The sequence below is a fragment of the Physcomitrium patens genome, chromosome 5 (genome assembly GCF_059467195.1).
Source record: "Physcomitrium patens ecotype Gransden chromosome 5, ASM5946719v1, whole genome shotgun sequence".
Taxonomy (NCBI): domain Eukaryota; kingdom Viridiplantae; phylum Streptophyta; class Bryopsida; order Funariales; family Funariaceae; genus Physcomitrium; species Physcomitrium patens.
The window spans coordinates 9,970,422-10,031,369 of record NC_143414.1 but is presented as its reverse complement, the minus strand read 5'-3'; the positions used below and the strand labels follow the sequence as shown (position 1 = coordinate 10,031,369).

The window sequence follows — 60,948 nt, the reverse complement described above, 5'->3', positions numbered from 1 at the left end:
TTTTAAATAAATTAGAGAACTTCACATCTTTAATTACCTTTGATGTATTAGGGTGATGAAGTTTGATATTATTGCAACATAAATTAGGCAATTTCACATCTTTAACTATTTTTTAGACATAATAATGTTCAAATTCAATGTCCTAACAAAATAGATTGGACAACCTAACATCTTAAACTACCTTTAATATAAAACGGTATTCAAGCTTGACATTATTACAAAATAAAATTAGGCAACCTTACATCTTTGACTACCTTAAAAATAAATAATTGCTTGAGCTTATTATTATTGTCAAATTAATTGAGCAATCTTATATCTTTGACTTTCTTATATACATAGAGGTATTTAATGTTGAAATTATTATCAAATATATTATGCAACTTCACATCTTTAATTACATTTGATATAAAAAAGTGATCAAACTTGATATCACAACTTATTGTTAATTCTACTAATACATCTTAATTTGTAGAATTATTAAAAATAAAGTTTTAATAGTCTTTAGATATACAAATATTAACATTGTAAAATTTATTTGATGATCTATGTTTTTATTAAAATTTAAAAGATTTTATAAATTTAAAGAGTTTAATAAGGAAAAATTGATTAAATTAAAGACTTAATAAGTCTTAGATGTAATCAATATAGATAATTTAGTATATATTTTTAAAAATAATAATTTATATTTAATTATTAAAATCAAGTTTTGAGATTTTATAATTTATAATTATATGGATGTTCTTAGTTTTTGGACCTACTTATTTATCAATTTTGACTAAATTTTTTATTATTATTATTTTTTCTATTTAAAATTATAATATTATAAATAATTTTTTTATAAGTTTTAATTCTAAAAAATATAGCAACTTTAATTTGGCTTTTATAATTTTACACTTTAATATGGAAATGTTTTTTTGGAATTTTTAAAATTCTAATAAATCTATTGATGGATTGCTTATTCTAAGCATATTATTAAATTATTCTAAAAGAGAAAAAAATCTAAATATATATGATTTGACTATATTTTTTAATAATATAATTAAATATTCAAATTGATATCTATATTATTTTTAATATTTTATCTAAGATTTATCCATAATAATTAATTAATAAACTAACAACATCATCCAAGTAAGAATTGAAGGAGTATCGCACTTCTAAACATGTTGGTGAACCTACTTTTATAAATTAACATATTGCGACTAGTTATAAGTTCCAAATTAAATCTAGCTAGTTTTATCGGAAAGAAGACTTAAAGATTCATCTATGTATAAAATTTCATCTTTAAATTTATTTGTATGCCTTAAATATTTTCCTTTAAAGTTAATTCTCTAATTTGGTAAGACAAAAAATTATCTTCTACAAATTTGAGCACCACACCTTAGTTCTTGATTGTTCTTTTAGTAAATCTATTCCTATTAGAATCTTGAATTTAAATAGAATTTTTTTATGATTATTGAATCTTTGAATTGCCTTAATAATCTTGATCTTATCAACTAAAGTTGTACCTTTCATTTACTACATATATTCAAAGATAGCAAACCTTTTGATACAAGAATTAAAACTCCTACCATAACTTGATGATAATGTGATTAATTCTTAGTATTTTTAAAACTAAATTTCATCAATTTTCTAAAAATAAATCTTGTTGCTTTTTTAATTTGTAAGCCTTAAAGGAGAGCGTTCCAAAATAGAACCACCAAACTATGAAACCAATATATCATTTTTTTTTCTAAACTAGAGATTTCTTCTTATCTAATTTTAAAATTGTGAGATTTTTATGTCTAAAAAATTACAACAAAAATTTCTGTGTTTATTTAAATTTTTAAGAACTAAATATTAAATTTAAAAGAAAAAAGTGAAAAAAATCAAAGCCATTTACAAAACCTAATGAAAAATTGGCATGGCTTTGTCTATTAAAAAAATTAATTAATTAATAAAATAAAACAACAACCAATCAATCAAATGAGCCTATGAGACTTCTTATACTCTTATCCTAATTCCTAAAGGTAGTGGCTACATTTCCACCCTTGGTTTCCAAAGAGCCCATATTAAAATCCATTGCCAAATCTAAAGGTCAAAATTCGAAATGAAGATTGATGGCAATAAAATGAGTCTTAGAAATGTATTTTTGGCCAAATAAACTTCTTCATAAACTATTTTTTAAGAAGAATTAACTATTCACATATTTTAATTTATAAAAATTGATAATACTTATAAATATTAAAAATATGGAAATTTGAATTTAATTTGATTATTAATTTAAAATAATATATCAAATTTATATCTAGCTTATTTATGACATCTTTTCTAATATAATTAGATTAATGAAATAAAATAAATAAGAGATTATTTTATTTTTTATAATTAATAAAATATAAATTATTTTTCTACCTAAATAAAATAATAATAAATTTAAGAATACAAACATCCAACTATTATTAAATTTATAATAAATAAATTAATGATATTTTAATATTTTTTCAAATCAAATTGCTATATTATTTTTTATAAAAATTACTAGTTTATTTATTATTAATTTTTATAGAAATATTTATTTTAAATAAAAAATTAGAAAAATAAAAAAATAAAATATTGATTTATTTATTATTCTTACACTGGATATAAAGAATTTTTTTAATAATTCTAATTTCTTGATGCATATTTTTTAATTTTTTAGCAACAAGATCTTTAGGTCTATCAAATAAAAACTAAACATGTCTCTTGTTTTGAATTAATATTGTTAAAATCTAAATAAGATTTATTTTTTTACTATATATAGAAATATTATTGATCTAGGTACAAAATACAAGTGAGATCGTTAAAAAAGAAGCAAAACTATTGATATATTTGAAAGCATTTTTTTATTAGAATTTGATGCAAATACCAATAAGGTTATGATTTTCTACTTTGTAGCATATGTTATGCTTATAAAGAGACGAATTTAGATATCATAGAATAGAATATTATTTTAATACTAAATTATCAAATTGACCTTTTATTTTTATGTTGCAATATAGTTATAAATTTAAGAATACAAACATCATAAAAATTATTTAGAAAAACAAATATCCTTTGTGTTTAAAATATTTTAGAAATTAGCAAAACTATTCTATCAAAAATATCTAATGAAAGTAATTTTTTTATTTTTTTATTAAAAATATATTTACCAATATAAAATTAGAAACTATTTTGTAGGAATTTTAGTACATCTAGATAAAGTTCTTTAAGTGTGGTTTATTTCAAAGAATAGAAATTTGAAGGAAATAGAGATTTTAAAATTATAAATAGAATTTTAATTTTAAAATTATTAAATTTAATGATTTTAAGAAAAGAATAATTTTTTAATTTTCTTTCTTCCAAGAAACTTTGTTAGCAATGTAGACCTCTTGGCATATTTTTTTCTTATCAAAGTAGGTAAATGTTGATTTATTTGGTTTAATAAGTTGATAAAACACCAATCTATAAGTATACGACTTATCAATTAAAAAAAGAATTTAGCATTAGCAAAGAAGATGAATTCTTGGACTAGACTATACTTTATTTTGTTTTTAATTTAGATGTATATTAAAACTTAAAGTGTATTTTTCTATAGTAAAAAAAAAACTACCATCATTATCATAAGTTTATTTCTTGCCTATTATTTTTATTATTTACAAAAATATGTGAGAACCTTTTTTTTTTTTTTTGTTTCTTCTATTTTCATTCTTAATTTTTAGATTTAAGACTTTTAAGAAATGATTATCAGTTCTAAATTAAATCTAAGTTTAATTTTATCTTTATAGTATTGTTATGTTATAATTTATTAAAAAAAAAAAAAAAAAAAAAAAAAAAAAAAAAAAAAAATTGTATCTTAAAATAGCTTTTATACTTTTATTCAATCTTTATATTTTTTCAGTTTATGTAATTTATTCACATTTGTACATGATTTATCATTTACTCATATGACATGTATTAAGATTGTAGATATAAAAGACTAAGATATCTTGGTAGCTATGGATTATTTTATTAGAGTGATTTCTTTAATCTTTTAATTATAGTAATTTGAATAACTAGATAATAAAAATATAATGAAAAAAATATAAATTTTATAAATTTATTAAAATAAGCATAAATTTGGTAAGAAAATTCTTATGCATGTTTTTGTTTGCAATGACAAATAGCCTTGCACATCAACCTTGACACATTCATTGGACTGATAAGTAATCTTTAGATTGCGATTGTTTTTATTCTTGATTTTTTAATAAGATATGAGAGTAGTAATTTTTATTTATTTATTTATTTTTAAAACATACTTTTTCTTTAATTCTATACATATAATTTCTTATTATAATTTCTATGTTAAATTAAATAGTATGAATATTTTTTATATTAAAAAAACTAGCTAAAGAATTAGTAGTTGAGATTTTAAATTTTAGTTTAATATTAGATTTAGCAATTAACATCCACAAGATTGTAAAAATATCCAAATAAATTATAAATTTTTGTAATAGATATCTATATTATGAAAATAAATAGGTATGGGTAGAAGTAGATAGAAATATGTTAAAAAGATAGTTTCTTCTTTAAGAAGCCTTAAAAAAGCTTCATAGATGTATGTTTGATATTTGGACTTTTATAGATATGTCATGTAATCATTAAAATCAATTCCATAAGTTTCTTATTTTTAAGAAGTCATATTAGAAGCAACTTACAATTTGATTCTTAAGCCACAAGCCTTGCAATCTCTAAGAAGCTTCTACAAGATATTCTTATTAGCTAGTACATGTAGAGGTAAAACAAATGCCATCTTCAATCTTATCAATACCTTTCTTGTGTTTTAATCTTAGCTAAAGTCTTCCTAATTTCTTTGTGTTTAGCAATAATTATTTTAGTTGTTTTTTATCTTATAATTGTAATTTCTTTCTTTACTTTCTTCCTTCTTTAATGATACAAGAATACATTATCTTTTAGTTTCTATTGTGATTTATATACTTGAATTTTTTTTGTTTTGGTCTTGAGATGTAATATTCATATGTTTTGTACTATTTTATACAAAATATTTTAAAGCTTAGAGCTCTCAATATGTAATTGATGCATACAAGAATGATATTAAGTTTTTAAAACTTATGCATGTAAAATACAATGTTTTCAGATTATATAAAAGAAGCTTAAAGATAGTATTACAAATATCTTTTACCTTACCTTATATTTAATATCATTATTCTATAACATGGTATTAATATATTAGTTTAATAAATTTAATGTTATTATTCAAAAGATATATCTAAAATCTAATAATTAAAATATATCAATAAATAAGAAGTTTTTGAGCTACTTTCTCATAATATAAAAATTGACATACACCTCCACATTTATTTTGTGCATTTAAAAAGTACAATTGATATTAATCCTACAAAAGAAAATATTTTAGTTTTTTATAATGTATATTTTTTTAATTAATAATTTTATTATAACATATTTTATTCTATAGAAGAAAAATAAGTGATACTTTTATTTATATCTTTTTAGGTCATAAAATTATGTCATAGTTTGTTTCTTAAAATATGCTACAATACCAAAAGAAACAGGCAAAAAAGTATTATATTATAAGAAACTGAAAGCTTAATCACAAGATGGTAAAAAATCAATAAAAATATTTATGCTTATATGAACCAATTTTGAATATTAATTTGAGATTAAAATTGATATTGCACTTAGGTTTATTCAAATGATTTATTTAAGGTGACTTAGTAACAATATATAGGTTTTTGGATGAATATAGCACTTTTCCTAGAATGCCATTAAATAAACTAGTTTTTTAAACTAAATACTTGATTTTTTTTAATAATAAGATTTGTGAAATTTGGTTTTAATAATTTATATTAATAAATGATTTTATAATTTTATTATTTTTTATGTTTTTTCTTTTAATACATATGATTACATTTTAAGTTTGGTTCATTTTATATGAATTAGATCTTTGATCTACTGAAATATTTGTAGTCAATATTTTATCTTTATAAAATAAAATATATAATTTCTATATTCACTTAAGAAGTGTAAATATCATTCTGTATATTTTTTATAAAATTGTTTGTACTAAATCTTGGATTGTTCAGAAGTTGGTTGTTAGCCACTCAAAACTAAAGAAATTTTTTTTAAATACTTATTAAAAAAAATAATGTACAATAAAACAAAATAAAAGTATATGGCATCTAATTCAAAATCCTAAAATTAAAATTTTGAAAGATGTTATTTTATTTTAAAGTCCTACATTATACTCATAACAAGTTTTTATCAATTGGCACCAAATTGTCTAAATAAATAATAAGTTGTATGCATACAACTTATGTTAAGATATAATAATTTTTTTTTTTATTTTTATATTTAAAAATATTAAAAACAAGTTGATATTACAATATTAAAAAAAATCATGCCTATTTGTACTATATATAATATTATGATTAATATTTACAGTAAATTTATTTAAGTATTGATTTATAGGTCTTTTATTTTGTTTGATTTAAAAGTTTAGTTTGAATTAATATATAATTACTTTTTTCAATAATAAATATCAAAAATATATGCTGTAAAATAATATCAAGAAAAAACGAATATATATATATATATATATATATATATATATAGACCTATAAAGAATAAAATTCGAAAAATAAAAATTAGAAGAAATATGTATTTAAAAAATAAAAAAAAAAAAAAAAAAAAAAACATTTAGCAAGAAAGTAAACATAAGAATAAACATGCAAAAAATAAAAAATAACAATTGGATAACCATTTTATTAAGTTAATATATTTTAGGAATTTTATTTATAGAAATGATCTTAGTTACCACATAAATTAATAACATGAAATAATAAAAAATGAAAAAATAAGGAGAAAAGAATATTACATTGAACATTAATTTATTAAAGAAATTTATTTATTGTAGGAAATGAAAGATTCCAATTTTTGAAATTGGCCAATTAGAATTCATTCTTTTATACCACAAGCATCTATTTTCTAAAATTCTTCATAAAAAGTATGATACATAGATTCAGTTAACTTATGAAAATGTTCAATGTCTTTCCCACTGATATTAAAATGTATGTCTCCAGAAATTGAAACCTATTTTTTAAGATGGTGTATTGATTCCAGTGCTTTATTGAAAATACATAATAAATATGTGTATACATACATACATACAATTATCCAAGTATTCAAAATCCAGAACTAATTAATCAATCGTCTGAATTTCCATCATACGCAACGAACCAATCCGAAACGAAAACCTCCCGACAAGACCGAAACGAGAACTGTGGGACGAGAACCTCGCTTGGATGGTGGGAAGCTTGGCTTGTTAAAGCGTTCTCCAGATCGACACCGTGTCTACTGCCTGTGATTGTTGGAATTGCAGGGTCGGAGCTCTCAATTTGTGGCGATGGCGGTGGTGCCCTGGCTGTTAGCTATCGGCACGGTGTGGGGAATCACGAATGCACTCATCAAGCGCGGAGCTCTCATTGCGGAAGAGGTGAAGCGCACAGCGAAGCAGCGCACGGCACTTAAAAAGAACTTAGGCGGCGTCGTTGGGGGGTTTTTCCTGGACTGGTTTCGATTGCTGTGCGTATGGCAATACTCGGTCCCCTTTTTGCTCAATCTCTCCATGTCCGTTTTATTTGTCATTAAGCTTGGGGATAGCCCTATTACTCTGGCAGTGCCCGTTACGAATGCCACCACGTTCGCCGTCACGGCTGTCGCTGGCGCTGCTCTCGGGGAGAACTTTAGGCTTGTTGAAACCATTGCTGGCGTCTTGCTCATCGTTGCCGGTGTCACGCTTTGCATTTCGCCACCGTTCAATTTTTCATGACGAGGATGTGAGGCACTATTGTACAGATCATTCGTAAATCTTATAGTAGCGTTTGGGAGTATGTGTTTTTTATCACTTTGATGTGAGGTTTAATGAAGACCTAGAGCTTTTCATTTCCGTCGTTGAGGTACTTAGAGCTGGTGTTCTTCCTGGGTAAATGTGTTGAAATTTGGAGGTGACAATTTCTTCCGTCCATCATTATAGATATTGCTCACAAAGCGAAATAATGAGCCTCTGCTTGCGTTTTTAAAATTTGTGGCACTCAATTACAAATCTGTTCACCAAGCACTATAGCACACATCAATCAAGTTCCTCAAATGGCAATTTCGTTTTACAGGAGAATCGAATTCGATCCTTGTACTATAGGATGTTTCCAAAAATTCATCTGACTAGATAGTTCAATCAGTATTATAACATTGGTATATATTCCCTGATTAATAACGAATAATGGGATGCTTAGCATTCGAATTATTGTATAGTACAGACTAAACATATTGTATTTTTGTTGCTGGACATCTCTGGCATCAGTAAACAGGTTCAGTTCGGAAGTTACTGGAGGATGACATTGATTTCGACTAATTCTTTGGCAGTAATTGTAATAACTTCTTTCTTGCAAGAATATTGAATGTCACTGGTTGCATGCTCAGTCCTTGTTGCGTTTTATCGTGATGGCTGACACAACCAACAATGTGGCAAGGCCGCCGACCACAGCGCCAATCATGTACCAAACTGCAGCGGCCAGGAACACTTGCATGAAAATGCCTGAGGTGATTTCAGCCGGCAATGGGCCAGATGAAATGTCAGAAGAATTTGCAGCACCCAACCCGTTCGTCATACTAGCAGAAACAGCTCCGATCAAGGACGCCGTCACTGGAATAGCCGACAAGCCGGATTTCAACCACCCACTGAGCACCTCGTCACCCATTTGGAGATCAGAAATCCCTGCCCACTTTGGTTCATAGCTATTTCCAGGTTTTCCTGGTTTTGATTCCCTCCTCGGACCAGTTGCACGCTTTTCCTCTGAAGGTACGGATCTTGACACATGCTTTACAGGGGTCCAGTAATCGTCTTCTGCAAGCACATTACCTTCTTCGCCGTTTCCTTGCCGTCGCCTCCTAGCAGCTTCAAATAAACGACCAAGCTCTTCAGGTATACTAGGCCCTTGGTAGGTATGGGAAGCAGTTGAGCTCACTCTTCCAGTTGAAGGTATCCAGCTCAGAGGTACAATTGCTCCTCTGCAAGCACGCACAGAATCCAAATCAGAAGGATCAACTCCAACGAAATGGTGCCACCAACGACCTGCTCGAGCTTGGATATTCTCTGCAGCTGCCATTCGTGCCTCTCTCTGAGCTGGTGTTTCCTGGAACAATTTTAAACGCATTTTTTAGCAGCTGTATTCAATGAAAACCATCAAAATCAGTGCAATGAACTTGAGCTGCGAAGCATTGCTTACTTGCAGGTTTGACCTTTTGGATAGCTCACGTTCCGCACACCGCTTCAGAAACTTCTCAGCTGCTGCAAAAACGTTTTCATTTCTCTGGCCACCGTACGAGTACATGTCAACGCCAACGATTACTCGAGGTTGCTTTGTCATGACAAATTCCAAGGCGGGAAGCTTGTCTCTTTGTACAAATCTGCATAGAAATGTCGTGAGAACACTTAAATGTGAATAATCATCTCAGGGTACCTCGCTATGGCAAATTAGGATGTAAGCAGCTACCGAATGTAAGTAGGTACTAGTGACGAGACTTACGAGATGCAGTCCACAGGACAAGCCCGAATTGCATCGCTAATGGTGGCCTCCGAATTGCCCCACTGACCCACAGCTCGAGCTCGTCCGTAACGATTCTCGATGGCGAATGTGTTGGAGGCTATAAGTGCGCACTTCAGACAGCCCACGCATTGCGACTCGTCCACAAAGATTGCTCGGTCTTCCTCTTCGGGGCCTAACCATTTGGAATACAAGGGTTTACCAGTGTAGCCATCAAATGCAGCCCTTTCAACACGTTTCTGTGCCACAAACAACACCAACAACCAAATGTCACTTCAATTGTCCAACACTTCTTCCGAAATTCTGTCTAAACAAACACAAAGAAGCGTGTCCATTGGTACTTTAAGTACATTGATTTTAGAATCGAAGACTCACCACATCGTATGCTGCTCGCTGCATGGGATCCTGAAGGGTGGCGTAAGCATCGTTGAGCAATATGGACATGTCGTGGCCGATAGGTCCGGCAATATCTGGATGACATCTCTTCTGCAGCCATCTATACGCTTGCTTGATCTCAGGAAATGGCGCGTCAGTCTCCACCCCCAAGAGCTCGTATAAGTCGTATCCATGGTCAATAGCTGATCCTCTTGCTGTATGGGCTGCAGTCACTAGACCTAGAACAGAAACAAACCCAAAAAGCATTGGTTGTCAGCGGTTGAAAGAAGGCAAAACTCCGAAGATTGAGTTGAAGACACTGGTAATCACTTTCCAGGTTCAAGTGTTCAACCTAACGCACCATCATCTCCGCAATGACACATGGATGTACGAAGTATCTACGAAGATTACAACCGAGTTTTGTTCTTCAACGCCGAGAATCTAGCCACTCATCCTAAGCATGAGTTTGCTATCAAGTTCTACTCGTCGTTGTCTTTTTCTTCCTAAAGCACCTACAATTTCAAAAATTTCTGTCCCTGCATTCCATCAGAATCTCCTTCAGAACATCGGGTAAACTGCAGAGCTCAGAGACTTATCAAAATCTCACCATTATTTCTTCTCCTTGACGATTTTTTAGCAATTCGAAGTCCTTTCAGGTCTGCTTGTTCAGTCAAGAGAGGAAGCCCACATAACCGAAGGTTTTCGAATCTGCTCTTCCTGTCAGGCAAGGCTCGGGAAGGCGTCAAATTCCAGCGCCCATGTAGCTGAGCCGTTGCCATAACTACAATCGTCGAACGTCAAAGTGGATGGCCGTGAGTAGCCACGACAAATTACAAATTCTTCTTGTGCAAAGAATGCTATTCTGTGAAACTAAGTTTCATAAAGTCTTCCAATAAAAACTTCAAAGCTAATCAAACATTATTGAACACCCCACCCTTGCCGATCGCTTGCTTCGCTGCCCTTGGCTTACCACCGCCTCAAAGTGCACACAAGCTCGATCACTGTTTCCGACTTCACATCTCTCTTTCACATGCCATGTTCAGGTTAAAAGATAAAAAAAAACTCAAACGAATCGCAACATGCACACACACCACCGCTCGGAGATCTCTTCAATCCAAAAATTGCGCACCCAGAACCTGAATGTGAGACACATACACACGCGAGAAGCACTGGCCTTACGCTTCCTCCCTCAGTACCGCCCTTTTCCTTTCTCATCGCCCCGCCCAGACCGTTAAGATCTGTTACATCTACGACCAATGCGGCAAAGCACTAGGAGCAAGATATCTTTCGCTCGAACTATCTGCGCTTTTCGACGCGAAGGAACTTTTGGCCAAAGTTCCATGCCAACGTGTATCCCACGCATTAGGACGTCAGAAGAGGACTGAGATCAGCACCATTGCCATTCTATCCCAATCGTGTCACGTACGTGTGTGAGTGTGCGTACGCATGGTAATGCATGTTCTCCGTCACCGGGATTTCTTGAATATGGCATCGTCGAAATATTCTAGGGTGGGTTTCAGGTTGCGAAAGGATCAAAACAAAATCATGTTATAAAGCACGGAAGCAGTTGTTTGGCAAGGTCCTCTTGGGTTCATCCACATTACACTCTCAATTCTGGAACCTACAAGTCTAGAGCTATGTTACCTGTAGTTCATGTCCCGTTATAGGTTCCTAAAGCGCCTCAGATTGCACGAATTGGATGAGGGCTTTGAGTCATAAGAAAGGTGACCCATACAGTGTCTTTTGGTTAGGTAAAACATTGCAACGGTGCCGAAATGTCAAGCAATTATCATTTATGCGGTGCAAACAATTATTATTTATTTATATGTCAAGATCATCGTCAGGATCTTCATCAGAGTCTGGTCGTTCATCATCCGAATCCCTCAAATAGTGTATTTCTCCTACAACACCCTGAGATGACCCAAGATTTTGGGAATCATTGTCCTTTGAGGGATTTCTGCTCAATCCTAGCTTTCTGAACTGAGAATCAACTGGATCTGGTCTTCCGTCGTAGATATGCGCCTCCCTTCCGTCCCCTGAAAGATTTCAAGAGTGTCAAATTCATGTGCATATCTTCAAAGTTGGGATCACAGATCATGCTCTTAAATTGGACATAAACCACCAACAATGAAGACCCCTCTGATTTAGTACACATGCAGTAGCTACCCCCCTTTGCATCTTCACTAAAGTCCAAGATGGCAAACCTTGATGCTCGAATGGCAATATGACCTTGGACCTATCTTCTCGCTCTTTCTCCGAAAGATCCAAATTAAACTGTACCTGTGAAATGAAACGCAGAACTCATCGTTCAATGTCAAATGGACCCCACAACCGTGACGCTTCAGCTAGACCTGCGCCCCTCCCTGGAGCTTGTGAAAATATTGAAATAACAGGAAAGGCATGTTGGAATGTCTCTACCTTGGGTGTAGTAGTCTTCATCACCGTCGGTGGATTCATATCCTTCACTAAAGTAACGGGCGAGAAGTTGACACCTACTAGTTCAATGAAGAACTCCTCAACCTGGTCATATGTTGAAGGCCATACATAATTCACATCGCTTGTCAACAAAACCCAAAGCCTGAAACATGGACATTGAATAACTAAAAAACAGAGGTGGTGATTGTCTTTAGTTAAGATCTCTTAGAGCAATCTGCTGCGGGGCTACTGAAAGTGATTGCCTTTTACCTGTTCTCGTACGCGACCATTGCGCTTTTTTGTGCGGACTCGAATCCTTCCCCGTCGTAGGTTCAAAATCTTAGCTTCTGAGGGTAACTGAAGTTGAGGTTCCACATGAATCACTGTTGTTGAAAGATACTCAATGCTAGCTACCACCCTTGATTCATGCAGATCAGCATGCACAAGCCACAGAACTGCTGACACTTGCCCTGCTCAAAGCCAACAAGCTTTAAAACTAGTGAAACCTTTTATAACATACCTAGCCATGAAACAAAGAGATAGCAACCACTATTGGTCGAGAATGGGTTTTGCATGAACAAATCACACACAGCTTTAAGAACGAAGTAATACCACAAGAGCGTAGAGCACTTAGGAAACTGGTAAGAGCAGGTAGTGTGTGGTATCGAAGAAGAACACTCACCTGCAGGATCGCATAATAAATTTGAGAGCAGTTAGTGAGCACGAAGTTTGTCATTCTGCCCTAAATTACTGCGTTGTAACAAAGAAGAAAAGTCAAATTTTAGCTACTTATAACAAAAAACAAAAAATAATAACTTGAAAAAAATATGATATGAGAACCTCACTAACAGAAAATCGTGCCCTACATTCACACATATTTGAAACTGTTCAAAAGCAAGTGGATACTGAAACACCAATACAACAAAAAGCCAAAAATCTTACAGAGTCGATGAGAACGACAAATCGCTCTGTCGCTCGGTTGTCGACTGCAGCTGAAGAGTCGTCAAAAACAGTAAATCAGCAAGGAGATATACTTCAAATTTATTGTATTTAGGAGTATCAATTTAGAAGTAAACTAACTAAACTTGCACGCCTATCCGACTGTCTGCCCATCCATAAAATCAATCAAGTCTAAAAGAAACAAAATGAACACCATGCCGTAACTTGCAAATGTAAATCATCACGTGCTATGCATGAGTAAAGAAAAATAAAGATGAGACTATATTCGACTTAGGTCTAACTTCAAACATTGATATGAAAGAACCATCTTAGCAGGAAAATAAACTTTTTCGAAGAGCAATAAAAGGAATACCTTGCCCTGAGTCGAGGACATATGCGAGAAGGCTCGTCAAATTGGTCACATCGTGACAAACTGTAATTTGAGTGGGCAAATCTGTTTGACTGGAGTTGTCTTCTTTCCCAGGATCCGCCACTTTATTCCAGCCAAGTGGATCAGTGTAACAGTCTACGACCTGAAGCCTTTCCACCCAAGGAGAAAGTAAGGAAGACTGCTTAGCAACTGTTCTGCAAAGTAGATAATTTATAATTTTAAATATTTCAGAATCTATTGATACTTTCCTTGAATTGGAAAAAATTCAATAAAACAATAAGAGTAGAGCTTCCAATAAGGCAACAGTACGTCATCCCAGCAAGCCACATACAATCAACATGAATAGTGGAGTTACAAACCAGTGACCAGGCTTGAAATTGCCCTTCCTAAATGGGGATGTAACCGTATAGCTCTCCGGGGTGCGGCGTAATGCCACAGCCACTAATCCCCTAAAAACATGAAAATTATTATCAACACCATCAATACAAAATTAACGTATCACTTAATGCTGCATCAATTCTAAAACGTCCAACGTGCTATAAAACACTGCAATATCGAAATTCCAGCGAACTGATTACCAAACAAACTACTCTAAACATCACCCCACGGATAACACAACTTATTACTTTCACGGTTACAGCATCGTGCTCGCAAAAAATTAAAAGCAGCAACAAGGATACGTGCAACAGCAAAGTAAGAAGCTGTCGAGCAACGTCATACTTGGCCTGAGCTCGTGCAGCTTCAATATTAGAGCAAAGGGAAGAAAAGAAATGATCGGAAATTGCTGGCCCTGCTCGAGTGTCCAATGTGTCCCGCACCATCACGGCCGGCGCTTGTTCGCCAACTGCCACTCCATCACGCAGCTGCCTAGCTACGGCCTCTGTCATCACTCCGGCACAAATTTAATCCACTCTAATTCCAAAACACAAAATTCCTTAACCACACCACGCCATCACGCCATGCTCCTCTCATTAACACTCATAAACCCTAAAATCGCAGTGTCGGTTTGACAGGGCACCTCGTGCACAGGGGCATTCATCTATTGTTCATTCAATTATTTGATGAGATGGATGGATGAACTCGGGCAGCATAGTAAACCCTGACCGCTGCCCGCCCCATGAGACAGAGTGTTCGGGTTTTGTCTACATACTACTATTCTGTTTACTAATACTCTAAAAACTTTCTATTTAGAGTGCTAGTAATTCTGTTTCATGCTTGATAGTTCACATGTAAACAGTCCTCATTATTTTTCTGGAAAAACATAAATAAAATTGTGTTTCATCTTCGAAGATTATGCACATCACATCTGAACCTTGAACTAATCAACTGAAGGCTCACTTACCGACAGTCGGCGCTCATCGGTCAACCAGACCGAGATGCGCCGTGCAATGTCGGTGGGCTTATCCCAACACCTACCACGCCGACGATTGGAGCCCGAGAAGCTTCACGGGCAAGCAATTTGATGAAAACAGAAAGCGATTCATGAGTGAATTACGATCGTGTAATCGTAGACATTGCTCCTTTAGACAGGAATGCAGATGATAAGCAGGCATTTTGCCGAGGGAAAGCTCTTGAATCTGCCACTGTATCGGTGAGTAGTGGTTATCAATGTCTCCGATTGGCAATTGGGATGTGCTCAGTATGAATGTGTGAACGTTACGATGCGGAGTCCAAATGAGAGTGGACCTTTTTAAATGAGAAATATCACCTCCTGAAGACACATTTCCATTCTCTCGATTTAGGATTCGTGATTTTATTGTTTCATGTTAGGGAGATTAAGGATGAGTAGTCGGATTTTTGTATTGTTGCGCTCCTATTAACAAGCGGAGCTTACGTCAAAAAAATAAAGTAAAAAAATAGATGAATTGCATAAATGTATGAATATATATATATATATATATACATATATGTGTGTGTGTGTGTGTACATATATTCTGTATGTTTGTTTGTTTGTTTGTTTGTTTATTTTTTCTGTTTTCCATGAAGACTGGAATTCTGGGAGGGCGTTTCCTGTGAAATTGTTCATAGCTGTGATATTGTTCATAGCATCAGCCTACAGGATATAACTGCGCATCACGGAACTAAACAACCCTGAACAAGGAAGAGAATAGCAGCACTACACAACCTTGAAAAACCTGCATGGCGATGGTAGATAATTGTTTGAATTCATTTTAAATGTCCTCTTCACCCTGCTGGCATCTTGGTGTGAATCCATGACTGGCTTTGCACCGGCGAATATCGGTTTCTCCCCCCGCACCGCCTCCAATGCTTTCTTCCGGCCAGATCCTATGTGTCAACGTGTTTGAAAGTTGCCAAAGGAGAACTGTAGCAGAGGTTTTGAAGGCCATGCAGATCTTTGTAAAGGATAAGAGTGGTTATTGGAGATGGTCTATAGCAGCAGTTGACGATCCTGCTCTGTGTTCCTCAGGCAAGAATTGCTCAAACTCTTTCCATAGGTAGTTGTGATGTTGCAACAGTAGCGACATTTCCCTCTTCGCTTGCTCGGTGGAAATGGACTTGTCGAGAGTTTGTTGCAGAATGATCCGGATTTTCGTGTCCGCTGCCTGGTCCAAATGCTTTAACCGCATCTGCACCTTGCTACAGAAAATATTGATTGCCTCCTCTCGTTCCCTCTGCTTGAGTTCAAGCAATGGCGCCGGCGGCATCAGCTCTGGGGATGGTACTGCCTCAGTTGGAACATGGATGTGCTCTTCTTTGACTTCAACTGAACCAACGGAGTGCTCTTCATGGACTTCAAGGAACTCGTCCAAGCTGACGATCAGGTGTGAGTATTTCGCAAAATACATGCATGCGCATTGTGTAACGTACTGCTTGTTATCTCTAATTACCTGCATGATCTCTTCTTTGGTATCCTTCAACACGCCCAGAAAGGCATGAAACACGTTTGGATCGGACTCTACTGTCGCTTCCATTTTATGCAGATACTCCATTGCTTTCCACCAAATTGCCCCATACTCTGCAGCTGTGACTCTATCGATGTCTCTTATGAGTTGCTTATGCATTTTAAGGAATGTGAGTATAGCCGCAGCCTCAAAAGTATTTTCGTTGTTTGTGGGTACAAATCTGGTATGCATGATTCGTATACTTTCTAGTTCGTATTCACAATGTACCAGAACACCAGTTTTACCAGTAATAACTAAGGGGAAAGGAAAATCCTAGCAGTCGGTAGAATAGCACGAAGTCGTCTGAAGTTCGAGAACTGTAGGGAAGAGTGCATCGCTTGTGACGCGGACACTTAGTATTTGTTCTGAGCACAACGTCTCTCTGTCTTTCTCTGAGAAACGACCCGATTACATGTCCGTCAATTGAGCTTCCACAAATTCGACTTACAGTCCATCTGCTTAATTAGAGTAAACGAACAGCCATACCCTACTGAAATGCTTGATGTGGTTTGTCCTACGATTCATAGCTTCTACCAGCGTCTGGTGCAACTGTTGGTCTCCACAAGCCAATGGACATGTACATTAAAACTTAACACCACTTTGTCCCTGTCATCGTGCTTCTAATGGATTGACACTCGAGCTGTGAGGCTTATGTGCGAATTCCGACTCGAGGTGCCGAAATTTTCATGGATCGGGAGGAATGCCATCTCCAGCGAGCGTATTTCTTCAAACACATTATTTCTCACAATTTACTGACTGTCTTTATCTGTGAAAACTGAAGTTGATCGCTTCTGACACAATCAAATTAGTTCAAGCGGTCGGTGTATAGACCAGAAAAGCATGGTACAAACAAAGGGCCGGTTCGTATGCAGCCAGCAGAGCAACCTCAAGAGCCGAAAATTTTTATAAGTAAAACACTAAAGCGGTAAGGATGTTCACACTGCTACCAGAGAAGGTTACGTCCTTCCCTTCCTCACTAGCATAATTGGAACCATGATAACGCCTGTGACCATTTCCATGTGACCGCGCAAAACTCTTGCTCTTCTCCACATCAGTTGGAGATTTTGCTAATTCTCAGGTAGAGCGTATTCTGTCACTGGAATCATCATGAATTTGTCAGATCTGTCACCACCACATCAACATAACCAGATTGATAGCAGGAGGACTGCAGTGCAAGCGCAAGAGGATTCATAACTTAGCAATGCTTTGACTTCTGTTCCTTATATTACTTTCTCTCCGACTGAAGTAGAAATGCAAGGCAGTTACCAGAATTTTTTTAATAGGTATGCAGCTTTCGCACAAACAAGATAAGCCTCATATTTAAGATTCATTGAGGTGCTCCAATAGTACTTGAGTCTCAGTTTACGTACATTACATTGTTCCAGCAATGTCACATTTCATTATAAGAGTACTGTTTTCAACTACTGTACAATGTCCGAAGCTCTCATTTCAGCAAATACGTACGTAGAAAGGACCGCAAGAGGCATGACACGGTCTTCAAAACCGTTATCCGGCTCCATACACAACAATCTTTATACTTCTCAGTAAGCTCCACCGACCACAGTACGTGCAAGTCCAAACACACGTGGTCGAGACCAAACATTTTCTGAAATCTTCGCAAGCGTGCTATCCTGATCATGCCTCCATTCTTCGAGCGTATCAATAACTATGTTTATTCACTATCTCTCGGTACACTATGTCTATGAATTGTTCATTCTGCACAACAACCATATCCTGAAATCAATATTTAAATCTAAGAGGCATAAAAATTTCTGGGGAAATTAAAGTCCTTGCCATGCAAAACAAATTGCCCCTTTGCATTAGAAAAGTACAACGAAAGCAACCAAGCTCATAAAATAGAGTTTTCCAAACACAAATTAAGTTTAAATTTTACAAGAAAAAACTTGACAACAAACGTATCAATCCCAAAGCAACCGTGAATTCTCAAACCTCCGAAAATTTTTACCTTGACCAGGCGATTAAGTGCCTCTCGAACTGCACCCTTAGATAGTGATCCACTAAACTGCATGGGTTGAGAAAGCGAGACTGGGGGACTTGAGGGAAAATGTTGAGAGAACGGAAGACCATGTGAAGGTTGCACAGAAGCTGTAGGAGGAGCTAGAGAGCCAGTGGGAGCACTAGAGGCTCCGTGAGCTGAATTCAGAGGTGGATGAGCAAAGTAGGATGGCTTTATGAGAGTTGCGCGACCTACAGAAATAACATCAGGCGAGTCGAGAGAAAAAGCCGGTGCTAGAGAAGTAGGCGGTAAAGCAGTTGTCGGTGGCGATATTAAAGATGGCATAGGCATAGGTGGAAGAGTATGAGGTGCAGATACGATTGTGCGAGGTTGCACTGGATAAGTTGTTGGAGGACGAGAAGGCCCTGTGAGGATAACATCAGGTGAGGTGCTGCGAAATGTGCTATGCTGCACATTCAAAACGTAAGAGTAAAATGCATTAAATTTCATAATTATTTTTTCAAAAAGTATAGTAAAAATATAACAGGATTTCCAATTGTGTTATGCAGTGAAAAACTAGGAGCAGCAACAAAGTCAGAATACAGAAAACATGAAAAATAAAGAGAACCGAAAATAAGAAGAAAGCAAACATGAGTAGAGAACAAATAGGATTTGATCCGACATGCAAATAATTTATTAATTGGTCAATAGATCAATTAGACTACTGGAGGGGATGCAACGCAAGAAATGAGCAACCACAGATACACCTGAAAGAGGATAGCTAAGTGCAGCTTGTTTGCATCTCAAAGTAAGACTTTAGATAGCACAAAATATCATCTAGCAGCTGTTTGAAGGGAAGAACAGCTTCATTGTTACAAAACAAGCTACTCAAGTCAAAGAGACTTTCACAATGAGAAACATGACAAAGGAAACAGATGCATACGAAGAAACGCTCATGTGGCTCATCCTGAGCCTCGGGGAGTGCTGAAGATACGAGAGGGCCACGCTCCAGTGGACTTTCCAAGTGGAATGATGTAGGAACTGTCTCCAGTTCTGTAAACTCGGAGCTGTAAGAAGCATATGGAAACACAAACTGTTTCTACTTCAGCTATCAAAACATACATCAAAAAATCACAAATATCAATGACAGTTCAAGCAGCCACATGCATCACATCTCAAGTTCATATGATATCGTACGTGATTCCCAATTCAAGCTTCTGCACAAGAAACTTGCAAACACAAACCAAGAAAAAAACCTTAAAGTAAAATGACCAATTCAGTGTGTTAGAAACAGAACATGTAGCGAGCTACACATCATAACAAGCTACTTGATTATACATGAACCAATCTAATTTCAGCCAAAATGAGTATATCCTTTTTCTCGCATTTATCCAAATCCGCAAGTACATCAGCAAATTTCGATGAAAACAAACCTTGGCGAAAATGACCTTGGTTTTAGATGATGTTTGGAGAGGCTGTCTAACAATCTGATGCAAAACAAATTTGAAGCCCAAATAAAAATCCCAGCAATAATATTAAGCGGACCCCCAAACAAAATGATAACTTCACTTGCTGTGTATTACAACCACCTTCGTCTGGACCTCGATCATGTCAACAATGGAGAGAAACGTGCAAATCAAAAAGGAAGAATTCCACAAACTCATATTGCAAAATACTAACTGAAACCAAATCTAGACACAGTTGGATTACCTCTGGAAAAGACTGGTAACATCGTCAAACTCCGACGAATTATGGAATTGAATGCATAAATCTTCCTGGTTGGCGTTGCGGTAAATAAAATATGGAGATTGTAAAGTGTGCTCTAAATCACCCGATAGATTCTCCACCAAATTATCTGCCCACAACTCAACAAACCAGAAAAGTAAGTACAGGAAAATTACGGATCCTTTCAAATTCATTTACATGACGACCAATCTTCACGATGCTTGTCGTATAACTTCGTCACAAAGACCACCTGAAATCTGAAATTCACATTCCTCTATCGAATTTAGATATCATCTCCTAGACTACATACCAACACATTAAAACCACCCTAAAGTCAGAGAGTATTCACAACTTAGATTGCCACATTTTTTATTAAGAAAACGTATCGAGAGCCCAAGTTCTCCAATAATCGAACGAATTCTATGATCATTTCTTTCTTCTACCTCCATAGACACGCACCTGTGCTTCGTCGATTCATCACTATGAACTGGAACCGTGGATGTCTTCCCCTGTAGTAAAGACCTCCACGCATCACAATCCAACTCACAAACCCCATTCCCCTCGCGAGTGAACAGTATAATACAAAACCAAATATAGGCTGCAGAGGAATACTGAATCCTCACCTTTTTACGACAAACAGTGAACCCTCCACATCCTTGCTAATCTGAAATCAAACACAAGAAAACAATTACAGGCGTGTCGATTGACATCTGCCATAATTCAAAGCCAGCAATAAAAATCTAGCAGGAATCGTTCCGCACACTGTTCGCATTCCCCAACATCTCAGTCTGCTAGTGCTTTCGTTAAGAATTAAAATCTAACCATCTACTCAATGCAATAACGCTGGAAGACATCCCACGTAAGGCTAGAACCCTAACGAGTGGACTCTTTTAAGAGAAAAAAATTCGGGTGTATTTCTTCACCACCTCAGCACCTGACTGCATCAACTCGCAGATAAAATCACCACCTGTAAACCCTACTCAACGTTATCAGAGCGCTAGTTCATGCTCAAGACCTACTGTTAGTCAGTAATCATACAAACGATCCACCGTTTTTAGAGCCACCGCAAACCATGAAACCACCAACCACCAGAGAAACCATTGATCTCACTCAGACCCGTCCGAACTCTTACCCCATAAGAAAAATTCCACTACAACACAGCTAACAAAATCGCACCGGAGCAGCTAGTCCCAAATTTCGCCTAAACCATGGAACTGCGACGTACCCATTGGTTGGTATCCGAATTCATCTGATAGACGCTGACATGAGTGGCAGTAGCCAAAATATCCTCTACGAACTGGTCCATCCGCTGCAAGACGACGAGGTTAAGCTCCTTGGTGCTGGTCTTATCCAGCTGCGGAGGCAGCGGCCTACCGCTCTGCGCCATGACAAACCGTCTTCCCACACCTGACCTCCTCCTTAACTCAGGGAACCAACTAAACTACTCATGAACAAAACCATTTCCCTACACTCTTAAAAAATAAACAAAAAAAATGATCTCTACTCAATTCTTCTCTCCTCTCCTCACCTCTCCGCTCCGCTACTCTCCTCCCTCTACTGTTCTCCTCCTTCCCTTCCAAGCAACCACCACTCCGACACACCAGTGTCACCCAGCAATTCCCTCTGCGTCTACCCTCCCCAGGGGGTGTCCCAGTTCCGGTAACAGGTGACGCCAAATCGAAGGAAAAGAAGGCTTATAAGATGGAGGGAGGTGTGGGCGGAGAGAGGAATGGATCGGGGGTGGGGGGGGGGAGAAGGTGGAGGAGGAGGAGGAGGAGATTGTTTGATTGATTGCTGGAGCTCCTCCGACGCTGTGCTGCAAATGGATCTGGATGCATCAACAGCTGCAGTCCTCGTCCTCCTCCTCGTCCCCTTCCCCCTCCCCCTCTTCCTCCCCCTCCCCCTCTTCCTCCCCCTCCGACAGAGGGGCCTCGGTAGCCTCGTCTGCCCTGGCGACGCAGCCTTACGCAGTAGTCGGTGCGGGCGTCTTTGAGCTCTTAAAGATAGGCTTGGGTTTGTTTCAAGCGGCCCCAGCTCTGGCTCCGGAATATTGATTTGATACTGAAGGTTCAGCTCTATCTCGGACCACAAAATGAATGCACACACACATTAGTTTTAAATTCTTATCAAATAAACCTTCAGTGGGACACTATCTTGAAAACTTATCATTTCATTTGTAACAGAAAGCAAAATATACTTGATATGATTTTTATTTGCAGGAATTAGTTAATTAGTTGAATTAGGATGAAAGTTATTGGATCTATGATGGTCTTCCAAGAATATGCTTGATTCTGATTTTCATGCATTTTCCAGGTCTAAATGTGAACCATGTGTAAAGGAATCAAAGAGTTGGCATATGAATGTGGTTAATAGATTTGTCTAATGCTTGGAATCCTTAAGTTCATGTTTTTTCTTAATTGAAATAATTCTTAGTAAATAAAAAATAATAATAATGTGCCCATTTAGATTAGTTAATTTAAAAGAGTTGCTCAAATAGTTTTTAGTGCCATATATTTCATGTTTAGAAGATGAAGGGGTGCTTCAAATTGGAAGAAAAAAGAGAATATTGCTACTAGTAATAAACAACTTGTTGGATATTACTTCTCCTATACATGTGTTAACTTAATTAAAGATAAGCATGGTGTAAGCCAACTCAAGTATTTGAATTTTGTAATAAAATCATAAAGATGAATCTTAAAATATAATTTTATTTATCAAAAATAAAATGATGATATAAAATTAAAGTTCACATATTTTCATCATTGATACAATAATTGATTACAAAAAGAAATCAAATTTTTAGAGAAGATGTTGTGTATGAATCAATAATATAATTTCTTCTTACGAATATAAAGACAACTAAATTTGTTTAAATTAGCTCAACAAAAAAATTATTACTTGTATATAAAAAAAATTATTTAAAAAAATCACTATATTAGATAATATTAATGATTATTTATAGATTAATATTATAAAATCCAAAATATTTTTTATATATAACAAAGAAGATTTTATTATCTATAAATTATAGTCAAATATCTCATTAATTTATTTGGATGAAAATAAAGTAGTGGTCTTAGCACTTAATTCAATAGAATTATGATTGTATTTTGATTTGATTGGATTTTAATTAAAAAATTCTATTATATATAAATATATATTTTACATGTCTAATTTTTTATTAGATTATTCAAAAATTGATAGAAAAAAGTAATTGAGATGATGTAATGATAAAACAAATCTTAAATATAAAACTTAAATTTAAAGTTTTTGGAAAGAAGAATATTTTTTGAATTATATTAGTTGTGAGAATAAATAAGTGCATCTAAATTAGATAGCTTAAAACTCCACATAATTATTTATTTCTTCAAAGGTTAATATTATTTATTGATCTTAAATGAGCTAAGTTGCATTTGTATTCTAGTCTAAGTTATTATTCTATTGGCCATTTGGATTGCAAAAATCCATCTAATTAATATTCATTATAATCCATATAATTCAAGTTATTTCAATTTATCATCCACAAAAATACAACATATCCAAATTAAAGTTTTTATACAATTATTCTATTAATCTATACCTTTTTTTCAATGATTTAATTATGCATGTAAATTATACTCTTACATTAGTTTCAATTTTCCATCTAAAATTCATCCACAAAAATTAATCTAAAAATCTAAAAATCATCTAAGCAAAGAATCAAAATAAGTATTTTAAAACCTATTGCTTGTCATAGAAATCAATATTGGCATTAATAATTGAAAAGATAAGAGGAGTTAGATATAACTAAATATAAATAAATTTGATAGTATCTTGTAGAAAGACTTTTTGGAAGCTTGATAGATGCAAATTTGACTTTACAAGTATTTGTAGGTAATTAGTAGATTGAAAACTTGGCCAATAAGTTGGCCATGTGGCACACGTGTGAAAAACTTACTTTGCAAGTTAGAGACATGTTTTACAAGTTGAGTACATGTTAAATGACATATAGAACATTTTTGTGTAAATCCTTAGTTAGATAATAGATATAGAAGAAAAAATAAGGCTTTCTTTACTCTAGTCAACACCTTTCTTATATTCTTGTCTTAACTCAAGAATCTCTAGTCTCTTTGTATTTGGCAATAGCTATTTTAGTTTCTATCTTAAATCTATCTTTGATTTGACCACTTTTTTATTTTGAGTGTCATAAGAGTGTATTGCTTCTTTAGAGTTTTATTATATATCATGTCTTTGATAGTTTGATAAGAATACTAATTTGTTGTTCTTGTTTTTATTTTGAAGTAAGTAGATTATCTCTCTTTTTATGATTGTACATTAAAGTTATGCAACTATTGAAAATCTTCATAAATTTGATAGCAATGTTAACAAAAAAAAATTAATGTATTATTAATGTTAACCATGGAAGTATTATTAATATATCTATAGAAGAATTCAAAATGAAGTCCAATGTCTATATCATGAAGTTGTGCAATTGAAAGAAGTAAGCACATTAATCCTATATGTAAATTTAAAAAGATTTATTAGTATAAATATGAAAGAATCTAAGATTAGTATGATAGAAAAGTTTGATGGAACAAAATAAAAACTTTGAAGATTTTTACAATAATTCAAGTTCTATATAAGTTATATCTTTTCCAATATCTTAAAAAACTTATTCAAGTTGGATTTATAAGTGTATTTTTATTTGAGACTATTCTCTCTTAATTTTCACCTTTGATAGAAAAAAATTTACGACTCTTATATGATCTAAATTCAATTCTAGAAGTCTTTATAGCCACATTTAGAGAGAATAATTGAGAAAGAATAATAAAAATAATTTTCTATATTTACAATAAAAGTCATGATCAACTACCATCTTTGCTACCAAATTCTAATTAGAATAATAAATCCCTTATTTACCAATTTTGATATTAGTTCAAGAATAATTATTAAAAAAAATTATAATAAAAAATAATAACCATTTAAATAATATTACCGTAAGTAAGTTGCTAATAATTAAAAGATTGGCTTTTGAGATGTAGAAGGGCCAAATTATGGATAAGCTACAAAGTAAAAGACTAAGAGATGAGATTAAGATGATAAAAGATTTATTAGAAAATATATTAAGATAGGTAAGTACATAAAATATATGTCAAGAAATATCCTACTACTAGATGAGATGCCAAAGGATATTTTAGACATATCTAACATATAAATGTAATAGTGAAGTAATGGAAGTAGTCTATTTAGATATGTACCACTACCTATAAGAATAAAGTATTAGAAGTAAAAAATATTTTTTTTCCACGTTTTTCTTTGTATATAATCTTGCTGATACTAAGTTTTATATCTTCTAGGTAATTTATTTTTTTTAAAATATGTTATAAGACCATTTACTATTTCTTATAGATTTTAAAATTCTATGCAATTTTTTTTGTTGTAAGAAGAAAACCATATTATTATTGATATTTGAATTTGGAATCTCCTAACTTTCAAATTTAGATCTAGATCTAAATCTTTGTTTAAACGTACATGTAGTTAAGTGTTTTTATGGTTTTGGAGTTTGTTTTATACCTTAAGGTAGTATTGTATTCTCTTGCTGAGTTAGATCTTTGGTAGACTAACTTTGTAGTTTCATTTGTTAAAGAAGCTTTAAGATACTTCAAAGTCCTCTTATAATGCTAAGAGATGATTTTTAAGCATAGATGTGATTTAAGAGTGGAAAATTTGATTAATTTATATTATTCATAGTACTTGTGAAAAGCCTTAGAAGTAAAGTTAAGTGTCTTTTGAAAGTGCAAACTTTATTTTTTACACAAAAAGGCATTATGGGATTGTAATACCTTCTTGCCGATTTTAAAAATTTCAAGACTCCTTCTCTTGATTTGTTTTACACATCTCTTCTTTAGACCTAGTTTTAAGTGAGTGTAAAGTCTTGAAGTTTATTGAGAAGTCTAGAAGAAAAACTTTCTACTATTAGAATATAAAAATAAAACTTTTATTATCATTACTAGATATTTGAGATATCATAAATAAAAGTAAAGAGCCTTAAAGCATGCATGGTGATTTAAAGAAGAATAAATAGTAAAAAAGATATAATATGAAGGTTTTTGGCATAATTGCTATTAATTTAGATAAAACCAATTTCTCATACATCATTTCTTGCAAAGGACTAGTAGAAGTATAGAAGATTTTTTATAATATTTATGAGAATAAGAACTTATCCAACATTATCTACATAAAAAAATTCTTTACATGTAAAATAGAAATAGATGAAGATTTAATGGCTTATGTCAATAAGGTAAAGTTTCTTGCAAATCAATTAGTAATTGTTGAGAAGTCTTTAGAAGAGAGTGATATTGTCATGATCTTGATCATGAGCCTTTGCAAGTCCTACAACTACTTTATTGTAGCATTGGAATTTATTTAGCTAAAAGAACTTACAATAGACTATGTGACAATAAGTCTTATTCATAAAGTAACAAAAAAAAATAAAAAATAAAAAATAAAAATAAAAAAAACTCAAAATGAAAATTTGGCTCTCTTTTTAAATCAAGGAAAGGAAAGTTATTCTAACAAACATGACAATGTAAAAACTTCCTTTATTTGTAGAAAATCAAGTCACTTTGCTTGTAATTGGTATAAGATTAAGAAATAAAAAAGATAAAATGTCCATAATATACATGATGAATTTAAAGGAGGTGATTATGCATTCATGGCAAGTGAGGGCACTTCTATGGCTTCTATATCTAAGTAGATTGTTGATTTGGATGCCACCAAACACATGACAACTTATAAGTATTTATTTGGCACTTGTAAAGAAATTCTATCAATAAGAATTTTTATGAAAGGCAATGGCATAATGTAATTTATTTGAATAGATTCTATAATGGTAAAGATTTTTGCAAAAGGCCAAACTAAAAAAAATCAAATTGAAGGACATTGTACATGTGCCTAAGATAAAAAAATAGATTTTTTAAAAATATATATATTTATAAAAATATATATTTTTAATAAATAAAATTATTTTCTATGGCTTCAAGGTTCAATTTGACATGAATAGATATTTTGTAAAAATATTAGATAGAAAAAATATTATTAAGGGCATAAATAATAGCAATCTCTACTTGTTCTATTGTAAAAAGATGAATAGACTTCAAGTAGCCACATTTGCCAAATTTTTATAAGATTAACACAAGTTTGATAATTGGCATCAATTTTTTGATCATTTGAATGCCAAAAATATGGAAGAATTCTAATCTATGGTAAGTTTCTTAGATCTTGGTTAATCATGCAATAATTCTAATTTTCTTGCTTGTGAGGGTTGTATTCAAGACAAACAACAAAAAAAATATATTTTTAAGAGGAATTGCAAAACATTGTTGTGTTATGTGAAAACTAATCTAGAAATATAGTGAGCATTTGGTTGTGGAAAGTAAGTTGTATTTACAACAAAAAAAGAAACTAAGAATCTTTAAAAATCTCTAAAAAAATCTAAATTAAATCTAAAAAATTACAGTTAAACTTTAATCAAATCCAAAAGAATCTTAAAAGAATTCTAAAACAATTACTAGATAATTTATTAAAAAATCATAAAAATCATTAAAAATATTTTAAAAAATCTTAAAGAATTTATGAAGAAATCATAAAAAAAATCCTCAAAAAAAATCTGAAATTAATGGCATTAAATAAAATCTCAATTACTTTAAAAATAAACCTAAAATCATTTTAAAGTAAATCCTAAAAAATAATTAATTCTTATTATTATGCCATAAAAAAAATTTAAGACAAGTAGATCCATAAGTCTACAAACTTTACTTATTAGTATGCCAAAATGCTTTTAAATTTTTTTCTATTTTTTAAAAATCCAAACTACTTAAGATATTTTTTTAATTTGAAAAGCTTTCAAAAAGTCAATATTAATCTAAATCACTCAAAATCAAATCTTAACAAAATTTTAGCAAGTTTTCTTTTTTCTAACTTTGCTTTCTAATTAGCAAAAAAAAATCATGAATTGGCTATATGGGCATAATTTTGTGCCTCAAAGTCTAGTTTTAATCCAAGTTCATAAGCAGTCTTCTTTGGATATAAAAATCTAGTTTTTTGAAGTAAATTTTACTAGAATCTACTATTTACTTCTGTCTTAAGATGCTTATAATACTAATTTTATTAATCTATATTTTTTTTTCTTATTTATGGCCCTATAAAATAAATAAAAGTCTATTTCATAAAAAAAATAGCATTAATCTTATTAGATTTACTACTTCTTTGACTATTACTTACATTTCTAAGTTAATTTGCTACTATATTTTGGAATAAGATCATCTCCAATATAATATTTTTTTTCTCTCAATTATCCATTAATTTTATTCAAAAACAACAATACGCAAGTAAGTTGCTGAAGATTGTTCATTTAGATTTTGGTGGGCCTATGGATAGGCCACCAATAAAAGGAGCAAGGTACTTTGTTATATTCATTGATGTTTTTTCAAGAAAAGTAAGGAATTTCATCTTCAAAGCCAAGAATAAGCATTTCTCAAGATTCAAAAAAATTATAGTTCTTATAAAGAAGCAAGGTAAATGCAAGATCAAGGAATTGAGCACAGATTAAAAAATGTATAGTTGTATATGAAGAAGAATTATTTTTAGTATTTTTAATTTTTAAATAATAAATAATAATAATAATATTTTTTAGAAATGTAAAGATAATATAAATAAATATATATATATATATCAAAAATATTATTTATTAAAAATATATTTATATAAATATAAATATTTATTTATTTATCAATATTAAAAATATACATACATATATATATATATATATATTATTGTAGAATTTCAAGGCTAAATACTAAAGTTACTAAAATATTTAAATACAATCTATAAATATCTTAAATATCTATTAAATATGGTATATGTCATTTTACAAGGAATGTTATTTCTTACTCTCCTCCTGTCTCTTTTGGAACTCCTATAAAGATAGTTGATCACATAACTAGTGAGCATGATAGAACACAGACTTAACATTATAAACTAAGACAAAATATAAGACATTTTTATGAAAATCTCTACCTCAACTTGAACTTTTTTGAAATAAGAAATTTAAAATTTGATGTATTATGCAGCATATATTAATGTATATTCTTCTATTAAATATATTTCATTCTTGATAAGCTTGTATATAATTTAATATTTTAAACTTCTATAATTTTTTTCAATTTATTTTCTGCAATCAAATTCTCTAAGTAGACCTTATCATAAACAATATCATCTCAAATGTTACAATGCTTGACATCAATTTATTGTGTTTTTAAATAAATGTTATTATTATTTTTTGATTGCATAATATTTTTGGTTTTATATTATAATAAAGTTTGATTTTTTTACAAATCAAAGTCACCAATAAGTATTTTTGATTATATCTTTTCTTATGTTGCTTCTATTAGAACTATATACTTTATTTTAATTGTTGAAAGAATTGTAATCAATTATAAAAAAAAGACATTTGGTTCAAACGTCCTCCAACTATTATAAAGACATAACCTATTGTAGATCATTTTTTGTTCAAATCTTTAATAAAATCAGCATTGAGAAAAAAATTGATACTTCTTCTTTTCTTATACTTCTTTATAAAACATGATTTTAATATTTATAGATCTTTTTAGATTATATATATATATATATATATATATATATATATTTTTTAAACTTATATCCTACTAATTATTTGGTTTAGTATAAAATATTGTACTTATAAGACTATTTGCTATACTTACACATTAAAAAAAATAGACGTTTTTATATTTCATCTTTAGTTTTAAGACATTATAGTGAAGATAATCAAAAATGAAATAATAAAGTACTTATCATTTTTTTTCTATTGCAAAACACATCATAAAAATACTATGTATTTTTATTGTGATATCTAAAGTCTATGTTTTCTATGAATTCTCTACATATCAACACCAAAAATTCTCTTAACAAGTTTTAGATATTTCACCTCGAATTCTTTTTTTTAATAACATATTTGATTTGTGTGTATTCTTTTCAAGTAATAATATTTTATCATACATTAAAAATATACTATAGTTATACAAGCTAGTCTTTTGTAATAGTAAACTATAAATAATAATCAAAACTACAAAAAGTTACATCTTTGCTTTATCATTTCAAGAAGGTTTACTAAATTTTGTAAATATAGTAAATGCTATTATACTTGCATAGCTAAATCTATTATGAATTTTGCTCTTAATAATATCCACAATTTGTAGATTTATTATTCTTTATAATCAATTATCTTATGTATAGTTGCAAATTAAAAACCTTCAGAGATTTCAAATTATCCTCTTTTGAATTGGTATTCTTGTTATAATATTAATTTTTATTTCTTATCTTACTTATTTAGATATTTAAAATTTATTAAATTTATCGTAGAATTATAGGAATAATTTAATAATTTAATGTATCAACTTTGTTTATTATTTTAATAAAAATTAAAAGCATCTATCAAAAAATACATAAATATGTTAAAGTATTTTTACAAAATTATATAACTTTAAGAGGCTTATATAAACACACTTTTATCTACTATGGAGTTAAAATTTGGTCTTTGAGAAAAGTCTAGAGATACTAGAATTAAGTTTTGAAGATTTATCAACCATATATAACTTAATAATAAGTTCCAATTTCTTGAATGATAGAATTTTAAATCATATTTATTAACATTTATTTAGTATATATTAAAAAATATGTATTAAATATGTATTAAATAACATGTATTAAATATTAAAAAATATGTAAATATTTTTAAAATAAAGAAATTTATATAAATTTTAATATAAAGTTATGATAATCTAAGAATAAAAAGTAAATTAATTAATTAAATAAATAAATTTTATTTTAAAAATAACTCATTTAAGTGATTAAATATTTGAGCCTCAAAAAGGCTTACAAATAATATATAAAGATATCTTAGAGAGGCCATCAGGCCTTAATCTTCTCCTCCTTCTTACATCTAAGGTGTTACAATCAATATAAACCATGTATATTTGTCCTACTACAATAACTACACTATTTATAGGTCATCCTTTATTCTATTAGAAAAATTACTTATTTTATGATTTTAACTCCATTTAGGTGTTTAAAAAATGTATATTAGCCTAATAACCTCGTAGGGCCTTCGAATCTTGCTCAATTTCTTCATAATGGCCTTCCAAAGTGGCATATAAAATAATTTTATCAAAATCTTGAAAAATTGCTCTAAATATTTTTTAAAACTTCTAAATATTCTTATTTCTTTTTTTAGTGCTAATATTAATTTAAAGATATTTTTTATATTGGTAATTTTTTTATAGTATTAGAATTAATTTAAATCAACTAAAAATCTTATTTTGCATCAAATATAACATTTATAAGATCCTTTCTCTTGCTTGTTTTAACTTCTAAATAACATTTATAGATTCTTTTTTATAAATAATATATAAATATGAAGCCAAAGTAGAAATTGGTCTGAATAACTAAGCACTGATTTTCACTAGTAAGAAAAAATATTAGACCAAGTAATGTAATTGTCTTAAAGACTTACTAAAACTGTATTTTTATGATTTTTTCTTTAATTAAATTCTTGTAAGCTATAATCCCTTTTAAATTCTAATAGATACTCAAATAATTAATTAAATATTCTATCTAATTATTTTTTATCTGTAAACTTAAATCTATATTTTAATAATTCCACCAATTAAGCTACATTGGTAGAATTCACAACTAACAACAACATCAAAAAAAATCTTACTATTTGGACTATTTAAAGATCCTATTTACAATTTTAAATATATATGAATAAAATATAATTTATTAATATATATATATATATAATTTTATAAATTTTATAATTTTATAATTTTATTAATATCTTATTTATTAAAGATATTTCATTAATATTATTTTTTATTTTTTATTAATCTATTAATTTAGGTTTATAAATTTTTTTGGAAATAAAATTATTTCTTTTGGTAAATATTTATATAAAAATTAGCTTTTAAATTATATTTTAAATCTCAAATTTCTTATAATAAATTTATTATTTTATTATTTATATTTATATAATTATATTTATTTTAATTTTATATTTATTAATATTAATAATTATAAATAATATTAGAAATATTCAATTATCTTCATAATAAATTGGTTTTAAGATTTTTTTGAAAACCACATATAAAATTTAGATAGAATATTATACCAGGTAGGAACTTTAGAAAAAATTAAGTAAATTTAACATTATTTTAAATTATATTTAATTTATTTAATGGTCTATTTATTTATTTTTAAAAAATCATATTTTTAATTAAAAATTAATTTAGAACTATTTTTTATTTATTTATAAACTTTGATTAAATAGATAATCATTATAAATTGATGGTTTCTAGATGTGTAAGAGTATATTTTTTATGATTTAATTGAATAATTTTATAAATTTATTTAATTATAATGATTGCACAGGATGCATAAGCTATTTTATTAAAATAATTCTTAATTATTAATTTTAAATCTTTTTCTCTAGAGATTATAAATTCAAGATAAAATCTATTTATATTTGATATTATGTTTCTATTGAAATAAAATCCCCTTAAAAAAAATTATATTGTTGATGCCTTAGAATCTTAGATTTAATAAATTTATTATAAGACTAATGTCAAGAAGGTAGCATATAATATAAATAGACATATAACTTCTTATTTTATAGTAGTTTTGAATTTATATAGATTTTCTTAATCTATTTCATTTCTTTCTTATTCTATTTTTATTACATATAATATAATATAGTTTACACTTTCATTATATTTATAAATCTTTTACTAGATATTTGAATAAGCTTTAAAAAAAATAATGGTAAGAAAAAAATGAAAAACGAAAAAATGAAAAAATCTAATTATTCTTGTTTTTATAAATGTTAAATCTTAAACTACATAAATACATTGGAGTCCCTTGAATTAAATGGTTTATTAATTATTTCCTTGTTATGATTTTTAACTTAAATTATTACTAAATTTAACTCAATTTATATATTTCATTAAGTAAATAATGTTAAAAATTATTCTAAATATTTATATAATTTTAATACGATTACTTAAAAATAAAATTAAAATTTATGAGAATAAAATAAAATTATAATAATATTGAGTCTAGTAAAAATTTACATGAATTTACTTGCAAATATAGTTATTTTTACCAGGTTATTATGTGTTAATATTAATGGTGATATATCCATATTCTTAAATATTTTTAAAGATTTTAGGCCTTGCCATATCATACAAGATTGTTTTCTATTCAACTTATAGCTATGTCGATTTTTTAAAAATTTTACTAATTTTTTTAGATGGATAAATTTAATTATAGATAAATGGTAATAATTTTAAAAATAATATGTTAAAATATTTATTAAGAAAATAATCCATTTAATCAAATAAATCTATCAAAGATCCAACTCAATTAGGTTGCAGTTATTTATGAAGTCAATCCAAAAAGTCTGGTTGAGAATTTTATTTAAGATGATGGGAGATCAAAGACAAGGTATATCTTAGAAAAGAATGTTTTTGATACCATATCTATATGTAGATATTTATATATATATATATATATATATAGCGAGAGAGAGAGAGAGAGAGAGATAGAGAGGAGAAAATAAATAAAAATATGAGTAGAGAGAAGCAATTGCGCCACAAAAATTTAACAAAATAATACAGGTAAAAGATTAAGTCGATTGTTTTTGATTTTAAAAAACCATTTTGAAAAAAAAAAAAAAAAAAAAAAAAAAAAACCTCAGATTATATAATATTACATTTTTCAAATTTTTTTTGACTATATTAAGTAATTTTTTAAGAAATCAAGAAAATAATTATAACCTTTATTCGATCTTAAATCAAACAAGATTGAATATAATTATGCTTTAATATTAAAAAAAATCATTTGAATTCGCAATACATTCTAATATGTATGTTTATTAAGTCAAAGTTTGATTCTAAAGGATCTAAAAATTGGTATAAATAAGAAATTTTACAAATCATAAGATTCATTAAAATTTTGCAATCTATAAGGAGCTAGAACAAAGAATAAAATAGTAAAAAAGAAAAACGGTTTGGTTGAGTGGCACAAGGTTGTGCTAGTCAAAGATATATTTGATTTGTTCCAAAGAAAATGCTACCAAGTCTGTTAAATAGACTAACTAGCAATCATATATTAAATATTGAAATAAAAAGTCAATTAAAAAAGGTTATATGCTTGATAAAGACAATCTTAATGGCAGTAAAACAATAATAAAAGATTCTGTATTTCAAGTTGAGAAGTTTGGTGCTTTCCTGTAGTATTAACATTTATTCTTTTAATGTAAGGAGTAGAGCACTAAAATAATAAATTTAAAAGAAAAACATCTAAAACAACTAGAAGTTGACTTTTTGGTACAAAATATTTTAAAATGAAACATATATAGCTAAGTCAATAGACATCTATAGAATATCAATTTCATTTATATAATTAATTATTATTATTATTTAATTATAAAATATCATTAAAAGTATATAGTCTATACCACAATCTAAACCAGAAGTAGAATTGCAAATTATCCAATAATACAATTTCATTTACACAAATAAAATAATTTGAATTTGATTAGATCATTTTATATACCGTTAAATTAAAAAACAAAGATTTATTTTATTAAAAATCAATTATCAAAATTATCATATAATAATAATTTTTAGAACTTATTATTTATTGATTTTATATTTTAAAACATCATATAAAAAAAACCATTCTATACATGCAACAAGAACGAAATTCTCAATATCAAATACCAACCATCAAATATGTAAAAGTGAATATTTTTCCCTTAAGCAGGTATATCCTCTAAATATATATATATATATATATATATATTTTTTTTTTCTTTAATAGGTAATTTATTGGTTGTATTTTTTTTATTTTTTGGACACAGTAAAAATATATCAACATGAATAATCCATCACTTCAATTCTTATATCCATGTGTAAATATTTTAAAATTACATTTCCATTGATATGTTTTTAATTGCTTATAGACTTTTGATCTCTAATTTTTTTTAAAGATTTGATCTCTTTCATATATATATATATATATATATATATTTATTTATTTATATAAATTTATTATATTATATTTACAAAATTTATCAAAGGCTTGTATATTCAATCATTAAGTGTATTCAATAAAAGAAAATAAATTGATGTATATTTTATAATTTAATTTTTTACAAATAAAACTATACTATGATAGAATTTATAAAAATGAAATTTAATGCATTTAATATAATATATTTATAAAAAAATTAAAATATCTAATAATTTGTATAAAGGTATAAAGGTATAAGTATATATTGTATTTGTATTAAAATTATTTTTGTAATTTAATCTAATAAAACTTAGTTGGTATTTATAACTTCTACTTCAAAAAAAGAATGTATTTTTTGGTATATGATGAATTATAAATAAGGCTTCCTAAATGCTATTTATATAATAATTTTATTTCTTACCAAATATGATACAAGCCATATTATAAAGGTTTATTCTAATAAATATATATATATATATATATTTAATTACATATTATTATTTTTATAAATATACATTAAGATAATTTTTTTTGTTTAATGTTTTTGAACTATCGGATAGATTGTAATATGGAATACTTACTAATTTAAATCTAAAATATTTATTGTTTTTTAAAATTTTGCCATTAACTGTATTTCTATTCAAAAGCATGTAGAAGAATGCACCATATAGAGTTGGAATAGAGTTATTCATATAAAATATATGTAAAAAAAAAAAAAACATAAAGTTTTGTGTAAACTTTACTACATTTCACATTCTGTTTATTTTTACTAGTCCATTTAAAATCTATAAATGTTTTTTTTTCATAATTTCCATTAAAATTTACTCTGTATTAAGATCTCAATTATTTCTCCAATTTTAACTTTTTAACTACAGAGTTCCTAATTGTAGTCAATCAAGATCTTATTTTTCAATAACTCTTATATTAAAAAGAAATAATAAAACAATATGAAATTTCATATTGTAAGTAGAAATGTTTTAAACATTCAAAAAGAAACTACATCATCTTTATTGTGATTAAAAAAGAAGAAATAAAATTATTATATATATATCAAAACAATTAATTTTAAAAAATAAAAATATATTAAGTAGAGACGAATAAAGATGTAAATCAAAGATCATATAAACAAAGTATCATATTAATAATTTATTATTAATTAAACCAATTTTGATTGAGCAAAGTGATCGTAATAATGGATTTAAAAATAAGAAAAAATCTATTATTATCTAATTTATATACCTATTAGAAAGAAGATAACAAGTGTTATAAGGAATAAAACATTGATACATTACTAATACCATTACAAGGTTCATTTGATATCAAAAAAGGAGAAGAAATAATGGTATTATGAAAACTATATATATATTGCTTAGTTTGATAATTTTTTCCTAATTTATTTATCTTGCAACTAAATTTTATATATTCTTATTTTAAATTAAAACTTGAAAAAGCCAAGAATATTAGAGAAAATAAACAGAAATAAAGAAGAGAAAGGTGTATTCAATATAAAGGATTCTAAATCTAATGTGAAGAAAACAAGAAATAAATATTTAGTTTTTTAGATTAATATTATCAATTTATGTGAGTTATAAAGCCCTTAAATACTTGAGGAAATATCAAAAGTCTCAAATATTTTAAAAAAACCATATAAAAGTGTTTATTAATGAAAAATAAATAAATTCAGAACAAGAACATGTAAAATAATGTTTTGGTTAAGTAATAAAGTAAAAATTTTATACATATTTATTATTAATATTAATTATATATTTATTATATTTATTATTAATATTAATAAATTTAAAACTATATACAAATCTTAAAAAGAACATACAACAAAAAATAGAAGAAAAGAAAAGAAAATTAAAAATTATTATACATTATCATATTTAGATTAAACAATAAAAGTTTTATTTAAGTTTTAATTACTTTATGTCATTAAAAAGATTTAAAAAAATTTGTATTTAAAATTATACTTTTTAATTTTAATTTTTTATTGGATGAAACTCTAGTGAATTGATTGTAACTAATTTTGTAGTATGTAATTCCTTGATTGCAATTCTTTTACTTGTTTTTTGTTGTTCTTCTTTGTTTCTTGTTATTTACTTCTTCTACTTCACACCATTAATTACAAGAAACTCTTAATTTAAGCCATCTTGTAATTTAGATTGAAAGATAAATTTAATCGTCATATTGATGTGATAGATACTTATATTATTTAAATTTATAAAAATAAATAAAAATAAATGATATCATAATAAATGATAATATATTTATAAAATCATCAATGAAGTTTTTTATGTGAATTAATTGTGTATAGATTTTTACATATGTTATGTTATAATAAAAATTTATCTTAAAAATATTTATTAATTTTTAAAAGATACTTTGAAAGTATTACATAATTAATGTAATTAAACTATTAAACCTTGTAATACTCACAAAGCTTTAATTTTTTTCTCTTTAATAAATATATATATATATATATATATAGAAGCAAAACTAATGTCACCCTTAATCTTGTCAACTTCATTTTTGTATATTAGTCTTGGTTCAAAATAAAAAATAAAAAATAAAAATCTTTTATTAAATAATGGCTATTCAAAGTTGAATTTTATATACAACTATTTGTTTATTATTTTTATTCCTATTTTATTAAATATGTCATAATTATAATAATCAAATTTCAATATTTTTTATTTTTTTAAAATAAATTAACCAATCTTAATTAGTATTAGATTATACAAAATAAATTCACAAGATTAATGATAATATTAGTTTTGCTTCTATATATATATATATATATATATACATATATTAATAAAAAGAAAATAATAAAGCTTCATGAGCATTGCAAGGTTTAATGGATTAATTGCCTAAATTATGTAAGTCTTCTAAAGTAGCTCAACTGATATAATAATTTAGATTTATATTTATAATAACTATGGAAATTATAAGAGCCATCACAATCTTTATCATTATATAGACACTCTTGAGATGAAGCAATAATTCTTAAGTATCAAATATAGTGCTCTTATGAGTATCTTTAGAATATAAATTTTAAAAAATAAATTTTAGAGTTACGTAAAATATCATTAGATGATAGAATTGAACTTTGTAGTTGACAGGTAATTTTTATATCACATTTTCAAAACCTCAACATACACTAATTTTTTTCAATACATTAATTAATATCTAATATTTATTAATATAGTAGTTAAATAAATTAACTTATGCATCTAATTAATCAATATAATAAAATCATATCAAATTATTGAATTTTTAGAAATATAACTTATCATTATTTATATGATTGTTAGTATAAAAAAATAACATAGCAACAAAAAATTAAAATTAAAATATTTTCTAAAATACTTAAAAAATTCCTATGATCTTAAGGATATTTATGTTATTTTTAACAGATATTTAGAAACTTCTAAAATCTTCCAAATATTTTCAAGATTCTTAAAAATTTCTTTTGTAGCCTAATAAATTTTGAAACCTTGTCTAGTCTTTTGAAAGTTGTCATGGCCTTCTATAACCACTTAAGAATTTTATTAGCTATCTAGAAAAAATTAAGATAAGAAATAGTAATTGAAATTTCTTCTGTAATTTTATACAGGGCTTAAATTCTATCACAAAGATAAGAAAGCCAAATAGGAGATACATTATTCTTAATATAATATATTTTAAAATAATCCAATTTTATATTTTATATTTATATATATTAATGGTGCTTTTATTTTATCTTTATATCTTAATATGTTATCTTTACACTATTTGAAATATAGATCATATTTGGGTATAGAATAATTCTATTTATTCAGAACGCTTCTGGGTATTTTTTCTTTTTACCTTTATTGCAAGAGAGACTGTCCCTTAAATTCTCTATTTTTTATTTTTTATTTTTTTCTTTGTAAAACTTTAACATATTCTGCAGTTGTGCTTTACACCAGAAATTAACTATTGTCTTGCACTTTAATAGTTTACAAGCTGAAAGTTATTGTAATCAAGAATAAGATTTATAATGTAACATGATTTTAGTTCACCCAGGTATTTGATCTTGTAGTAAACTGACTTCAATTTAATAAAACACTGAAAAAGATAGGAAACCAAACTTTTTAAAAAATTGAAATAAATAAAAAAAGAAAAAATATATATATAACATAAAATACATCATGGAAATTGTATTAAAAAGAAAAAAGACACCAGAAGCTATATTATCTTATTCTAATAATTCTCAAAAAAATATCTTAAAAAAGAAGTAACACTTAATGTTTAAAAATAGATACTGAAAATTTTTAATTGTGCTGTATAAATCATGTAATAAATTTTATTAGTATCATACTTAATTATTTATTTTAAAAATTTATAAATAAAATTTTAACCATTTTGAAATACATACGTTCTATTCTTTATTGTTTGATTTGGTCAAATAGAGACTTACATAACACATCCAGAACCAATTGAATTATTATCTGAATTTTATATATTTTTATCTAAAAAAAAATTATTTATTAAAAACTTGTACATCTTATTATCATGGTTTACAATGGTACAATCTAATCTATTACCATATTGGTTTTTCAACTTACATTAGATTGAGATTTTTCTGATATTGTTTCATGTAAATTCAAGAATCTACCAGTAAATCATTATAATCGTAATTATTCATTTAAAATTATAAAAAATAAATATTTTAATTTTCTGTGTCTCAATTATATTATAAAACAAATTGCAGCACATCATCTTTACGTCTATTTGTTTTCAGAGGGCTTTATTTTATATTTTATAATCTATTTAACTTTTACATCCTTAATGATTTCTAACCCCCCTTCAAATCTTGGCTTCTAAACCAGATTAAAACCTCTTATTTCCCAACCTTTATATCCTTATACTTCTATTCTCTAAAACTTTCTATTTCAGTTTGATTTTGGACTATGGCCTATGCTGCAATTCCCTGGAACAAATTTATTCCTTCCAAAGATTTGAGTAGACCTCTTATTTAGCCTACAATTGTTTCTTCTCATGTCTTTTGATTTGTAATACTTAAATGTATAATTTCCTATATATTTGATGAAGTAATTTCTCTACCTTTAATATATTTTAAACTCTCATACTAAAAACATACTATATATAAATATGAAAAAGAAATGAAAAGAAGAAGTAATATTTGAATCTTAATTATTAATATTTTTTGAAATAAAAAATATTTAAATAGGTATTTTCATTTCAAATATAACACAAATGAAAAAATATATATTCTTTACTCCCCAAATCAAAGGTTTTTTTAGACTACATACGTTCTATTTGAAAAACACTATCCCTCTTGAACGGTCTGCAACTAAATTTAAAAGAATCTTCTCCCTAAACAACCTCTATTATGTACCCTTTTGTAACATATAATAGGCTGACATTATCTCCCTTTAAAAACAAACTGGTTGAACATATTTAAAAACATATAAAAATACAAGTGAACACACTTTTATTTAGAAATTAAGCTACCCATTTACTATCATACCACATAGAAATTGCAGTTAACTATGAGAAAATATTAAATATCACATGATTGAAATGCCTTCAAAGTCTTTTTTTCATTCCACACAAAGTTGGAACAATAGTTCTGCTTTTGGGATTACTTTCTTATGCAAAGAGGAAGAAATCAATGTAATATTTTATTCTGTTTAACACAAAATATACACTAAATGCTTTGCAAGGATCTTGACTAGCCTCTGACTTTGAAATTAGGTTAAGTATTTTGTCTCCTACCTTAGACTAGATGTTACAATAAAGCAGAGAATAAAAATTCCTATTACCCAAGAGTGCCATCAACTTGGACCTGGTTTGTAACTCATACCAAGATTGTAGAAAAATCCACTTGGTTGTAATGTATCTTTTTGACATGCAAAATTTCATCCCCTTAATGAAGAGCAATAAACAAAGGTATACATTTATAAATTTATAAAAAATAATAATAAAAAATAATAATAAAAAAAACTCCCCTTTTCAGGCTGGGAATGAAATCAATTTTGCATAGAAGACATCACACAAGTTCTGAACTACATGTGTGTGTATATGTATATATATAAAGAGAGAAGAAGAAGAAGAAAAGGAAAAGGAAGAAAAGAAGAAAAGGAAAAGGAGAAGGGACTGTTGTACTTCCATGGGGACAGGCAGGCTCCATGGTACCAGTGAAGAGAATGCATAAATTTTTCTCATGTTTTTATTTATTTATTTATTTATTTGAACATTTCTCAAAAGTGGAATTGACATTGTACAAATGGGTATCAACAATGGGTGATAACGATTCCGCTGGGACTGCATGAGTGCAAATTCTGCAAGCTGGGTGGCCTATATCCATTCTGTGGCCCCTGAACCCTGGATGGCCTATACCCATTCTGAGTGGCCTATACCCATTCTGGGTGGCCTATAACTATTCTGAGCCCCTAGTGTAAGGTTTAGGGGCCACAGAATCAGGCAGACTTTGCATGGGAACGGAAGGTAGGGGGGGGATGCAGCATCATCCATTTTTGTATGTAGTACACATGTACTGCCATGCATTACTATTGCCATCCCCACTGCCACCACCATCTCTCCTCATCCATCCGCAGTAACGGGAAAAAAAAAAGAAAAAAAAAGAAAACAAAACAACGCCACTGTAGTGGATGAACTTACTAGTAACTAACTAACTGACTAACCAACGAACAATTAAAATATTGTTTCTCCCTCCTTCACCTGCTTGTTCTGCTTCTGTTGATGAATAGTTCACAGCCTCCAAGACTTTTCTCCTGCCTCTGAAATTGTGCGACAAGGGAAGGGTTCTGGGGTTTGATGTCTGAGATGGGTTTTATTCAAATTTACCAGTTTTTCATTAATAATTACACAACAAAGAATTTTAAAAATGTATATATTTATATTTAGATGATTAGTGTATATCGTTTTCTCTTGCCTATGAAGTTTCAAACAAGAATAATGAAGGGAGGGAGGAGATTCCTTACTATCTGAATATCAGCTTCCCTTTGCGGCACTATTTAGTGAAGGTTCTGTGCCATTGAAATCTTCTTTCCTATTCCATCAGCCTTAAAGGGTGCAAGACTTTTCTTCAAGGGTTTGTGGTCCTTGGAAATAAGACCATATCTAGAGTTTACAAATTTTGATTTCTAGTGTCTATTTAATGCAATAGTTTGTTTAAATTATTATAAATAAAAATATGAACAATTAAGTATCATAGAGATAAGTCATTTTTCATTTAGCATTTTTTAAAAAATCAACATCTGAAAAAACTAAAAACCAACACAACTAAATACAATATATGTGTGACAAAAAATACTTTGTTGTAATAAAATCATGTATTTAGTTCTAATGTTTTTCCAATGATGAATACTTCTTAAAAGAAATCAATATAGTTAAGTAATTATAAACAAACAAATCTAAAGTCTACTTAGAAACTTTTGTTGTTGATTTGAAATGTTAAGTATTATACACTTGTACATATGTAATACTCTAAAATCAGTTGTTGTTTAATTAAATGTTTGTCTTGTTATCTTATTATTTTATTATAGTACATATTGAAATAGAAATATGTACAAAAAACTAACAATGAATAGACTTTAAGAATGCCATATGCTTTACTGTCTACCATGTATACTACAAAATGTATCATGCATATATTTGAATGACAATAAATGTGAGAAGTTAACAATGTAATATAATGAAAATAAATGAAAAAAATAAAAATTAAGGTATTTAATCCAAAAAAGAATTCTAATTTTATATATTATTTAATCCTCTCAAAGACTAACTCCTAGATCACAAGCATAATTCTTTCATCTGATTCTTTCTAAGTATATTTACATTTATGTATTTTACACCTATTGTCATGGACATAAATACTTACTTTAATAAATATCTATATGATTAGCTAGAAGTAGGTAAAAATAAATAAAAGTAGATTGATTTTATAAAATCTTCTAGAAAAGCTTTCTAGTAGCTTTATAGACACTGCTTTGACTTTACATGTATTTGTAGTTGATTGATAGATTAGAAACTTGGTCAATAAGTTAACCACATGTTAAGTTTTCAAAATAAGATAATTATGTTGCTTACATATAAGAAACTTGCCTTACAAGTTAAGATACATGTCTTGCAAAGTCAACACGTTTTGGAGGTCCTAAAGAACATCGCTACATAGCTCTTAATTAAGAGTATATATAGAAGCAAGAGTAAAGCCTTTTTCACTCTTGTTAGCTCCTTTCTAGTCTTTAGTCTTGTTTCAAGACTTTTTAGTCTTCTTGTCTTTGGCAATAGCCATTTTAGTTTAATACTATATCACCTTTGAGTGACACTAGAGTGTATTAAGGATTTCTTTTTTCAGGATTCATGTCTTTGACAGTTTGACAATAGTGCTAACTTATTATTTTTGTCTTGTTTTAGAAGTGAGATATATGAAGAAGAAACCTTGAGATTAATTGACACCTACATCCTAAGAGAGAGGTTTAGATAAAAAAGCTAAGATATGATATTATCCTTGGTATGCCATGGCTAGAGGTAGAAAATAAGCAAGTTGATTGAGTAGCACAAACAATTTCTTTCAAAGATAGTAGATGCAAATTGACTCTTCTTACTTCTATATCAAATAAAGAAAAAAAATAATTTGCAACTAAAGACTTATTTATAGAAATAACCTTTACAAAGTAGCAAATACAACATTAACAACTAGTGTATATGGTGGTTCAAAATCTTGTATCAATGGTAAGAAAGATAGTCAAAGGAATAGAATGGGAAGAGCTATTCATATGGAAATATCAAACTGTTTTTTCAATCGATCTACCTAGTAGTATGCCTCTTGAACAAGGTGCCTCCTTTTAAATAGAACTATTATTTAGAGCTAAATTAGTAAGTCAGCTAATTTATTATCTAATACCAAATGAACTTCAAAAGCTCCAGAAAATATTGGACAAGCTCTTAGAAAAGGACCTCATTCAAGAAAATACATCACCATGGAGAACACCTGTACTCTTAGCACCTAAGAAGGATGGTGGACTTTGGTTTTGTATCAACTATTAAGGCCTCAATAAATAGACTATTAAAAATACAAATCCACTTTCACGTATGGATGATCTTCTTAATCAACTTCAAGGTACAACCATCTTTAGTAAATTGGATCTTTAGAGCGGATATTGGTAGACATCTATTATAAGAAAAGATATTAAAAAGACAACATTTTGTATGAGCTATGGATATTTCAAATAGTTGGTCTTACCTTTTGGCCTCACCAATGCTCCAGCTTCTTTTATATATCATGTGAATAAATTGTTTTGGGATCTTTTAGATAAGTATATAGTTTCTTTTATTAATGATATCTTCATATATAATAAAATCCTTGAGAAGCAAGAATAACACCTATAAGAAGTATTGCGTTGACTATAAGATAATTGCTTCTATTGTAAGCAATTAAAATGTGAAGTTTGGAAGTTGGAAGTCACATTTTTGAGGCATATAGTGTCTTCCAAAGGCATGTGCATGGAACAAAATAAGGTGAAAGTAGTAGAAGAATGGCCAATTTCTAAAGATGCTTCTAAAGTCTACTCATTTTTAGGCCTTGCTAGATATTATTGCTATTTTTTTTTAGCAATTTATGCACATTGCTGCCTCATTGACAAACCTATTGGAGAAAGGTGCTCCATTTGAATGAAAACTGGAGCAATAAAGCACCTTTGATATGTTGAAGGAGGCACTTATTACTTCTCTAATATTACAACCATTTGATTCCAACCTTCCTGGTATACTTCACATTGATACTTTTGACTTTGTTATTGGAGCACTCTTTCAACAAGACTTTGGTAAAGACCTTCAACTTACAGTGTATGAATTATGCAAGCTCAAAAAATAAGAGTACAATTAGTTTGCATATGATTGAGAGCAATTGACAATTGTATATACTATAAAAATATGGCAATACTATCTATTGGAGAAACTAGTGGTTGTTTTGATTAACTATCAATCTTTGCTATATGATTTGTATTTAAAAAATATAAAATTATAACATCATCGTTGGAAAGAATAGTTGTAGCTTTTTGATATTGAAATTAAATACAAGGAAGGGCATTAACATACTATGCAAAACAGCTTATTATGGAGACGAGACTTAAAGGCTAAATCTAGAGACAAGACAAAAGTTGCTATTATTAATAGTATCATTTCAAACCTAACCAAAGAGGAAGAATGGAAAGAAGTTATACATTAAGATGATTATTTTAAGATGATTAGTCACTGAGTGAAGGTGGATAATACATAATATTAAGCTTACAATTTTAGTGATGGCTTACTCTATTTCAAGAAAGAGATTTATGTACCTAACAATGTTATACTCTAGATGCATATACTTCAAGAAAGATATGACATTACAATATCTATATATCTAGAGTGAAAGAAGATTCGAGAATGGATCTATGTTTCATTTCCAAATAAATGGACAAACAGAGCGTTGTCATAATAAGAGAAGTCTTGCTTGAGAATGCTCCAAGCACCTGACTGTGGAAAGAAGAATGGAAATTGTAATAACAAAATTCTAATTCTAATATAATACTAACAATACTCTAATTAGACCATAATAATTCTAAGCAAGCTTAATTAAATTCAAAAAAACCTCAAAGAAATTTCAAACAATAATAAGAATTCTTAAAGAAATATTAGAAGGATCACAAATATCACTCAAATACATCTCAATTCAATCTTAATTTAATTCTAGTTAAAATCCTATTGGACTTCATTCAAACTTTAGGCCAAAACTAATTATATCTTAAACCCTAATAAAATCCTAAATCCTAAACCAAATCCTAAATCCTAAACAAACCTTAAATCAAACCCCAATCAAATCTTAAACCCTAAACCAAATCCTAAATCCTAAATAAAACCCTAATCAAACTCTAAATCTTAAATCAAACCCTTAAAAAATCCTAAATCCTAAACCAAATCTTAATCCAAATCCTAAATCCTAAACCAAATCTTAGTAATTTCTACAACAGATTTAAACATCAATAACTAATGAATAAACCATTGATCTTAATTCAAATTTTTTACACTTCTTAAAAAATAAATTGAAAACAATAATTTTTTTTTTGAAAAGGATCGAAATTACCAAATTGATGATAACTTCAAAAATGTGCTCGGATATTGGCCGGCCTCCTTTTCCAATCTTGATGCCAATCTTCCAGAGCCAATATCTCTCCTTTATATTGTTCGATTGATTTTAAAATTCTTATGCATATAGGAAAATAAGTCTAATATCCTTTCACGTAAGTTTCACTCCAATCCAAGCAATAGATTTTAAGAAATCTTAAAAATCCTCACTAAACCTAAAATTCTACTTTCTGAGACCTTGATCCACTTAAACATCAATATCCTTCAATTCAACCATTAGATTGAGCTCAAATTTACAATATTGAACACAACTATAACCACAAACCCACAAAATTTCACCCATAGATTTGCTACAAAACTCTTGAAATCACCCAAAATGTAAACCCTATTTTATTTCACAAAACTCAAGTCATGTGAAACAAACCTTGACTTTGTAAAGCTCTCACAAAGTCAATATAGATCCAAATCATCCAAAACCAATGTCCATAGAAACCCTATCCAATCTTCTATCAAATCCCAATCTTCTATCAAACCCCAATCTTTGAACTGCCAAAGAACCCTTGAGTCGCTATCAAAGCATGATTTTATGTCTTGGAGTCTGATTTCGACCCAAATTCATAACTGGTCCTCTTTGGGTATCAACTTTTGTCTTCTTGAGGTAATTTTTACTAATTTTCACTCCTAACTCCTCCCTACATATGTATATATCCTTTATTTTTCTAATCTACCTTATTTTGCCTTATTTATGGCCTTACAAAGTAAATAGAAGCATAATTTGTAAATAGGCAGCATTAGCACCTTTAATTTTTTTGCCCTTTGACTAATATCTATTTTTCCAAGATAATTTGCTACAATATTTTTGAAGTGAGATCCTCAAAATATGATATTTTTTTCACCCTTTCACTTGTTATCCATGTTACATCACGACAACGTGCAAATCGGACCTTAAAAAATATGTTGCGAGTATTCATGATAGCTCATTAAAATGATTGGAATGAGTACTTGATGCCCTTAAAGTTTGCTTAAAATGATAGTATTCAAGCAAGTACCAATCATTTACTATTTTTTTTTAATACCAATTAGCATGTGATTACGCTAGCAACTCTGTATCATTCCATCGACATCAACAAATTGATAATGGAGAAGTTTATACAACGGCTTACAATGACCTTTCAAGAAGCACAATTCAACTTCTTTATTACATAGAATCAACAGAAGGAATATGCAGATAACCATAAGCAATACAAGATGTTCCAGGAAGATGATTAGGTATTACTCTCTAATGCCAATTTGCCACTCGCTACATCAATTCAAATTCGTAAACTAGTATGTTGATGGCTTCGACCTTTTGCATTTCTGATGTTGCATACTGCTTCAAGCTTCTTCTACATATTTGGGTCCATCCAGTCTTCCATGTTTTGCAACTGAAGGAATTTCATATCAAGCCAAAGCACTTTTTGGATCAGCACCAACCACCACTATTAGTAGTTGTAGTTGATGACCAACAAGAATATGAAGTAAATAATATTTTGGAGCATCGTTACTTTTATTGTGGCAGTGGATATCTACAACTTCAATATAAAGTTCTTCAAAAAGGTTATTCTATCTATAATATAACTTAGGAACCTGCAGAAAACCTCACCTATTGCCAAGTGATAATATGGAGATACCATCAGAAGCAAAATGAAGACATTGTACATGAGTGGAGGGAGATTAATTATAATATGATATAAATAGGATATTTGTAGTATTGACATATAGGGATAGATAGTTGGAACCATGTTTGAAAAGTTATGAAAGTTTTTAGAATTGAGACTAGATTAGTGGATTATGTAGGATCTATTGTGGAACATTCTAAAAAGAGCTTAAGATAGTTATTTAAATAGGATCCACCATAGAACCTTCTAGAAAGAATTTAAGATGGTTAACTAAGTAGGATCCATCATCAAAGAATATTCTAGAAAGTCTAGGGTGATAAAATAAAGTATAAATAGAACTAACTAGGGCCTTTTAAGCATCTGGTTTAGTATGACTTTGAACCTTCACTCTTAGTAAAGTTTGGTTATGCATCTTTCTGTTTAGTTTTGTTTTGGTTTATTTCCATTTGCATAGTTTTGTCTTTTGTGTCTTATTTTGTTTAGTTTTATTCAATTTTATTTTGGTTCGTTTTGTCCTACTTTGTGAAATGGTTTTATGTTGCTATAAAATAGAAGAGTCTTAGACTCTTGAGATAGACTAGTTCTATTTTACCTTCCAATATCCTAATGGATTAACTCAAGTTGGATTCATAGATATACTTTTATTTGGAAGTGCTTTCACTTGCTTTATACCTTTAATAGAAAAAGATTTGAAACTCTTTTATGATTTGAATTTGTTTTTAGAAGTGTTTACATCCAAATTCAAAAAAAATGATTGAGAATAAATAGCAGAAATCAAGCTCTTATCTTTATGACAAGGATTATGGTCAACCACCATATATATTGCTAAATTTCAAAACCTTACTTGTGATGTGAATTGAAATGATAAAGCCCTTCTCAATCAATTTTGATATGGATTGAAGGATAATGTCAAAGATTTGTTATTGACAATACCAAAGATAAAATATTTGAAACTATTTATTGCTTAAGCCATTGCATATGACAATTAATTATTTAAAAGATATTAAGAACAAAGACTTGACTAGGAAAGAATAAATCAAGTAATGACGGTGTCATGATGTAATACAACTAATGAATTAATGAAAGAAGAGAATATTATATTATAGAAGATTTTACTTTAAAATATTATAGCAAATTATTTCAGAATAAAGATAATAGTTGAAAGATAGTAAAATTAAAGGATACTATTGCTTCTTTTTTACAAAATAGGCTTCTACTTAATTTGTAGAGCCATAAATAAGGCAAAACAAAGTAGATTAAAAAATAAAATAATATGGACATATGTAGGAGAGAATTAAGAATAGATTTTAGTAAAATTTACCTTAGGAAGCTAAGAATTGATACTTGAAGAGGATCAATTGTCAATCTGGTCGAAATCAGACCTTAAAGTACAAAACCATGCACCTGTGGTGACTCCACAGTTCTTTGGTAGATTAAAAAGTAGAATTTGATAATAAAATTGATAAAGTTTATTTGAGTATTGGTTTTTTATAATTTATTTTTGTTATGAATTTTTAAGAGCTTTACAAAGTCAAGGTTGTTTCAGATGAATTGGATTTTTATAAAATAAAATAGGATTGATATTTTGAATAATTATAGAAGTTTTGTAGTACATTTATAGGTATAATTTTGTTGATTAGTAGATATAATTATGCTTGATGTGTACTAAGAATTTAAGGTCAATCAAATAATTAGATCAAAGTGTGTAAAAGTTTCTATGAGTTGAGGTCTCAAAAATTGAAATTTTAATATTAGTGAGTATTTTTTAAGATCTTTAGCAATCTGTTGATTGGATTCAAGTGATTTTTTTTTTTTTTTTTTTTTTTTTTTTTAATGTAAAAACTAGACTTTATTTTCAATAGTTTAAGTGAATTTTGATAAAAAATCAATAATTTAAATGAAAGATATTGGTGCTAGAAGTTTAACATTTAGATTGGAATAGGAGGCCAACCAACACCTAAGCAAATTTTAGAATTTTTCTTCCATTTGATAAAAGCGATTATATTCAAATTTATTATACTTATTTTTAATTAAGAAATTAAAAGGTGTGTAAATTTTTTTAGCAAGGTCAATGATTTAATTAATAAATATTAGAATTCTAATCTACTTTAGGATTGGTTTGACGTAGTTAGGTTTTGATTAAAGTTTTATTTAGCATTTAGGATTTATCTAGGATTTAGTTTAAAGTTTAGGATTTGTTTAGGTTTTGGTTAAGAATTTGTCTAGAATTTGATTTAAGATTTAGGATTTGTCTAGGGTTTGGTTTAGGATTTAGAATTTGTCTGGAATTCATTTAAGATTTGATTTAAGATTTAGGAATTATTTAGGATTTGATTTAGGATTTAAGATTTGTTTAGGATTTAATTTAGGATTTAAGATTTGTCTAGGATTTGATTTAGGATTTGTTTAGGATTTGTCTAGGATTTGATTTAGAATTTAGAATTTGTCTAGGATTTGGTTTAGGATTTAATTAGGATCTGACTTAAGATTTAGTTAAGATCCATTAGGATTTCAATTTGGATTAAAATAGGATTTGATTAAGATTTATTTTAGATTTATTAAATATTTCTCTAATGTTTCTTTAGGATTTTTTCATGTTTCTTTCATAATTTCTTTAAGATTTCTTTTTGATTTGATTAAAGATTGATTAGCATTATTGAGATTTAATTAAAGTTTATTTAAGATTCTATTAGAGTTGTTAGGATTTTATTCTTGTAATTTTTCCTCTATCTTCCACAACTAGATATTTGGTGCATTTTCAAGCAAGACTTCACGTTATATGATATATTTGGTGAATCCAACTTGAAAAGCTTGAAATAGAAGGTATTTAGAATTTTTCTTGGATTATTTTAATTATAGAGAAAGAAGGTAAGAGAGTTAAAGGAAGAGCCATGGAAAGTGCTTCAATTGAAGCTATAAGTATAGGTATTGGTAGAAGATAAGGTATGTATTTTGATACCAACTTTGCAAGCATGTATGAAGCTTTTGCCTTATTCATGCAACAACAACAAGTTAAAGAGCACAAAGAAGGTATGGCAAATAAAGCATTATAGGTGGTTGTTGATAAGATTGATCAATTTGAAGAAAAGAACATTACAAAGTATTTAAGGTATTATGTAAAAGAAATGGAATTGAAGCGTACTCTAGAAAAAGAGATGGTCCAATTATTTGAATTAGCTACTATATCAGAGATAAGAAATCATGTAAGATCTATTATAGGATATTTTGGAGATACATGGGAGAAATTATCTCAAAGATTAAAAGTTGATTTTTTCTTAGAGGATAGTAATTGGATTACAAAAAAATAATTTTTTGAATGGATTGAAAGGCTTAACAATGATCTTTTTGCAATAGAATAATATTGAGAGTATCTCAAGTAAAAATGTCTACTACCAATCTTACATCTATGATTCAACTTTCAATGGCTATTTCAAAGAAAGAAGAAATGGATATTAATGAAATTATATAAGGAATGAAAGATTTGTATATAAAATTTGTAAAATTTGAAGAGAAAGGGCAATCATCAAGAGTATCAATAAAACAAAGGTTAGAATTGATGGAAGGTGTAGTGCATGGGTGCATGTGATGTGATAGCATGGATCATTCAAGAAGGAAATGTGAAGTTTTTATAGAGGCATTACACAATAGAGTTGTTTTATTTAAAGATGGTACGATACATTTAAAAATGAGTGGACAAAAATTAGAGATAAACTTTAGTAAAGAGAAGATGAAGGTATTTACAAAAGAAGAATTTAAAAATTCAAGCAAGGAAGCATCAACATATTAGATGGAAGCAAGTCCAATTAAATGTTTAGGCATAGAACTTAAATTTTTAGGAGAATCTAATTATTTGTTGTCAAGTGCAATGAACTATGGTAAAAAAGATTTTTTTTAATAAATGATTTGAAATGTGTTGAAAATAATATTTAGTAAATTACTAAGTGGGATAATCCAGTAGATAGATTATTGATGCATGCTCATATTACAAGGAGTTAACATGAAACATTAATAAACAAAAAAAAATTAAAGACCATCAAAAAAAATTATAAGAGGAGAAAAAGCGTAATGATAAAAGAATCCTATTCACGAAGAGATAATAGAGAAAATTCCCATAAAAAAAAGAAAAATTGTAAAAAAATAAATAAATGCTCATATTTATAAATTACAATCAAATATTGAAGGAACAACGAATTTGAAGAAGATTTTAGAAGAGAGTATTTTAAATGACAAGGTGAGATTTATATTAGATGAAGTTCTTGGAATAATAAAGACACAATTTTATGAGGTTATTATAGACATTATTAAGAAAAAATGACAAATTTTTGATGAAAATATGGCTTCAATTGCACAAGGAGCATGAGTGATGATAGATAAAGAGGACAATGATTATATATGTGGAGATGTTTCATATATAAGGATTATAGAAGAAGAAGAAGAAATCCAAACTTCTAGTCATTATTCTTATAGTGATTAGGTAAGAGCAAAAATAGAGACAATAATGAAGTTAAAAAATTTAAAAGAACTTATTGTGGTATTAATTGTTCATGGTTTGGAAATCAATTTGATGTCAAAAGAGTTGTATAAACAGAAAAAATGGCCTATTGACACTGAGCATGGGTGATTGATTCAAGTAACAAATAATTCACAAAGAAAATTATATAAGGCATGTCGAAATGTAAAGGTTATAATAAGATATCTTAGTGATGAACAAAATTTCTTTGTTCAAGATATGTCTATTTATTCTATTATTCTAGGACAAATTTTCAAGGACAAGAACTTGATGAAAGAAAATAATCAAATGAAGCTCTTTCAAAGAAATATGTCAAAATAGAAATAAAAAAATATGTATATTAAAAAGAAAACTAGAATGGTTATTGCCAAAAGATAAGGAAACTAGAGACTCTTGAAACTAGATTAGAAACAAGAAAAGAATTGATAAGAATGATAAAAGCTTCACTCTTACATCTATATGTACTATCTATCTAAGATTTATATGACAACATTCTATAGGACCTCCAAAAATGTGTTGACTTTAAATGATATGTATCTTAACTTACAAGGTAATTTTTTTATATGGATAAAATTACTAACTAACCTTTAATCTACTAGCTATTAAGATAAGAAAATAAACTAAGAGGCTTTTATAAAAGCCGTGTTTAAATATCTTGAATTATTATTGAACTAAGATGATTAGATACTAATTTAAAATTCAATTTTGATTATATTTTCACCATATAGTTATTTTAGAATATGACACCATATTATAATAAGAAAATTCTACTAATGGCATAATAATTTTCCAATCATCTTGTTGATAGTTGATAGTATACTTCAAATATTGTTCTAAACTTAATTTATATGCTTTGTTTATCCATCAATTTGATAATAGAAAGTTGAAGATAGTTTAATGTCTACTTTTAGAATCTTAAAAAACTTTTTCCAAAATCTTAATACAAACTAATTTTCCTTATGTAATATAATATCCTTATATAATTCATGATAGCAATAGATGTTGTCAAGGAAAAAATTGGCTGTTTCTTCACTTATAATAGTTTTTGTATATAGTACAAAATATGCTATCTTGATGAAACAATCTATTATTAAAAACATAGAGTTATAAAAACTTGAGATTAAAAGATCTATGATAATATCCATAGAAATAAAAGATTATGATTGTTTTGGAATGGATAAGAGTTGGAAAAGTCCATAGGATCAATAACAAGGAGTTTTTGACCTTGAACAAATATCACATGACTGAACAAAGTCTTGTACTATCTTTTACATTTTTAGCCACCAAAAATTTGTGGATATTAATTCTAAAGTCTTGTTGTATCTAAAATGTTTATAAGCTAGAAAGTCATGACGTGTTTGAAGAATATATAAACATGCTTCTCTTTTTGAAATGTATAGGCATCTTTTGAAATAGAATAGGTTGTTTTTGAACTTGAACTTAGAAGTATCATGAGACTTAAAATAAGGGTACTTGATATCATAAACAAGAAGATCAAAGGACATATTGGATTAAATTTTCTTGACAAAGATTGAATAAATAGTCAATGTTGATTCTTTTTTCAAAGATGAAAGTGCTTTGGCTTCAAAAAAATCATTCTTTGTTAATCAAAAGATATATCTCTTTCTTTTGATGCAAGATAAAAATATCTAAAAAATATATTTGACAAATATTATTATTTTCTAGGTCAATAAATGACCTTAAAATCAAATCTTGACAAACATATGCTTTAATGAGCTTGGCGACGATTTAAAATACATGTTGACACAAAATATTCAAGATTCTTGTCATTGGTATAAATAATGAGTGGATTAGAAGTACCTTCTAGATAATGGTCCCCTCTTGAAATAAATCTATAATTGCAAGAAATTCTTTATTATGAATCTCATAGTTGATCTCAGCTATTAAAAATTTTCTTGAATAAAAAGCTATTAGATGAAGTTTATCATATGTTGTCATTTATGATAATGCAATACTTAAAGCAAAGTCTAATGCACTTGTTTCCATAAAAAATGGCTTAGCAAAGTTGACACAATATAAGATTGGTGTAAAAATAAAAGTTGTCTTCAAAGCTTCAAATGTTGCTTCCACTTCTTAATTCTATTGAAGTTTGTATTTACAAGTCAAGCATGTAAGTGGAACTATAACTTGAAAGAAGTTTTTGATGCAGATCCAATAGTAGTTTACAAATCTTAAAAAATATTAGATATTTTTTATTATTTTTAGGATCTTCCAATCTATAATAGTTTGAACTTTCTTAAGATCTATCATAAGTCCATCATTTGAAATGATGTATCTTAATAAGTTGACTTGAGTAGTGTAGAATATATAATTTTTTATATTGATATAAAATTTTACATCTGTTAGTTTTTGTAACTTATAATGAATATGAAGTTCATATTCTTCTATATTCTTAGAATAGATTAAGATATTGTTTAGATAACAGACAATAAAATCACCTAATTTTTTTAAAAAACCTCATTCATTAGATGTTAAAAAGTTTTCGATGCATTTGTAAGTCCAAAAAGCATGATGTTGTAATAAAAATATCCATACCTTATTTGAAATGCAGTCTTTAATTCATCTCTTTCCTTGATACATTGTCGTATTATATGAATTTTTTTTCAAGAATGCACCGAGCACTTGGCTGTGGAAAGTAGAATGGAAATTGAAACAACAAAATTTTAATTCTAATAGAATGTTAAATAAATTCTAATAAAATCTTAAGAATGTTAAACAAGCTTTAATCAAATTCAAAAAAAATATTAAAGAAATTACAAAAGAAACAACAAAAAATCTTAAAAGAATTGAAAAAAATCCTTAATAAATCTTAAAAGAATTCTTAAGAAATCCTAAAAAAATATTAAAATAATCACAAATATATCTTAAATAAATCTCAACTAAGTTTTAATTTAATCCTAGTTGAAATCCTAACAAATTTCAATCAAATCCTAAAAAAATCCTAAATCTTAAACCAAATCCTAGACAAAATCTAAATCCTAAATCAAACCCTAGACAAATCCTAAATCCTAAACCAAATCTTAATCCTATTCAATCTAATCCTAGTACATTTTAGAAGCTTAATATCTATCAACCAAACTGTTGATCTTGCTTAAAAATTTACAAATATTTTAATAACTAAGTTGGAAAGAAGAATTCAAAATTTGAAGATAATCGCCTTTATCAAATTGAAGAAAAACCCTAAAATCCTCTCGGGTGTTGGCCAACTTTCTACTCCAATTTGAATGTTGAACTTCTAGTGCCAATATCTCCTTATCAAACTATTCAATTATTCTCAAATTTCAAATGTGTGTAGAAATTCAAGTCTTTTACTTTCAAACATAAATTTTACTTTAATCCAACTAGTAGATTGTTGAAGATCTTAGAAATCCTAATTACCTTTCAAAGTCCAATTTTTGAGACCTCAACCTACTTGAAATTCAATAGCTTTCAATTCAACCATTTGATAAAGGTCAAACTTACAACATACACTTCAAACATCTATCTTCATTAGTCATCAAAATTTAAATTTTAGATCTACTACCAAATTCACAAAATTCTCTAAAATATAACACCCTTTTTATTTCACAAATTTCAAAGTCATCCAAAACAACTATGACTTTTCAAAGCTCTTGTAAAGTCATTATACATTCAATTCCCTCAAAATCAATGCTCAAAAAAATCCTATCAAGCCTGTTCTCAAATTCTACTCTTCAATTTACCAAAGAACCTCCAAGTTGCTATTTATGCCTAGTTTTGTACCTACAGATTTGATTTCAACTTAGGTTGATAACTGGTCTTTTTTAGATATCATTTTTTTTCTCTTGAATTAATTTTTATTTAGATCAACTCCTAACTTCCTTTTCCATATGCTCATATTCTTTATTTTTCTAATCTATCTTTTTTGCCTTATTTATTCCCTTACATAGTAAATAGAAGTTTACTATACAAAAATGTAGAATTTAAATTTTTTATTCTATTTTTTTTTGGACTATTTTCTATTTCCTAAAATAATTTGCTATAATATTTGAAGTAAGATATTTTATAATATAATAGATTCTTCACCCCTTTCACCTATTAGCCATGTTATATGACAACATCTACTCTCCTTGAATATATGCATCGTCCGCCATGTACCAATGATTCTTCAATATGTTGATATATAGTGTTCTTTCTCTTAGTCCAATACTTGATCTTCAATTTGCTTTTCTTCTTCTATTTCAATGTCTTGTAATAGATTTTATTCTTTATCAAAACTAATATTTTTACCTCTTTGCTTAAATAACTTGATTCTTTTCCTTGCTTTAGGTATCTTTAATTTTGTACCATCAAGTTCTCGTAACAAGTATGCTCCATTGTCGTATACTTGTTTGAAAACATAAGGCTTAAATCATCTCTTTAAAAATTTCTTTACTGTGCTATGTTGATTATCCACACTTCTATTATAAATCAACATCCAATCATCATTTTGAATTAATTTTGGATGCAATTGATACTTTTTGTCAAACCTTTCTTTATTTTTCTTCCTTAACTCTTTTAACTTTTTTATAGCTACCTCAATGTCCTTGGTTCTTTTTTCAAGTTTTCAAATTTGTAATGCTAATAATTCTTCTCTCCTTAAATGATCTTCCGAAGGTAATATATTCCACGTTGATACAACCTTCTCTATTAGCATCACTGATTTTTATCCATACATCAATTCTGCTAGCTTATATTATGTAACTATACTATGAGTTGTACAATTTTTTCATAATGCATATGATAATAATTTAGGCCAATCACCTATCTTATCCATGTATGATTTAACTAATATTTTAACAATTGAAAAGTGTCCTTATTGACATACTATAAAAGCTTATAGTATGTAAAAATTAGTTAAAATATATTATATGTTAATAAATCTAGATGTATGTTAGAATGGTTAATAGATTAATTTAAAGAGAGTGGATTTAAGAAACTTTATTTTGAGTTTTATCTTTTTTAATTATAGCATTTAAAATAATTTTAAGACCTAAATGTTTAGTATAAAGCCTTGAGAGGAGATTAGAGCCTAAAGAAGAATATCTTAACTAATAGGAGGCTTATTGGGAGGGATGAAAGCAAGGCATGGTTGGATGAAGGCAAAAAATGAGAAACTCCATCCCTATTGGTCGAAGGCCATACCCAATGGGTTTCAAGGAGGGTGCCCGAGGCCTTATTAGGGATTAGGGTTTCTCTATCAAATGAATTTGAGCTTTGGAGGCTAGGGTCAGAAAGTTTAGGGTTTTGGATATAATTTGGATGTAGCATTTGTGTGATTTCAAGATTTTGTGAAGGAGATGTAGGTGTTCAAAGTTAAGGTGTCAAATTTGTACCTACTATCACTCTTTGAAGCATAACATATGCGTACAGAGAGCAATGAAAGCTTGGCGACTGGAGTTGGAGAGAGCACTTTTTTAGCTACACTTTACATATACTGTTTGATAAATTCCAAGTTTGGATGAAAGAGTTATAAGGAATTGAAGACAGCACATGTAATTCAAAGGCATTTTTGAAAGTATATCAGTACTTCATGTAAAATTTAGGATTGTTTGGATGGTTCGATCATGAGATATAAGCTGTTGAAGTTTGGGAAACATCTCTCATAAGGATATATAAGGTTTTAAGATCTTTATCATATATTTGGATGTTTTCTTGGTACTTGGGCTTGTGTTTTGATGTAATTATCCAAAAAGAGAAAATATTATATGTATAAACTTGGTTTTTTATATCTTAGACTTGCTTGAGTATTTAGTGGGAGCCAGAAGCCCAACACTTTCTTGAGGCAAATTCTCTCTATCTCGACAACGTTCATTCTTATCATTTCTTTTTGAATTATATGCGATTGTTAATATAAGTCTAATGTCCATCCTTCTAAAGAATTCTCATACTTCATTTGCACTAATTCTCGTCTATCTACAATGATTTTTCTAATACAACTTTATCAGCAAATAATTTCTTCTAATACTCCTTTTGTAGTCTTTATTTGAAGTTTTTTTTTCTCAACTTGATTTGTCAAATCTTCTCAAGAAAGTATCAAATATTTCTTTTGTCCAAATTTCATTGGCATTGCAACTAAATCAACCATCCATTTGTAGTGAATTACTAATGGATATGTTGGATGCAATCTATCTCAATGATGAATATTTGAATATATTTGACAAGTCTCACAAGATCCTATAAAATCTGCTATATCTTTATGCATGCGTTTCCATTAATATTTTTCTTTCAATTTAGTAAATGTTGCCCAAATACCTTGATGCCCTACCTATGAACTTTCATGAAATTCTTTAATAATCTTTTTTTGAGCTTTCAAATTGCATATCACTTATTGTAGTGCTTTCCTTCTCTTCTTTAGATGCTTCTACAAAGATCCATTTAGCAAAAAATATCCATATGCTTTCCTTCAAATCCTCTTAAATTCTTCATCTATCCAACCTTCTTGCCACATTAATGTACTAAAGTATTTTCTTATATACAACCATTTACCATCATATACCTCTTTTGAAAATAATTCAAATAGTGTAGCCAAATACAATCCATTCTTTCTTACATATAAAGTCAAATAAAAGTCAATGCCTATATTTTTTTTCATCATCAACCATATCATCTTCTTCATCATATTGTGCTTGTGATAACATATCCACAACCGCATTGTCTTTTTTCAAAATATTCTTGAATTTTGAATTCATAGACTTTATATATGCAATCTATCTTAACATTATTATATTTGGTATAAAACAACTACTAATCATTCCTAATAAGGATAAAAAATATTTTTCTATAACTATCAATGTACTAATCAAATATTCTTTATTTATTTTTCATAGCTATTACTATATCCCATAATTCTCTTTTAATTTGTGCATACGTAGCATTCAAAATCCTTGTCCCAAAATCTTACTACATATGTATTCCTTTGTTCATCATCTTGTCCAATTATCCAACCTATTCCAATTAGACTCGCATCAATTATTAATATCTCTGACCTTCCACATTTATAATTTATTTTCTTCAAAGTTGGAGGTAAAGAAAGAAGTTCTTTCAATTTTTCTATAGTTTTTTTTTTTTTTTTTTTTTTTTTTTTTTTTTTTTTTTTTTCCTTTCTAATAAAAATTTTGATTCTTTCATAACAACTCATACAATAGATCTACTACATGTATAAAACAATGTATCTATATATGATAGAAAATACATGCTCCTAAAAATCTCCAATTTTTTTTTGTATTTAGACATTCTTTCATCTTTTTAATAATATCAATCTTTTTCATACTTGACTTACGTCTATATGATCCACACATGTGTCCTTCCACCAAAACTTCCTTTATTCCAAATATTGATTTTGTCTCCAATAAGATTAAATGAACTTCTTCTAATCTTGTAAAAATCTTCTCAAAATCATTAATATGATTTGCCATAAACTTCTTACATCGTTTTGAATCCAATGTCTCATCTTTTCTTTCTTCTTCACATCTTTTAATTTACACATCATCTAAAAAAAGTAATTTTATACTCAAAATAAATACTCTTAATACCTTATGCATTTCATTCATCATGTGTACTATAGAATTTGTAGCCCCTTGTGGCAATGTACATATTTTGATCAATTGAAGTACCACCCATAGCTCTCCTTTCAACTCTCTTGCATTTTTTTTTTCCATAATTCAAATAATCAAAAAAAATCAAATACCTTTCAATTCAAGCCTTTCATATCAAGTTCACCAAATATTCCAAATTATGTGAAGTTTTGCTTGAGAATGCACCAGGTATTTGGCTATGGAAGGTAGAATAGAAATTACAATAATTTTTTAAAATTCTAATAGAATATTAAATAAACTCTAATTAAACCTTAAAAATTTTAAACAAAATTTATTCAAATTAAAAAGAAATCTTAAAGAAATTATAAAAGAAATAATAAAAAATCTTAAAAGAACTGAAAGAAAATCCATAATAAACCTTAAAAAAATCCTTAAAAAATATTAAAATAATCATAAATGTGTCTTAAATAAATCTCAACCAAGTTCTAATTTAATCCTAATTGAAACCCTAATGGACTTCAATCAAATTCTAGACAAATCCTAAATCCTAAACCAAATTATAGACAAATCATAAATCCTAAACCAAACCCTGGACAAACCCTAAATCAACTTTTATTCAACTTTATGTGCAAAA

The 60,948-nt window shown here is 28.6% G+C and overlaps 4 protein-coding genes across 4 annotated transcripts; 1 reads left to right on the top strand and 3 right to left on the bottom strand.

Annotated features, from left to right (window-relative positions):
• The first annotated feature begins 7,297 nt into the window (after positions 1-7,297).
• Positions 7,298-7,963, top strand: LOC112282527 (uncharacterized). The gene has a single exon (XM_024520209.3). It carries the CDS (start codon positions 7,421-7,423, stop codon positions 7,844-7,846), a length of 426 nt encoding a protein of 141 aa, XP_024375977.1. The 5' UTR covers positions 7,298-7,420; the 3' UTR covers positions 7,847-7,963.
• Positions 7,964-8,155: 192 nt separating this feature from the next.
• Positions 8,156-11,358, bottom strand: LOC112282525 (chaperone protein dnaJ C76, chloroplastic). The gene is made up of 5 exons (XM_024520206.3): positions 10,600-11,358; positions 9,993-10,231; positions 9,600-9,856; positions 9,300-9,480; positions 8,156-9,206 (listed from the first exon to the last, which is right to left on the bottom strand). The coding sequence occupies exons 1-5, from the start codon at positions 10,769-10,771 to the stop codon at positions 8,490-8,492; spliced, it is 1,566 nt and encodes a 521-aa protein (XP_024375974.1). The 5' UTR covers positions 10,772-11,358; the 3' UTR covers positions 8,156-8,489.
• A 426-nt stretch (positions 11,359-11,784) lies between these two features.
• LOC112282526 (elongator complex protein 5) lies at positions 11,785-14,736 on the bottom strand. Its single transcript, XM_024520208.3, has 9 exons — positions 14,458-14,736; positions 14,097-14,186; positions 13,720-13,886; positions 13,350-13,399; positions 13,020-13,089; positions 12,678-12,877; positions 12,411-12,512; positions 12,197-12,272; positions 11,785-12,028 (listed from the first exon to the last, which is right to left on the bottom strand). Exons 1-9 carry the CDS (start codon positions 14,622-14,624, stop codon positions 11,814-11,816), a joined length of 1,137 nt encoding a protein of 378 aa, XP_024375976.1. The 5' UTR covers positions 14,625-14,736; the 3' UTR covers positions 11,785-11,813.
• Positions 14,737-17,990: 3,254 nt separating this feature from the next.
• Positions 17,991-22,282, bottom strand: LOC112282759 (mRNA-decapping enzyme-like protein). Its single transcript, XM_024520815.3, has 8 exons — positions 21,548-22,282; positions 20,946-20,986; positions 20,782-20,831; positions 20,308-20,452; positions 20,031-20,084; positions 19,541-19,664; positions 18,607-19,065; positions 17,991-18,356 (listed from the first exon to the last, which is right to left on the bottom strand). The coding sequence occupies exons 1-8, from the start codon at positions 21,707-21,709 to the stop codon at positions 18,300-18,302; spliced, it is 1,092 nt and encodes a 363-aa protein (XP_024376583.1). The 5' UTR covers positions 21,710-22,282; the 3' UTR covers positions 17,991-18,299.
• Positions 22,283-60,948: the final 38,666 nt, after the last annotated feature.

Excerpts from the sequence above, each read along its gene's own strand:
- LOC112282527 (XM_024520209.3), top strand. The coding sequence starts at position 7,421 with ATGGCGGTGGTGCCCTGGCTGTTAGCTATCGGCACGGTGTGGGGAATC.
- LOC112282525 (XM_024520206.3), bottom strand. The coding sequence starts at position 10,771 with ATGGCAACGGCTCAGCTACATGGGCGCTGGAATTTGACGCCTTCCCGA. Across the intron at positions 10,232-10,599 it reads GTCAAGGAGAAGAAATAATG|GTCTAGTGACTGCAGCCCAT; the intron begins GTGAGATTTTGA and ends TTTCTGTTCTAG. Across the intron at positions 9,857-9,992 it reads AGCGAGCAGCATACGATGTG|AAACGTGTTGAAAGGGCTGC; the intron begins GTGAGTCTTCGA and ends TTTGTGGCACAG.
- LOC112282526 (XM_024520208.3), bottom strand. The coding sequence starts at position 14,624 with ATGACAGAGGCCGTAGCTAGGCAGCTGCGTGATGGAGTGGCAGTTGGC. Across the intron at positions 14,187-14,457 it reads GCTGCACGAGCTCAGGCCAA|GGGATTAGTGGCTGTGGCAT; the intron begins GTATGACGTTGC and ends TCATGTTTTTAG. Across the intron at positions 12,029-12,196 it reads ATTGCCATTCGAGCATCAAG|GGGACGGAAGGGAGGCGCAT; the intron begins GTTTGCCATCTT and ends GAAATCTTTCAG.
- LOC112282759 (XM_024520815.3), bottom strand. The coding sequence starts at position 21,709 with ATGGCGCAGAGCGGTAGGCCGCTGCCTCCGCAGCTGGATAAGACCAGC. Across the intron at positions 20,832-20,945 it reads TCACTGTTTGTCGTAAAAAG|GGGAAGACATCCACGGTTCC; the intron begins GTGAGGATTCAG and ends TCTTTACTACAG. Across the intron at positions 20,453-20,781 it reads GATGAATCGACGAAGCACAG|ATAATTTGGTGGAGAATCTA; the intron begins GTGCGTGTCTAT and ends AGTTGTGGGCAG.